This window comes from Hypomesus nipponensis, chromosome 19 (assembly GCF_054491055.1).
Source record: "Hypomesus nipponensis isolate SF chromosome 19, ASM5449105v1, whole genome shotgun sequence".
Taxonomy (NCBI): domain Eukaryota; kingdom Metazoa; phylum Chordata; class Actinopteri; order Osmeriformes; family Osmeridae; genus Hypomesus; species Hypomesus nipponensis.
Genome location: NC_140379.1, coordinates 17,501,099 through 17,570,018, shown reverse-complemented (window position 1 = coordinate 17,570,018; position 68,920 = coordinate 17,501,099). Strand labels below are relative to the sequence as shown.

General features: G+C 49.9%; 4 protein-coding genes across 6 annotated transcripts in view; 3 read left to right on the top strand and 1 right to left on the bottom strand.

Moving 5' to 3' along the window:
* phlpp2 (PH domain and leucine rich repeat protein phosphatase 2) overlaps positions 1–22,607 on the top strand; it is a 27,907-nt gene extending 5,300 nt beyond the window's left edge. Inside the window, exons 4-20 of the mRNA XM_084682854.1 lie at positions 9,155–9,345; positions 9,858–9,983; positions 11,626–11,780; positions 13,943–14,089; positions 14,565–14,795; positions 15,573–15,775; positions 16,088–16,148; positions 16,350–16,445; positions 17,120–17,275; positions 18,334–18,534; positions 18,755–18,917; positions 19,059–19,189; positions 19,451–19,564; positions 20,139–20,333; positions 20,651–20,882; positions 21,028–22,324; positions 22,516–22,607. Coding sequence (XP_084538980.1) covers positions 9,155–9,345; positions 9,858–9,983; positions 11,626–11,780; positions 13,943–14,089; positions 14,565–14,795; positions 15,573–15,775; positions 16,088–16,148; positions 16,350–16,445; positions 17,120–17,275; positions 18,334–18,534; positions 18,755–18,917; positions 19,059–19,189; positions 19,451–19,564; positions 20,139–20,333; positions 20,651–20,882; positions 21,028–22,324; positions 22,516–22,607 — 3,791 coding nt within the window. The remainder of the gene's footprint in view (positions 1–9,154; positions 9,346–9,857; positions 9,984–11,625; positions 11,781–13,942; positions 14,090–14,564; positions 14,796–15,572; positions 15,776–16,087; positions 16,149–16,349; positions 16,446–17,119; positions 17,276–18,333; positions 18,535–18,754; positions 18,918–19,058; positions 19,190–19,450; positions 19,565–20,138; positions 20,334–20,650; positions 20,883–21,027; positions 22,325–22,515) is intronic.
* Positions 22,608–28,543: 5,936 nt separating this feature from the next.
* marveld3 (MARVEL domain containing 3) lies at positions 28,544–31,829 on the bottom strand. Its single transcript, XM_084681878.1, has 4 exons — positions 31,317–31,829; positions 30,549–30,862; positions 30,098–30,186; positions 28,544–29,364 (listed from the first exon to the last, which is right to left on the bottom strand). Exons 2-4 carry the CDS (start codon positions 30,827–30,829, stop codon positions 28,754–28,756), a joined length of 981 nt encoding a protein of 326 aa, XP_084538004.1. The 5' UTR covers positions 30,830–30,862; positions 31,317–31,829; the 3' UTR covers positions 28,544–28,753.
* A 47-nt stretch (positions 31,830–31,876) lies between these two features.
* Positions 31,877–53,142, top strand: usp10 (ubiquitin specific peptidase 10). Of its 3 annotated transcripts, XR_014732222.1 has the most exons (16): positions 31,877–32,107; positions 37,331–37,399; positions 38,007–38,052; positions 38,472–38,531; positions 39,648–40,871; positions 43,780–43,871; positions 43,997–44,106; positions 44,311–44,369; positions 44,468–44,571; positions 45,077–45,176; positions 45,371–45,548; positions 46,811–46,976; positions 47,992–48,136; positions 49,126–49,191; positions 50,641–50,833; positions 50,925–51,014. XR_014732222.1 is itself a non-coding variant. In XM_084681876.1 (15 exons), exons 1-15 carry the CDS (start codon positions 32,087–32,089, stop codon positions 51,110–51,112), a joined length of 2,628 nt encoding a protein of 875 aa, XP_084538002.1. In that variant the 5' UTR covers positions 31,880–32,086; the 3' UTR covers positions 51,113–53,142. The 3 variants fall into 3 exon arrangements, 2 of the variants coding, with proteins under 2 accessions (XP_084538002.1, XP_084538003.1); XM_084681876.1 differs by lacking the exon at positions 50,641–50,833 and having other exon boundaries at positions 31,880–32,107; positions 50,925–53,142; XM_084681877.1 differs by lacking the exons at positions 38,472–38,531; positions 50,641–50,833 and having other exon boundaries at positions 31,880–32,107; positions 50,925–53,142.
* A 6,128-nt stretch (positions 53,143–59,270) lies between these two features.
* The window catches only part of crispld2 (cysteine-rich secretory protein LCCL domain containing 2), a 13,700-nt gene continuing 4,050 nt past the window's right edge, over positions 59,271–68,920 (top strand). The window contains exons 1-13 of the mRNA XM_084682739.1: positions 59,271–59,415; positions 61,679–62,063; positions 63,504–63,622; positions 64,314–64,446; positions 66,172–66,287; positions 66,817–66,917; positions 67,029–67,235; positions 67,331–67,391; positions 67,468–67,534; positions 67,643–67,773; positions 67,914–67,957; positions 68,150–68,222; positions 68,534–68,609. Coding sequence (XP_084538865.1) covers positions 61,779–62,063; positions 63,504–63,622; positions 64,314–64,446; positions 66,172–66,287; positions 66,817–66,917; positions 67,029–67,235; positions 67,331–67,391; positions 67,468–67,534; positions 67,643–67,773; positions 67,914–67,957; positions 68,150–68,222; positions 68,534–68,609 — 1,413 coding nt within the window. The 5' untranslated portion in view covers positions 59,271–59,415; positions 61,679–61,778. The remainder of the gene's footprint in view (positions 59,416–61,678; positions 62,064–63,503; positions 63,623–64,313; positions 64,447–66,171; positions 66,288–66,816; positions 66,918–67,028; positions 67,236–67,330; positions 67,392–67,467; positions 67,535–67,642; positions 67,774–67,913; positions 67,958–68,149; positions 68,223–68,533; positions 68,610–68,920) is intronic.

Below are 68,920 nucleotides of genomic sequence, written 5' to 3'. Positions count from 1 at the left end.
GGTCCGAAAGGAGCTGGTGTATTTCTGCATAACCTTTATTTTGTGCACATCTTTGAAATGTCAGGGCAGGATTGTGCTCTTTCGAATATTGTGCTGCCTTTTGAGAGGTAGTTAGCTCAGCCTGTCTGTTAGCGTTAGTGTCCCTGTGCCTGCCGGCCGCTGAATAGTCCTCTCTGGTTGTGCAGCAGTCGAGGATTGTAGGCCCCGTTATGCTTCTGCCTTGATTTCTGCTGCGAAGCACACCATCTCTAAACATTCTCCTGGATCTGCCTGTCAGAGATTGCCGAGCATCCTTTTGTATGTAGCAGAATTCATGTTTTCCTTACCCCCCCCCCCCCCCACTTCCAGTATGACAGTTTCCTTTCTCAAGCCTCCCCGCCGGTAATACCTGAGAAAACGCAGTGTGAAAGCACAGAGCTGCAGCACACTGGCAGATGAAGCCGGTCAAGCAGACGGAGCGCTTCTTCAGAGCCTCAGTAGACGTGCCCCTCAGGGGCTTACAAGCCTTTCTGTGAGCTCTTCAGTGCCAAGGAGCTAGCTGAGGGGAGCTAGCTGAGGGGAGCTAGCTGAGGGGAGCTAGCTGAGGGGAGCTAGCTGAGGGGAGCTAGCTGAGGGGAGCTAGCTGAGGGGAGCTAGCTGAGGGGAGCTAGCTGAGGGGAGCTAGCTGAGGGGAGCTAGCTGAGGGGAGCTAGCTGAGGGGAGCTAGCTGAGGGGAGCTAGCTGAGGGGAGCTAGCTGAGGGGAGCTAGCTGAGGGGAGCCAGGTGACTCGACGACCCTGCGAAAGGGAAAGGAAGTCTACAGCTTGACTGTTTGTATCTGCTCCGTCTCCTAAGTCAACATCCCTGAGGTGACAAGGACCTGTGAGGGACGTCCTCTCAGGAGAAGGGCTGTGGTGACAGATGCTGTTTCGGGGCTGTGAGCGATGTCCGTCAGGCCAGGTGTCCTGGCCGGGTAACCTTCATTAGCCGCAGCCCAGGACGCATCCCGGCTGCCCATGCATCAGGGCCGCGCGGCGACTGACTGAGCATCGCTCATCCCGTGTCCTCCCCCTTCTTCCCTCAGACAGGCGGCTGCGCGCCCAACGCTGTCACGGTGCTGTCGCAAGACCCTCAAGTGACTAAGTGCCCCTGTGTCACGGTGATGTATGGTTCTAGGTACAGGATGGATGGGGTTCATTTTTACCTCCCGACTCCCCCGGGGGGAAGGAGATATGTATTTACAACAGGGTGATGTGCCTTGGCAAGCGTGCAAGCACGCACACACACACAGACAGACACATTAGACATTGTGTCTGATCCTGTGTGGCGTAGGCAGGTCTAATGATCCTCTTAGCAGGCTTGATAGGCTTTGCTGTGACCTGATGTTCTGTTATGCTTCTACTAATAACCAGTCTGGGGCTGAGAGCAGGCTTCTCTGCTGAGTCAGGGCCATTTGCTGTGTCCACTGCTGAGGCTGTGAATTGAGGCTGTGACCTGATGCTGGGGATGGGGCCTGAGGCTGGGGTCTGAGAGTGTCAGCCTGTGCTAGGGCTGAGGCTGTAGGCTGGGGTGTTCAGGGTGAGACCTGTGCTAGGGCTGAGGCTGGAGGCTGGAGGCTGGGGTCTGAAGGTGTGACCTGTGCTAGGGCTGGAGGCTGGGGTGTTCAGGGTGTGACCTGTGCTAGGGCTGAGGCTGGAGGCTGGGGTCTGAAGGTGTGACCTGTAATTGGGCTGAGGCTGGAGGCTGGGGTCTAAAGGTGTGACCTGAGGGTATGACCTGTGTTAGGGCTGAGGATGGAGGCTGGGGTCTGAAGGTGTGACCTGAGGGTATGACCTGTGTTAGGGCTGAGCATGGAGGCTGGGGTCTGAAGGTGTGACCTGTGTTAGGGCTGGGGCTGGAGGCTGGGGTCGTAAAGTGTGACCTGTGTTAGGGCTGGGGCTGGAGGCTGGGGTCGTAAGGTGTGACCTGTGTTAGGGCTGGGGCTGGAGGCTGGGGTCGTAAGGTGTGACCTCTGCTTGGGCTAAGGCTGGAGGCTGGGGTCTGAAGGTGTGACCTGAGGGTATGACCTGTGTTAGGGCTGAGGCTGGAGGCTGGGGTCTGAAGGTGTGACTTGAGGGTATGACCTGTGTTAGGGCTGAGGCTGTGGTTTGTGCTGTGTTATACTCAGGGTTGAAAGGAAGATTGATTTGAAGACAGAGCGAGAGAAAGGCAGAGGAAGAAAGATGGTGTTCCCTCCCTGTCACACACTGCAACTAAATCCTTCCTTTCCACATACTCACTGAATATGCTCAGCACAGCCTGGTTAGCACTCACTTCACACCTCAAGGTATGAGGGTTTGACCACGTGATGTGCCACAGTCAAATACAGGCAGACTGTTCCCACCATTAACCTCAAATTGTTCGAAAATGTCTTCCAACTGACATGTGTCTCTTCGTTTGAAAGCAAGTTCGACATTGTGTTTGGGTTGGTATTCTGAGTGCTGTGTGCTGTTTGTTTAGCTGTCAGCTTTCCAGCTCCTACAGAGCCCTCATTCTAAGTCTCGGAGCATCTAGTGGAAGCAGCAGTGTTTCCTGCCCAGGGAGGGCTGGGCCACCCTGCCTGCCTGCCTGCCTGCCTGCCTGCCTGCCTGCCTGCCTGCCTGCCTGCCTGCCTGCCTGCCTGCCTGCCTGCCTGCCTGCCTGCCTGCCTGCCTGCCTGCCTGCCTGCCTGCCTGCCTGCCTGCCTGCCTGCCTGCCTGCCTGCCTGCCTGCCTGCCTGCCTGCCTGCCTGCCTGCCTGCCTGCCTGCCTGCCTGCCTGCCTGCCTGCCTGCCTGCCTGCCTGCCTGCCTGCCTGCCTGCCTGCCTGCCTGCCTGCCTGCCTGCCTGCCTGCCTGCCTGCCTGCCTGCCTGCCTGCCTGCCTGCCTGCCTGCCTGCCTGCCTGCCTGCCTGCCTGCCTGCCTGCCTGCCTGCCTGCCTGCCTGCCTGCCTGCCTGCCTGCCTGCCTGCCTGCCTGCCTGCCTGCCTGCCTGCCTGCCTGCCTGCCTGCCTGCCTGCCTGCCTGCCTGCCTGCCTGCCTGCCTGCCTGCCTGCCTGCCTGCCTGCCTGCCTGCCTGCCTGCCTGCCTGCCTGCCTGCCTGCCTGCCTGCCTGCCTGCCTGCCTGCCTGCCTGCCTGCCTGCCTGCCTGCCTGCCTGCCTGCCTGCCTGCCTGCCTGCCTGCCTGCCTGCCTGCCTGCCTGCCTGCCTGCCTGCCTGCCTGCCTGCCTGCCTGCCTGCCTGCCTGGAAGGGCCTGAGCTGGGGATCTTGTCGGTGGCCAGGCAGCCTCGTGCCCAGGGGCTAGCCAGGCCCTGGGAGATTTTCCACCCCTTTTGACGAACTTGTGGGAAAACACAGGGCTAGAGAGCTGAGGAACACTGGCCCCCTGGCATCCTATCAACTCCAGCCAGCCTGCCCAACTGGATATGCTGGGTTCATACCTAATCTTAGACGCATGATCGGGGTAAATGAACATTCCTGTTATTATACGAAGCTGGGGTTAAAGATTGCCAAAATCCAAGGACACCTCGTCTCCACCCCCATAACACTGCAGATCTTTCTAGAAGTCTGCAATGTTATGGTCTGATATTTCTTCAGCCAGCGTTGCTGCTTGTTAACGAGTCTTATCGTCCCTTCCGTGTTCAGTGTTGAGGAAACAGCTACAGCCCAACTCCCTCTCTCAGGTGCCTGGCCAGCCGTTGTCAAGGGCATCTTGACTGCTGAAGAGAGGGGACCCATGTCCCAGCTGTAAACAACATGTGAATGACCCCTGTACTGTGCATCACTCTCTGCTCACCCATAGAGGGGACTACTCTTAATGAAAGTGTACGGTATGGTGTTTTTGTTTTTTGTTTTTGCAAAGTCCCTTTTTGAATGTCAGAGAGGCGACGAGACGGCAAGGCGGGGTGTGATTTATGAAAGTACACACCCTTGTGTTTGTACAGGAGACTAATCTTCACAGCCCTGCCTCCCTCCTCTCCCACCTCAGCCCTGCCTCCCTCCTCTCCCACCTTAGCCCTGCCTCCCTCCTCTCTCACCTCAGCCCTGCCTCCCTCCTCTCTTTCACCTCAGCCCTGCCTCCCTCCTCTCCCGCCTCAGCCCTGCCTCCCTCCTCTCTCACCTCAGCCCTGCCTCCCTCCTCTCTCACCACAGCCCTGCCTCCCTCCTCTCTCACCACAGCCTTGCCACCCACCACCGAGGGCCTGCCACGGCGCTCCGGAGAGATGAAAACAAACAGAGAGGGGGGAGTAAACATTAATAAATGCTGACTTAATAAAGTACACTATCTGTGAAAACAGGGCTCCAGAGAGCCGGGGGGGGGGGGGGGGGGCTAGCGGGCCGTGGGTATTAAAGACCTCTGCAGCTGTGGTTCTGAGGGGGGCTGTGAGTTCTGGCACTCGGCCATTGGGTCTGTCGGTCTCCACCTCGGCCGGACGGATTCTACTGTGGAGCTCTGATAGCACTGCACGCTCTGACCCGCCTCATAGACCCTGGGACAGCCTCAGCCCCCGCCCCCCACTATATCTACAGAACCAGAGACTGTACTATAAAGCCTCGCACCAAGCTACCCCAACCTCAGCCTCAGACCAAAGCTTAACAAGCCTTAGAGGCTCAAAGCCAGCCAGCTGTAGGCTCCAGTACAGCCACAGAGCATCAGAGCCTTGGAGCGAGGGGAAATAAATCATCTGAGAGCCTGGTTTAGTCACGTAATGAGTTATTGATCTGCTGGGAGCCAACTTATCAGAACAGAAAATGAAAACTAAATAAACGGCATAGCGGCCCTAAACTGCACTACCCTGACTCTGGCCCAGGACCAGAAGGAACTGTCTGGACTGCCCACACTGGGATAACTGGTGGCAGTGGGGACAAGTTTGGGGGAAAAGAGAGGAACATGAGGTGGGAGAGAAAGAGAGAGAGAGAGGAATAGGGAAAGGCATGGATGGACATACCTGGGGAAGGAGAAGAGGAGGGGGGGGCAGTGGAGGAGGGGGAGAAGAGTGAGATTAGGAGACGTGGTGAGCAGCAGCGTGCACTCCTCCTGAGAGACAGGACTCCACCCCCCCCCCCCCCCCAGAGCTGTGGCTCTGGCTCTACCTGCTCCTCCCGACAGGGGACCATGCGCAGATTCCGATGTGAGTCAGCAATCCTCTCCCAGGGATTTGGGTTTGCGTGTCAGAGCGTCGTCGCTCATCCCTGACTCACTCGCAGTGGCTGTAAATCGAGGGCTGGCCGGACGGCTCCGAGATGGAGGGGATTCAGCCGTCTCCTGTTTGTCGGTTTGAATGACTGCTGGGGCTTTCATCCGCTCCCTCCCACCCGCTCTGTGGATGGAGTGCAGGGCAGAGGGCACGAACGCAGCCCGCATGGCTGGGCAGCAAGCCTCACCTGCAGCTCTGTCTTTGTTCTGTCAAAATTGTCCTCCTGCAGCAATAGTTCACTTCCTCTGAAGTTTTCATTTGGTCTGCTTGCATAGAGGCGAGCTTAAGGAGGGCTTTCTAAATTAAATCCCTCACAGTAAGAGTAGGTTATTGAGGGGTCCTCAATAACCCTCTCCCTCTCTCTCTCTCTCTCTCTCTCTCTCTCTCTCTCTCTCTCTCTCTCTCTCTCTCTCTCTCTCTCTCTCTCTCTCTCTCTCTCTCTGTCTCTCTCTCTCTCTCTCTCTCTCTCCGTCTCTCTCTCTCTCTCTCTCTCTCTCTCTCTCGTCTCTCTCTCTCTCTCTCTCTCTCTCTCTCTCTCTCTCTGTCTCTCTCTCTGTTTCTGTCTCTGTCTCTGTCTCTCTCTCTGTCTCTCTCTCTCTCTCTCTCTGTCTCTCTCTGTCTCTCTCTCTCTGCCGCAGTGATTTGATGTTATTGCCAGAAAAGGCCTGCTGTGTTTAGAGCACAGAGGCTGGGCGGGAGTAAGCCTGTGCTTCCGCCTTCAGCGAACCCCCCACTGCAGGCCAGCCTAATCTATGCCATCTTAAACAGCCCAAACAATCGCTGGGATACTAGCTTCATTGTCTTCCTGCTCTCTCTGCTGGAGTCTGACCAGTGCAACGCTTTTCATTTGGTCCATGGACCGGGGATGAGATTTGACTGTTTAAATTGTGTCCAGTTCGCTGGTTGCTTGTTGTGTATGCTTTACAGCAACGGAGAGTGTTTAAGTATTGACTTTACCATTAACGTCACTGAGGCTTTTTGGCCGGTCGCCCGGTTCATCTGACCCCACTCTTCCCCTCCACCTCCGAGTGTCTGGCACCCTCTGCACCCGGGGAAAAAGGGTTCACGGTTTGACCTGTCTCATTGCCATTCTCGGCTGGCAAGCGGAGCAAAGTAACACTTTAGGCCTGTCACTAAGGCTGTCGTCAACAGGGACTCTGGGCTGTGGGGACAGGGGCAGCGGAGGAAGGGGGTGGGGCGTGTATATGGGGGAGAGGGCGAGGGCTGGTTACCCAGAAGACTGTGTGATCTGTCACTTGTCACCGTGTGCCTGTGAGTCCCACAGGAGGAAGTAAGGCTTGGTGGGTGATTAGTCTGCCTCCCCAAGAGGCTGCACTCGACTGGTGTGGAAAGAGCAGACGGGGAGAGAGAGAGACCTGAGCACAGTTACACAACATCCACTGCTCTGCTTCGACGTTACGATCAAAGAGCTAGGTCCACATCATAAATCAGGAGTGGTGTGGGATTGGCTGTTTTGTCTGCTCGGGAGCCAATGACTGGTTTAGTAGGTGCAGAGGTACCCGGGGTGGGTCAGACTGATTCGAAGGGAGTTATTTTGCCCAGGCAACCAACGGCCCCAAAGCCTGTGTGTTTGTTTTGTGTAAACGGGTGACATGACAGACATGTTTTCTCAGGGACTTAATGAGACAATCATTTTCACAAAGTGTTTGTTTTGTCAGAGGAGAGGAAGTGAAAGTGTCGAATGCTCCGTCTGTGTGCACTACTGTATCCCCGGCGTACAGACTAAGCAGTGATTGTCTTTGCTGCGACCTTCGTCCTGCGCTGGTCGGAGAGTGGAGCATTCTGGGAGTATGACCAATTTAGAAATGGTTGTTGACATCCTGGGAGATGGACCTCGATGTGAAGGGGTCTTTAGGAGACAGACTGTGTGTCTGCTGTCACGAATTGTGCTCCTGCCTTTCAGAACATTCTGTGACTTCTTCTGCCAGAGGAAGGCTGTTACCTTTTCAAGGTGTGGTGCTGTCACCGTAGCTCTCTGCTGCTCTGTCGCTTTGCATTCCAGCTTGGGTCGCCATGACACCCACACAAAAACCCCGTGCATGATACTTACGATCTGCCTCCTTCTGACAGTGCACCCAAGCCTACCGCACTGTGACAGACACTCCTCCAATCAGAACGAGTGCGTGTGTCCAACCAGAACGAGTGCGTGTGAGGATGTGAGATGTGTTCAGTAACTCAGACGATCGTCCGGGGGTGTTGATGTCATGTGCTCCTCACGCAGGTAATGATTGGGCGCTCTCTCTCTCTTGGATGGTTTTATGGAGGATTTGGGTTTGCTTGGGCTGGTGTGCGTCAGGGCTGGACAGGGATGGGGGTGGATGGGCGTGGAATGTGTTTGTCTAGAGTGGATGTTACTCGACTGCAGGATCATTGGAAGCTTCCCGACTGCCATGTTGCCTTCCTGCCTGACTGACTGCCTGAGGGCCTGACTGCCTGCCTGCCTGCCTGGATGGCTGGGTTTATTCCTGGCTGTTGACCCCTGCAGGGGTTTAGATCTCTGCCTCTGACAGGTCAACCTTGTAGACACACACACACACATACACACACACATGCACTATATAATGTAGCTTATGGACTGGGCAGTCTTTTGCTTCCAGCTTCTTTTATCTGGCCCATCTCTCAACCCCCCTCCCTGTCCCCAGACTATCCTAACAGGATGATCCTCTCCTGTTTGTCCCAGGCCCACGGGGCTGAAGGGGCCACAGTGGTGAGAGCAGGGCCCCCCTCTGTGTGGTGCTTCCCAAGGATCAGACACCAGTATTGATCCCCCCCCCCCCCCTCGTTTCCCAGACGGGGCTAAGTCAAGCAGACTTGCGCTCCGGTTTGATCTCCGGCCGCCGCTGTCAGAAGCGAGAGGTAAGATTGCGAGCGAAAGCGTTCCGTCAGACGCGACACGGGAGTAGGAGACGAGGAGCGGATGCACCACGGAAAACGTGTCGAATGTACTGTTAGCGTCGAGAACGGAAAATGGAGGTCTGGTGGAGGGAGTTGGCCCGTCGTCGGTATGCCGTGTCCTTCAGCAGAGCCCTGCCCAGGCCGCCGGCAACACAAGCCTGCTGGCTACATCATTAGATTGAAAGAGGGGAGTTTAATGTGACAAAAGCCTGACTCATTCATCAACCTGACTGATGCATCGAGGTTAGAACAGCTCTGAAGTGAGAACCATCTCAAAGTGGAATTAGGGAGTTGTGAGCGAGGCGTGTGTGCGATTGTGTGTGTGTGTGTGCGTGCGTGTGTGCGTGTGTCCTTGTGCGCTTCTCTTTTCATTAAAACATCGATCCAAAGAGACCAATGAAAAGCAAGGGCACCTTAAGTGCAGAGCCAATCAGTGCTCATCTGTATGGAGCCTCCTGCTTGTCACGTTTGAGGTCCGTGCCGCTCTGGGCGGGCAGAGCGGCGGGTCTCTGATCCGGGCTCGACAGGCCGTGACACTCCCCTACCTGTCATCTCTACAGATGGATGACACTAGACAACGGGGGGGGGGGGGCTTTGACATTGAGACAATGTCTCAATGCATCGCATGCCGTGTAGAGTCCCAAGCAAGGCTCGAGATGGCTCCATGGATGCCTGTGAGCCAATAGGGGGCTGTCATCTGATAAGCTGACCGTAAGACCAGTTCTAGGAAAGGATGTCTCAATCTTCGGACTAACCCCGAGGTGACATCATGGTGGCCTGCTGATATCCGTGTGTGACTTCACTTTTTGGCCCCTTCCCGCTCTCCTCTCATCGCGACCTCCTGATAGTCCGCTTCAGAGCATACGCTACTCATTAGAGCCGCGGATTGTTTACATGGACGTAATTGCATGAGGTCGTAACGCGCACGTGTGTGTGTGTGCGTGTGCGTGCGTCCATCATAAGTGTGTGTGTGTGTGTGCGTGCGCGGGTGTGTTTGCGCGAGGGCTGCGTGTAACCGCCTCGCACCCCCCACCCTGTCCCCCAGAGAGGCCGGTGAACCCGGACCAGCAGGAGAGGACTCTGCTGAAGGGCGTGTTCAGCGTGAGGAAGGGGAAGACCCAGCTGCACAAGTGGGCGGAGCGCCAGGTCATCCTGTGCGGCACCTGCCTGATCGTGGCCTCCGTCAAGGACAGCCTGACGGGGAAGATGCACATCCTGCCCCTGGTGGGGGGGAAGGTGAGGAGTCTCGGGGGGGGGGGGGGGGCGAGGGGGGGGAGGGGGGTTAAAGAGTCATGTGTCGGTGTTTGCGTGTGACGGGGAGGGGGGGTCGTTGAAGTGGTGTGTGCGAGAGAGGGGGAAGGGGTCGTATCTGGGTGCGTGTGGGGGGGCGGTCGAAGAGTCATGTGTGGGTGGGTGGGTGTGGGGGGAGGGGGGTGGGGGTAGGCGGGCGGGGGGGGGGGGGGGGGGGATGTTTTCCGAGCCCACGCGCTCCCCAGGCGGTTTCTGGCTCCCCAGCCAAGAACAACACAGCTGGGATTCACTGGCGACTTCAGAGTGGACAGCACACAACAAGGACGCCTAGAACGCAGCACATGCGCACACACACAGGCACACACACACACACAGACAGACATGTCATCGATTAGAGCTAGGATTACCCTGGGTAGGGTAAGGGTACTGTAATAGATGGTTATAAGGCCTTGCCTTGCAATGTCTCAGTGCCTGTGTGTCTGAACCCATGTGTCCAGGTGGAGGAGGTGAAGAGAAGACTGCACTGTCTGATGTTCAGCTCAGCAGGACCGCAAGCCCAGACCTACTTTGTTAACTTCGACACACTGGTAGACTACCAGCGGTGGCATCGACAAGCCTCAAAAGTAAGTGTGTGTCTGTGTGCGCGTCGAAGCTTGCAAATGTTGTCGCCCCTTTCATTTGTAGAAAGCTGTGTTTTGCTTGCAGTTCTCTGACCTGTTGATCAAAGATTGGCTGCTGAGAGGACAGCCTGTGCTGTCAGCCTATCAGAGCCCTGCTGTGGACCCCGGTCCTCCTCACTGATTGGTTATAATTGGCTCTGTGGAGACCCTCAGTCGGGACGGGCTTTGATTGAACAGCTGGGGCTGAGAGGGCTTGTGTGTGTGTGTGTGTGTGTGTGTGTGTGTGTGTGTGTATATGTGTGTGGGTGTATATATGTGTGTGTGTGGGTGTGTGTGCATATGTGGGTGTGTGTGTGGATACTCTGTCCTGCTTGCCTGTGAAATCACAAATTCGATCACTGTTTGTTGGCATGGCTCTCCAAACTTCTTTCCTTGCCCGTTTGCCGTACTCACTGTTCCATTCTGTCCTGCTCATCTTGCTGTACTTATCATTTCCTAATGAATGGCCTTTGTGCCCAGGCCCCTTCCTGGGTCCGAACGAGCCGAGCGAATGCCTCCACTGAGGCATGACAGGCACACAATGAGGCAGGGAGAGGGGGAAAAAGCCCCCCGAAAACATGAAAATCCAATTCGTTTCTAGATCCATACTAAGTCAAGGAGCTCTGTCTCCGATTGTGGTGCGGATCACTAGGCCGGATTGGCTTTTCAGCTCGCTGTGTTCAGGAGACCTCGACATCACCGTCTCCCATGGAGACATGTTGAACTGGAGATGAAGAGTTTTGGAGGGGATGACAGGGGGAGGGGTGGGGGCAGTCGGGCAGAGAGAGAGAGTCTTAAAGGAAGGGGCGAGGGTTGGGCTGTGTTCCTGCCGGGCTGGGCACACGGGTCTTCTCTGGATAGTGTGGCTGCTGTCTTTTTTTTTCTCACTCCTATGCCCCTCCCCCCTTAATCTTTTGTTCTTTCTCTCTGTCTTTCGGTCTCTCTCTCTCTCTCTCTCTCTCTCTCTCTCTCTCTCTCTCTCGCTCTCTCTCTCCATCTCTCTCTCGTTTCCACGGCCTTAGTGGCCTATTTCGAGGGCAGGGCCAATGAACACTCCAAGGTTTCCGTCTCTGCTCATCTTCAAAAGTAGCTAAGTGACGACCCGCTCTGCCGAGCAGCGAGTCTGTTTCCCGGGGTGTTTCACAGTAGGTGGTCCGCTGGTGTATGGAGACAAACCCTGAGACTGAGGCGGGCTAATGGACCCCGGCAGAGCCAGCTCTGCTGACCAGGCCAGGCTAGCTCATCAGAGTCGCTCTGCCGTGTCCTGCATGTCGACACGAGAGCTGGACGACTGGATGACTGCAGTCGATGAAAGGTCCAAGGAGAGCAGGGCTGTCTGACGGTTAAACCAAACGAGAGCCATGGCCTGGAGACTGACATGTATGCTTTGTCACAACCTGGCTCATGAGTTAGTGACAAAGATGTGACAAAAAGGGAGACCACACACAGCCTGTCCCTGATACGACATGTTTTAATAAAGTAAATGCGACAAACAATACAATAGGATGCGGCAGTCAGTAGATCAGTATGTTTACAGTGTCTGCGTGAGTGGTGAATAACATTGTTATTATCTTCAATGTGCGTGTTTGTGTGTGTGTCTCTGTAGGTGGTGTCTCAGACAGTCAGCCTGGTGGATCTGTCGTGCTACAGTCTGGAGGCGGTGCCCGAGTACCTGTTCTACAGTCAGGACATCACACACCTCAACCTGAGACACAACTTCATGAACCTGCAGGGGCCTGGAGGTCTTCTCAACCTGCCCAGGTAAAAAGCCTAACTCCTGCCCAGGTAAAAAGCCTAACTCCTGCCCAGGTAAAAAGCCTAACTCCTACCCAGGTAAAAAGCCCAACTCCTGACCAGGTAAAAAGCCTAACTCCTGACCAGGTAAAAAGCCTAACTCCTGACCAGGTAAAAAGCCTAACTCCTGCCCAGGTAAAAAGCCTAACTCCTGCCCAGGTAAAAAGCCTAACTCCTGCCCAGGTAAAAAGCTTAACTCCTGCCCAGGTAAAAAGCCAAACTCCTGACCAGGTAAAAAGCCTAACTCCTGACCAGGTAAAAAGCCTAACTCCTGCCCAGGTAAAAAGCCTAACTCCTGCCCAGGTAAAAAGCCTAACTCCTGCCCAGGTAAAAAGCCTAACTCCTGACCAGGTAAGAAGCCTAACTCCTGCCCAGGTAAAAAGCCTAACTCCTGCCCCACCATACTGGAAAACCCCTGCTGCTAACACTTTAGTTCCAAGCGCTTGCGATACGCGTGAAGCTAATCTGTGATAAGGCCTTAGCGAGATAAGACATCTTCTTAACACATGTTGATATTAATAAGCATCTTAGAAGAGCCTTATCTGACACTTATTTCATCTTACGGAAACCCCTAACCCTGGTCCTAACTCTTAATACAATTATGAACACTTATATAGTCCCATTAACACATATTCATGTTAATAAGCATCTCATAATGGCCTCGTTACCTTTTAATGAACCTTACTACAAGCACCTGGATCGAAAGTGTTTCCCTCCGGCTAATTCCCCTATAAACATCTGTCTGTCTCTCACCCAGTCCATGTCATCCCTCGCTCTCACTGAACACTTAGTTGCCCTGCTCAAGCCAGAGGTCAGACACCGTCCTTCACTGTTGTTGTGAGGCTGATGATGTAAGTGTGACATATCATGTTGTGTATATCTGCTCCCGCTCTGGGTGTGTTCGCTACGTGGCTCACCCAGGACTAAGCCCTGCTGCATGGCATCGGGTTCCTGGGAGGAGGCATGGACCCTGAGTGGTTCAGCCCGTCTGTATCTTCTGTGCTGGAGAGGCACTTAGCCCCCGCATCCACTGCTGCCGTACAAATGGACCATGTTTGAACAAGCTGGCATTCGGAGAAGAGATAATGCCATTAAATGTTAATCATCTACTGCTCTCTATGATATTTCCTGTTGTATACCCTGCATTTCGCTTGACGGAACAGTAAGTGGTGTGTGAGTGTGGGTACTGGAGACGGACAGAGAGAGAGAGAGACAGAGGGAGAAAAACAGCTCCACCAGTAAGAACACATTACCGCACATCTCTTCTTCCGTTTTAGAATGGTCTCCCCCCCCCCCCCTCTCTCTCTCTCTTTCTCTCTCTCTGTCTCTCTCTCTCTCTCTCTCTCTCTCTCTCTCTCAGTGTCTTTCTACCACAAGTCTGTCACTCCCTCCACCTCATCTGTATATTTAGAACCAGGCTGGGCAGGGCGGGCAGAGGGAAGGGCGGTTCCAGCATATGTTGTGACTCACTGCCTTCTCCGTCCCTGTCAGCGGGGGGGGGGGGGGCAGGGGAGGCGGAGGGGAGGGGGGCAGGAGTCGAGGTGGATGAGCAAGAGCCACTCTGAACACACCTGAGCGACGCGTTCCTTCCGAACGGCCACAGACCAGGATGTCTTCCTCTGTTACACAGCAAAACACACAGCTATCATGTGTACAGGCCACCTCGGGATACCAAAGGGGCAAAGTCAGCTCTGATCACAGGCTTTTCTGTGTTGCCAATAAAGGAGACCAGTTTTGGGTGCTGTGTGTTTGTATGCTCTTCTGGGGCTTGACTGAGCGTGAGTACTGCTAAGCTTGGATCACGAGGATCTGATATTCATCCGTCCACGAAGAGGGCTCCAAAGCGAAAATGTCAGCAAGTCCAAGTCCAGACCCAATCCAACGAAGTGATCCGGAGAGACGAGACCGCAAAGGGCTGCGCTCACGAGAGCTCCCGAAAACAGCAAATCCATCTCTATGACTTCTCCTCTTTTCCCAGCCTGAGCAGGAAATGTATTTGTCGATTTGGACATTCCTCAAATTGAAACCCCATCTGCAGCAGACTAGCTGATCTGTCTCCATTAGCGTAGCTCGCTGCCTGCCAGCCCTGCCGTACTGGCGACCTCACCATCTGCCCCTCCTCTCTGCAGATTCTCCCAGCTGAAGAGTCTCAACCTGTCCCACAATCGCCTGGGCGTGTTCCCCGAGTCTGTCTGTGAGATCCTGACTCTGACTGAGCTCAGCCTCTCCTGCAACGGCCTGCACACTGTCCCCCAACAGATAGGCAACCTCCAGAGGTAGGGCTCACACACACACACACACACACACACACACACACACACACAGTGGACATGCTGTGCTGTTGAGTTCAGTCAGTGGTGTGTGCTATCCACCCAGCCTGCTGTTCTCTTCTCTGTGTTTACTCTCTTTCTGACCACATGAGCCCTCACGGTACGCTCAGCAGTGAATCTTTGTTCGGCATTCTGTGTGTGTGTGTGTGTGTGTTTGCGTGTGTGTGTGTGTGTGTGTGTGTGTGACAGAGAGAAAGTGAATGTGCGTGTGTGTTAATTGAACCAGTGAAAAGCATTAAGTTCAGCTGTTTTTGTTACGCAACCAGATTAAATCAAGCTCTAAAATCAGGCCATTTTTCATGCTCTCAGCCCACTTAATGCAGTTGCTTAATATAGAGTGAGCAAGGCCCCAGACTTTTTCCACCTCATATGGAATGTTGTCGTGGTTGTGATACTTTCTCTCTCCCTGTGTGACTCCCAGCCTACAAACCCTCTCCCTGGATGGAAATCACTTGAGCTCCTTGCCCGAGGAGCTGGGCAGCCTATCTCAGCTCAGCAGCCTGGGGCTTTCCTTCAACAACTTCCCCCACATCCCCAGTGTGCTGGAGAGGCTGAGTGCTGTTGACAAGCTGGCCATGGCCGGGAACAGGGTGGAGAGCCTGGAGTTAGAGACCCTGGCCAGGATGAGCCACTTGAGGAATATTGACTTGCGGTGAGGGATTCAGACAACTCCCTCAATCCCACCTCTCTGTCGCTCTATCTCTCTCCCCGACCTTATCTCTCTCTTTCTGTCTCTCTCTCTCTCTCTCGCTCCCCCTCTGTCAGTTGATTCTGTTCATACACTGGCTCGTCACTGCATGCATAATGTAGGATCAATGCACAGTGGTCATGTAATAAGAGTCCTCATATCAAATCACACTGTGCATTGGAAGATGGATGGAGAAAGACAGCAGCAGGGCCCAGCCTCAAGCAGCCTCACCCAGCCCCATCCAGCCTCACCCAGCCCCATCCAGCCTCACCCAGGCCCATCCAGCCTCACCCGGGCCCACCCAACTTCACCAAACCCCTCATAGCCTCAGCCAGCTCCACCCAGCCTCACCCAACCCCAATCAGCGTCACCTAACCCCACCAGGCTCAACCTGTCTCGCCCAGCCAGTCCCAGATAAACCCTGGGTTTCCATCTCTATCCAGCTCTGGTTCTGTGTGTGACAGTGTGATGGATCCCCTGGCAGAGGCAGTATCTCCTTTTCATTCCCATTCACTTCCCATTCACTGTCTCTCTGCCCCCCTACCTGCCTCACCTTGAGAAGGACTTACTGCGCACTGGGCCTGGGTCTGGGCTGGATTTACGAGGGCTTGGTGCACCTATGCTCAGGGGCCCAGGCAGCCTAGGGAGGCCAAGGGTTCTACAGGGGAGTCAGAGAGAGAGAGAGGTCAGGGAGAGAAGATCTCATCCGTCTCTTTTATCTCTCCACATATGACCGGGCAGGCTGAACGGTCTACGCTGTGTCCGGAGCGAGACTCTGGAGGCGGTGAAGCAGGTGACCCAGCTGGACCTGAGGGACAACCGCCTGGCCTGCCTGGACCTGAGCTCTGCCTGCAGCCTGGAGACCCTGCACTGCCAGCGCAACCAGCTGGGGGCGCTCACCCTCAGCGGCTTCACCCTGCGTGCCCTCCACGCCAGCAGCAACCGTGAGCTGGCTGTCTGTGTCTCCGCCTGTCTGTCTCTCCGCCTGTCTGTCTCTCCGCCTGTCTGTCTCTCCGCCTGTCTGTCTCTCCGCCTGTCTGTCTCTCCGCCTGTCTGTTTCTCCGTCTGTTTCTCTGCCTCTCTGTCTGTCCATTTGTCTGTCTGTCCATTTGTCTGTCTGTCTGTTTGTCTTTCTATCGCTCTCTCTTTCCTCTTTCTCTCCCCACCCCCATCTCTGGGCTCTGTTCTGTCGTTACGTAACACCCACAGTCCAGCGCCAACAGGCCTGGCTGCTGATCCCCTCTCTCTGCCCACAGGCCTGACCACCATCAACATCTACCCAGTCCCCAACCAGCTGACACACATGGACCTATCACGGTGAGCTCTGCCACTCTGGGCCGCTACAGCCCCCAGGTTGTTCTGACTGCAGGACAGGAGGCATGTTGTAAAATCACCACAATACTGTATGTCTCCCTTCATGTCGCTGGTGTTTCATCACAGCCCTGAAATATGGTGTATGTCTGGGGTTAGCAGCGCTGTCGCTGGCATGTGTGTTGACTGGAGTGCGCTCTGTAACAGGAACCTGATGGAGTATCTACCAGACTGGGTTTGCGACAGCAGGAAGATTGAGGTGCTGGACATCACACACAACCGTCTGTCTGAACTGCCAGCCAGGTCAGTGTCCCTGAGGTGTGCCGGCTCTGAAGGTGTCCACCCCCCCACCTCCAGTCGAGGGTCACTGTTACAGCCCAGCCAGTCAAGTCTTTTACTGTCTGCTGTGGGGTGGGTGGGGCGGGGTGGGGGGGCTGAACTGTAGACATGACGTGTGTCCAGACTATCCCACCACTGAATCATCTTTATCCAAATAGGCTTGGATGTATTTCTATCAATAGGAGAGTGCCCAAATAGAATATACCGGAAGGTGTGTGCACGGGTAGCTAATGAGGGGCGCGTGTGTCTGTGTTGTGTTTGACGACAGGACAGGATCTGTTCTACACTAGAACGTCACAGTGTGTCCATGCTCCCTGCCCGGCTCGTCATGTACAGTTCTGTTTTGCCACAACACTCTCATTCGCATGTGAACTGGCTACTTGCAGAAACAAAATCCTACAATATAAAAAGTCATACCACCCGAGAGGCAGACATGACCTGTAGCTGTTTCATTCCTGGAGGAAATACTTCTGGTTTGATTTATTTAGGAAGCCTAGTCCAAAAGAATCTTGCTTGCTTGGCAATGAAGCCTCTATGTTCCAAAATTCCCTCTAGTTGTTTTAGCCTTTATATCTTTGATTCTCTCTTTCTCCTCTCTCTTTCTCCCTCTCTCTCTATCTCTAACTCTGTCTCTCCAGATTGCTCAGCAGCCTTAGTCTGAGGAAGCTGCTGGCTGGGAACAATTGTTTGCAGCGGCTGCCCAACCTACTTGACCACATCCCGCTGGAAGCACTCGACCTCCAGCACAACAAGCTAGGCCAGCTCCCTGAGAGCCTCTTCTACAAGGCCTTAAAGTAGGTCACTCCCCCTCCCTCCCTCCCTCCCTCCCTCCCTCCCTCCCTCCCTCCCTCCCTCCCTCCCTCCCTCCCTCCCTCCCTCCCTCCCTCCCTCCCTCCCTCCCTCCCTCCCTCCCTCCCTCCCTCCCCCAGCCTGTCCCTTCCTTCCTTCCCTCCCTCCCTCCCTCCCTCCCTCCCTCCCTCCCTCCCTCCCTCCCTCCCTCCCTCCCTCCCTCCCTCCCTCCCTCCCTCCCTCCCTCCCTCCCTCCCTCCCTCCCTCCCTCCCTTCCTTCCTTCCCTCCCTCCCTCCCTCCCTCCCTCCCTCCCTCCCTCCCTCCCTCCCTCCCTCCCTCCCTCCCTCCCTCCCTCCCAACCTCCCTCCCTCCCTCCCTCCCTCCCTCCCTCCCTCCCTCCCTCCCTCCCTCCCTCCCTCCCTCCCTCCCTCCCTCCCTCTCTATCTCCCTCTCTATCTCTATCTCTATCTCTATCTCTATCTCTTTATCTCTCTCTCTTTCCCTCCTCCTCCCCTGACAGGTGCTTTTCAGATATTGCAGCCTGGTCTGTCTCTCTCTTTCCCTGGGGAACTGCGATGCTGCTGTTTAACCCTCCAACAGTTAACACACTCTCTGTCCTTAGCATCCCATTAATGCTAAACCAGTGAGCCAATGAAATACCACCATCTCTCCACCATGCTTTGTAAATAAAGCTCAAGTGACATTTCCATAGGTGACTGTGAAGATGATATTGAGGACTGGTGAGCATTGTTTAGTGAACAAACCGTCTCCAGCGTGTGCACAGTATTATACACATTTATACCCTGGGTAAGGCTGTGTGTACAAGGATTCTGATGGTGTGTTTTTTGTCAGTCGGTCTGTCCTGTCTGTAATGTTACCCACTAACATCTCCGGTCTGAGAAATCTCTGAGTACCTATTAGGTTTACGGTATTGTCTAATCTTCACCACAGTGTCTGTTGACACTGTAATGTCCGTCTCTGTCCCCCGTTTGACTATACCTGTCCACTCAAGTGTGGCTTGGATGCATGTTTAGTCATATTGTACTGTCATGCTCTCTCTAGCTTGAAGTACCTGAACGCGTCAGCCAATGCCCTTGAGACTATCCCCCCCAGCAGCCAATCAGAAGAGAGCCTGAGCACGCTCCAGGAACTGTACTTGACGGGGAACAACCTGAATGAGAACTGCGCCGCCCTGCTGGTTGGACATCAGAACCTCAGAGTCCTGCATATGGCCTATAACCAACTACTATCCTTTCCAGCCAGGTACAACAGCTTCCGTATTCTCCTTTCAAAACGAATAAGTGACCAAGAGATCGGGTGTGTTACCCTCCTTAATTGACACCAACTTGCCGTGATACGGTGATAATCCTGAGGTATCCTGAAGCGTCTGCTAAATGCATAAATGAATTCTACGTGTGTGGTTATTCTGATTGCTATTGGGAACTCCTGTGGTCTGCTTTGTTTGTTGTTGGGGTGTCTGTAGTAAGCTAGGTAAGCTGGAGCTGCTGGAAGAGCTGAATCTCAGTGGCAACAAGCTGAAGACCATCCCCTCCACTGTGTCCAGCTGTAAGAGACTCCACACCCTCATAGCACACTCCAACCTCATCAGCGTCTTCCCAGAAATCCTCAACCTGCCCGAGATCAAGGCCAGTCATGCTTTCAATACGACCGCCCGCGTGTGCGTGTGTGTGGCACACCAAGTGTGTTTACGTGAGGTAACGCCTCCTCTGACTGACTGTGTACGTGTGTGTGTGTGTGTGTGTTCCTTCTGCTTGTGCGTGGTGTAGCTGGTGGACCTGAGCTGTAACGAGTTGACAGAGATCCAGCTCCCTGACTCTCTGCCGGCCACACTGCACGAACTGGACCTGGCCGGTAACAGCAGCTTAATGCTGGAGCATAAAACCCTCAACCTGTTCAGGTAAGACCCCCCCCCCACACGCCCCCCCCCCCCCCACACACACACACACACACCCCCGCTTGACGAGTGCAGGGCTGACGGCAGCAGATCCTCTCGTCGCCTCGGTCCTCCGGCACACAGCGAGATGAGCAACATGCCCTCTGATATGAGAGGTGTATGAAATCCGGGTGGCTGGAAATATCAGCCCGACGCATTTCATAAGGGCCGCTGTCTCTGCAAGTGGCGGGGTCAAGTAGGCTCAGTGTGTGTCCTGTCCCACAGCCACATCACCACCTTGAAGCTGGACCAGAAGCCTGCCATGGCAGCAGGAGACTCCGCAGGCAGCTCCACCCTCTGGAACCACGGCTACTCCGAGATGAGCGGCCAGAGAAACAAGTAAGCAGGGGGAGTGAGCTGCAGGACTGGGGGCCGCTAGCGAGGGGGGCGGGAAGGATATTTTACACCCTGCATTCCTGGAGGACAATGTAATAAGAAGTGCTAGGGAACACCCTTATCTTCGATTCCACCTTGTGTTGAGTGAGTGTCCACCGGGCCGGACGGCGCCCTGGGCTGTGGATCTGGTTTAACAGTGGTGGAGGCGGTGAAGCCTAATACTTCCTGTGGATCTCAGGGTTCTAAAGCAGTGTCTGCTGCATCATTGATGAGGTTCCTATGTGGCCCGCTGTCCTCTCGGGGTTGTGACCTCCACACAGGCCCACACACAGTAGTGTCTGGTGTCTCCCCCCCCCCCCCCCCCCCCCATGGAGATTAGAGGCGCAGCCTGGGGGGCGGCTGCATGCGTTTGAGGATGGATAACTTCCCCCCCCCCCCCCATGAAGGTCGTGTAGGTTGACTGCTGTGGGTTATGACATCAGATTCTTTTCAACTTTACCGTCATCGTGCACATGACCAGTGCAGAGCCAATGAAGGCGGCGGTCGACTAACCCGACGGATCTTCTCTGGGGGGCAGGTTGTGTGTGTCTGTGCTGGCCGTGGACCGCTTTGGAGACAGCGTGGAGGCGGCCTACGGCATCTTCGACGGCGACCGCAACGAGGAAGTCCCTCGGCTGCTGCAGTGCACCATGGGAGATGTGCTCTCCGAGGAACTGCAGCACTCCAGCGTGGACAGTCTATACATGAGCAACACTTTTCTCACCTCGCACAGGTACGTGGCGACACACGCGCGAGCTTGCAGTTTTGTCGAGGCAGATGGATTACTAACCCAACTTGTGATGAATGAAGTAAAAAATTATAATTTGTAAATGAATGTACATAATTAGTGCCTGGGGCTAAACTGGCAAGAACCCCATTTTACTACTCTGCGGGTTTATATTTGATCGACCTAATTTATCACCATTAGCTGGAATTGACACCGTGAACATACAGTCATAATGGAATAAACGAAAACAGCTGTCAGAACGCGGCACAAACGGATGGGCGAGCACGCGGCTAGCTCACCCTCTCGGTGTTGTGATCAAACAGGAAGCTGGGCATGGCGGGGCAGAAACTGGGTGCGTCTGCCCTGCTGTGTTACATCCACCACGAGCCCTCCGAGCTGGTCAGCTACTTCAGCCTGACGGTAGCTAACGTGGGCAGCTGCCAGGCGGTGCTATGCAGGGACGGGCACCCCCTGGTCCTGTCCAAGGTGTTCAGCCTGGAGCAGAGCACCGAGGAGATGGACAGAGTCAAACTAAGCAAGGCCATCATCACTGAGGTAATGGACCACACTGTCGGGGACCTGTGTGTCTGGTTAAATGCCCCCAAAATACACTCGAGTGTATGTCAAGACGGTTTTTCGTGTGAGGCCTCCTGCTCAGTCCCAGGGGCTGGACGCTGAATGCTGTGTTGTGTGTTTGCAGGACAACAAAGTGAGCGGGGTGACGTGCTGCTCCCGCCTCCTGGGCTGCTCCTATCTGTCTCCCTGGGTGATTCCCAAGCCCTGGGTGCGCACCGAGCCCCTCTACTCCCAGGACGAGTTCCTCATCCTGGGCAACCGAGCCCTGTTTGAGAGGGTGTCCTACCAGGAAGCCGTATGCACCGTGCAAGCCGTGAGGGATCCGCGCGCCGCCGCCAGGAAGCTGTGCACCCTGGCCCAGAGCTACGGAGGCAAGGACAACGTGGGGGCCGTGGTGGTGTCCCTGCACATAGGCGAGGACAGCTGCACCTGTGAGCCCCCGCTCGCCGCCGCAGAGCCCCGCGGTCCTCCCCCGGCCGTCCTCCCCGCCTCCGTCGCGCCCGGAGACCCAGCCACGCCCTCCTCCAGCAGCGGCATCGCCTCCGAGTTCAACAGCGAGACGTCGGCCTCCGAGGTGGGGAGCGAGGCTGGATCCACAGCCTCGGACGAGCAGCCCTCGTCTGGCCTGGCCTCCCGGCCCGAGAGGCGCTGCAGCCTCCACCCTGCTGCCTCGCTGTGTGGCCCCATGGTGCCAGGGACAGCCCCGGGGCACCCCCACCCTGTCCTGTTCCAGCGACAACCCTCCTGCGCCACATTCTCCAGTTACCAGTCAGACAACGGGCTGGACAGTGACGACGAGGCGCCACTAGAGGGAGTCATCTCCAATGGGAGCAAGTTGGAGGTGGAGGTGGACATCCACTGCTGTGCTTTCCAGCTCCGCTCCGGGGCCCCCGAGAGCCCCAAGGACATGGTCCTCGACAAGCGGGGCTCCGACTATCCCAACGGGAAGATGCGCAGACAGAACAGCGTGGTGGTGTCGGCCACCAACGGCTGTCTGCTGGCCGTGTGCGGCAGGGAGATCTCCGACCTCAAGAAGTCCCCCTCCACCTCCAGCCTGTTTGGGAAGAAGCTATCCAACGGCTCCGTGGTGGCCCCCGAGGACAGCCACAACCTCATCGAGGTGGCCCTGGAGGCACCCAAGAAGAAGTCGGGTTACTTCACTGCCCCGGCCCAACAGGACCCCGAGGACCAGTTGGTCGTGCCTCCCAGTCTGGAGCAGGATGTCAGGGAACAGCTGAAAGGTCAAAGCCCTATGATCCCTGGACCCCCACCACCTTCCACTCCGCCCTCCAACAGAGATCTCATCTGGGACGACCCACACCCCCCTGCCCCCCGCTGTCTCAGCAAGACCTCACGCCCGTCCCCACCCCTGACCCGGCCCCGGCCCCCGTCCTGCAACAGGAGGTGTATGACACTGCCCTGTAGGGGGAGGCAAGGCTGGAGCAGTGCCATCTGCTGGCGGCCAGGTGACAGTGCCATACCAGGAGGGCAGAGAAGGTCTCACCGGCACCTGCCTGCAGGATATTCCAGTTTGAGCTTCTGTTTCCGATTCGTCACGTGTGATGGACCTGCGGGGTCCTTGACTGCTCACACACGGGTGTCTCCTCATCAGGGGTGGTAGGTGCTAGGCTGGCTGGTGAGCCTGGTCTGCCTAAGAAGAGGGCTAGGCTTCCTGAAGTCCCGACTCCTAAAACGAGGCTGTGAGGTGAGGAAGATCAAAAAGGAAAAGGGGGGGGGGGGGGGGGGCGGGAGCGTCACAGGCCGAAGTTCCCTTCTGGCCTGAACTGGAATACCTCGCGTGTTTTACACTGCAGAACTCATTAGCACCGTTTCCCTTTACTTGGAAGGTCAGCGGGTCAAAATGGATGTCCTGTTGAGTGTGTTCATTCATCTTGTGTCAATCCTCCTGTCTGGGGGCTCTATGGGCTCTGAGGTTCCAGACAAATGTCCTGAGGCCGAGAGGTGAAAAAGTGCCTACTGCAGAAGACTCAGCCCAAGAGCTCCCTGCCAGCTTGGGTCTCTGTGTGTGTTCGTCTGTCTGTCTGCCTGTTTGTGCGTGTCGGCCCCATATTGAAGCCTGACTAAGGACAGCCCTGGTCACAGCATCCTCAAGAGGCCATCACTGGTACAGCCAAGCACCCCCTCCACATCTCTGCCACCTTTCTCCCACTGTCTCGTTCTCTGCTGCCCAGCCTGGTCTCCCTGTGGCCAGTCTCTGGACCTGGACTCTGGACCTCAGTTCTCACTCTGTGGTAAAAGGAATCAAGCTTTGTTGTACATGCTAGTTGGAACTAGACCGGTGGGAAGACAAAAACAAATGACACATTTATTACTAGGATAGCAAATTATTATAATGGGATTGTTGAAAATCCACATATATATATATATATATATGGGACATATCTATCTCTACACATAAACTGACCCAGTAGAGGGCAGAACTACAACAGCTGGTAAAAGTTCCATGGCCTGCTTGACCAACTGTAACAGTTTGGAACATTCTGGAGCCTTGCTAGAGGTAGTGATACATATCCTCAGTATTAGACGTTAAATGGCTCTCTCAAAAATCTCAACTGCAGAGTGCTTTGTTCAAATGTACAGAGGCAATATGATGTAGTAATTCAAAACGTTTCTGTAACACTATATCCTTACCAGTGCATGGTTCGTTTGCAAATTTGAACAGAACAGTACGTGTTCTTACATTCAAAATGTTTTAGTTTGAGATGAATGCAAAACAATTCTTCATTGCATTCTTATCTGCACATTTGACTGTTCACCATAGAAAACCCCAGGACTGCCTGTAAGCACATACCAGTAGTGACAGACTCAACAGCTTAGAGCTCTCCACTACGATGCTGCCATACTTAAAGACTTGCAGTCTCATTTAGAAGGGAGGGGATTCCTGTCCACGTGAAGACTCTTACTTTCATCTCCCCAAATCATGCCATTCTTCCAACCGAACATAAAACTACATGTGGTGCAGTGCACAAAATGGAGGAGTCTACTTTATGACGGAAAACTATATGTGTGTGTATGTTGTGAAAACATTGAGATGTGTACTACGCGTGCTCTATGGTACCATATTGATATAACTTGTAACGCCAGTGACCAGGTAAAGATAAAGAACATGTAATGCCCCCTCTACACAGCTGCTGTTCTTTGCAGATAAGGTACTGTAATGTCTTACAGAATATTTCCATTGTGCTTTGTGGGACATCTGGTGGAGGCGGCTTTGAATTGCCATGGTTTGTTCCTCCTTCCTTTGTACAACCTTACACTAACCCATTAGATGCATGTTCACTGCTTGTTGTATAACCTTGGGCCTATATGCTGGATGTTGGAGGGAAGATGCCCTGTTGTTGTTTTGGCAACATTGAGGCATTGTCTCATTAAAAGGTGTGGTGGAAAAACTCTACTACAAAATCAGTTGATTTAAATATTGCAGGTGGGCAAAAGCTCCAGGGGCATTTAGGACAGCGCACCTGAGGACACGGGTGAAATCTGACCCCGTCTTTCCAGTTAGGTGGCAGCTGTCACAGAATCTGCCGGAAGCATCTGTGCTATGGCTTTCTGAGGTACCATGTTTCAAAACAATCCACCTCACCATAAGGTTCCATTTATGCAGTAACACTGAATTATTTGAGATGTTGCACCTCTCCATAAGAGGTGTGCTTGGATGCAATGGAGTGCTTTTGTCAGGAACCAGTAATGTCATCCTTTTCAAATGTGCGTCCTGTGAGGCTGGCATCCTTGATCCCTTTTGTTTGGACAACAGAAAAGGTTACACCAGGTCATCTTGACCAATGAAACGTCCCCAGGGAGATAGCGTCACCTTATAAAGAAGGTATCTTATTTGAACAGTAGAGATGTAAAGGCCTTTGTGCATGTTGTGCCGATGTTGCCCTGATATCTTGTCTATAGACGGCCTCTCATTAGTTCTCAGCACACCGTCCTCACTTTGTGCAGGAGAAACATATTCATATCTGGCAGTGGAACTGGAGGAGCTTAACTCGTTTGCCACGGTTGCCTTTGAAAACAGGCAAAATCTATAAAGGTGACTGCACTGTGGAATTTACTGAGGATGTTCCTTACTTAAGAGGACCCATAAGTGCACTGTGAATCAGGCGAGATACAAGGCCTAACAGCGGCAGACCACAATTAGCTTCTATCTCACCTCGTGCCAAAGGAGAGGACGTGTCGTAGTTCTGGAGAAGTCAGTAGTCATTGAAATGGAGAGGCCTTGTGTCTTGACTAGACGATCACTGATGGTGATGTGTAGAAGCACAGACGTGTGCATCTGGATGCCACTGTGAAGTGGTGGTGGTGTTGTGGCTGTAGCACTTATGCCATAGCTGCGTGGCTACATCCCTCCGAACGCTCTCTGTCTCTCCTAGCCTTAAAGCTGCACTTCTACATGAAGCGCTGCTACTGATGGGGAGTTTGATTCAACATTCTTTCTTGATAGATTCCTTTTTGTTTGCATACATTTACATTTAGCAGACGCTCTTATCCAGAGCGACTTACAGTAAGTACAGGGACATTCCCCCGAGGCAAGTGGGGTGAAGTGCCTTGCCCAAGGACACAACGTCATTTGGCACGGCCGGGAATCGATCCGGCAACGTTCTTACTACTAGCCCGATTCCCTAACCGTTAGCCCCGACTCCCCATACGAAAGCAAGGACGGCTTGGGCCTCTCCTATTTGCTTGTTAAATCCTGAGAAGCATTGTTCTCTGTCACAGTTGCACGTCAAGGGACAAGGAAGAGGGAGAAGGAAGATTTTAGGAGAACAGGAAGTCGTATAGTCTAGTTGTTGTTTTTAGGTATTGGTGGTCAGAGATGTTGATCTTAATCTTAACTGGGATGAGTGGCGGAATCTTCCCGCCCCAATTTGTCTGTAATATTGGAGATCTATAACATTATATAATAACTGTTTGTGATTTCACCCCTTTGACAAAATCTTCTTTTGAAATAATCGAAACTATTTAAAACACTTTGTAAATAGCTAAATTGACATAGAGTGTTATATTTGATTATCATATACAAGATCTTTATCAAAATGCACATGAACTCATATGACTTGAGTTGTGATTGTTGTGGTTTCTCAGAGCCAAACATATCATGTTTTCTCCAAGAGAACGTAGCCAATAAAATGATTATCTTAATATGAAATAACTATGTAAATGAGACAATTACAATAGCTTTTCCGCTGCAAAAAGTGTGTCTTTCACAATACATGCCAAGGTTTTTCCTTAATCAAAATGGCAGTCATTTATTGGTTTGGATAAAGAAACCTGCTGGTGAAAGTTGCTTGCTCTGACACTCATAATCACAGGCAGGAACGTGGCCATTGAATACGGCTTTTGTTTGCATAGCAGTCTCTGCCTCGGAATGACCTGTTATGCCTCACTCAGGCCCCTCTCACTGTTGGCCCAGTAAAACAGGTCACTAGTTTGGCCCCACAGATGTTGACATATCTTGTATGTACTGGTCGGTACCCTCCAATCTTGAGGCTTGAAAGGAGGAGCCAGTCAAGGAAAGCTGATCAAATTGAATCTCATAATTTGGGGCTAAAGTGAAACGTTCAAATACGCACACCGGCCGGTTTCATATTAGTTGGTGGTCATTGTGCAGTTAAGAAGAATTGTCTCATTGTGGCTAACCAGTAACAGACCTAATCACAATTGAGTTCATGGTGAGCCATTATACTCAAGTAGTATGACTTAGTATAGTACAGTGGATGATGATTGAGATTTGTTACCTTATATAATTATGCAAAGTGTCATCTGTATTCATATATATTACCTTTGAGATAGAAAGGTCTGTTTTTTTAACTCTGTAGACATTGTCTGTGAGAAAGTGTGTGTGTGTGTGTGTGTACAGTGTGTTTGAGAATTGTAATTTGCTGTCTTCTGTCATTGTGTGTTTTGACCTCTTGTCCTTTGTGGTCCATGTAGTTGATCAAGGCTGGGCCCTAGTTTGCCAAGTCGGGATTGGCACAGCACTGCTAAGTTCTGTGCGTCCCAAATGCACCATTGCTATGTGCTCTAGCTGCCAAAATGCCTCACATACATCAGAACAGTACATCTGCAAATCCTTAGCCAAGTATGATTTGCTTTTGTGTTTACAGTCCATCTTTCACTGATTTGTACGGAACCAAAAAGTGAACTCACACAGACCCAGATATAACCCAGAGATATAACATTGGTTGTGACTTGGAGATGAATAACGTAAGTTATTAGTGTTGGATTCCAGTGCCTGTACATATGCAGACAATATGTATTGATTATTGCAGAGAGGAGCACAGGGTACAGAGAAACCATCACAATAGATGCCAATTGATTCCCTTTAATTCTCTAGTGGAGATCAGTTAAAGTTCATGATCTTATGTAAATACAGAGTTATTTGTGTGTGTGTGTGTGTGTGTGTGTGAGGATAGGTGATGTTGTGACTCTACATGGAACTAAGTTTCACGGAACTAACTCATGCAACTTTTAATTTATTTAGATATTCATTCAACAGTTTTTCCCCTTCTGAAAAGAGGAACAAACAGCCTGTATGTCATTGTGATAAGTTCAAGAGGCTGTGTGAGGAGATTGTGAGTTTGAGAAAATATGTATATGAACACATGAATAAATGTTTCAATGGAATGAAGAACTTCATTCCATGAATTTAAGTAATGTCAGAAAACTGGTGAGAAAATGGTAAATAGGATGTTCTAATTGTTTGACATGTGACCAAAGTAATCATAATTTGATCTCATCTTTACTTTGTGTACATTATTTTCTAGAGATGCTTGAATATTTTCTCTTAATGCCAAGAAGCTGATGTTTATTTTTGTACTTCATTGTTTCGTGCAGATGTATAAGTCCTTCTCCACTACAGAATTTAAAGTTAGGGATTCACCCATTAATATTCTTTTATTTAAGATACTAATTATTACTGTATTTAATGTCTGAAGCATGCCCTATATGAATACATATAAATATAAAATATATACAATACATATAAAATGTGATTACTTTGTACAAAATTAACATTTTGTTTGTAAGGCATTGTTTAAAAAATCTGGAGCATATATAATATTTTTATGTTTATATTTTAGCATGCAGAAAACTGCAAAAAAAAACTTCAGTTATATTATAATTGATGTTACTAGTTTTAGAGGATTCCTTGTGTTTTCTCATTTAGGAAAATGACTAACCACGAGCACTTTTGCTGTTTGTCAGCCAGAATTGTACTCTTTTGAATTATGGGAGATGGTTCATTATTTCATTTGATGATGCTGCTATGACTAGTTTTGAGCAGAAAAGCTGTATTTTTAATTAACTTTCAGCCAAGTAGCAATAAAATTTATACTGTGAACAACTGTCACCCTTTCTCATTCAGTTCACTCCATGACCTTGCTGATGGTTTGGTTATTTAAACAAACGCTTCAGGTCTTAAGCACAGACAAGACGAGATAATCCCTTCTGTATGGCTGACCTTAACCAATTCATGAATACAAGTACTCCTTTTACATCCTTTCATATAGAAGTATGTGAGTCATGTCTCCTGTAAATCATTCTAAAAATAGAAAACAGAATATCTTAGGTAAAAACATGTTTATAATGAATACAGATTACAAAGCAAACACATGTACAGTAGAACAATGTACATAGTAAAAAAGACCACCTTAAGAGGTCATTATACATATAAACATTAAGAATGACAATAGGGTGACACGAATGAAATGACTTTTCACAAGCATGTGTATAGTAGTATAATTACTACTAAAACTAAATCCACATGTTGGTGAGTGCTTCTAGGAAGAGAGGGGGAATTTTGATCCTAGTGTAAAGAGGGGCAGTTCCTACAGGTTAATACCCTCTTCTGCCTTCTGTTTCTTTGTCTCCCGCACAGCCCTGAAAGCACGGATGGCGAATAACGCACCAAAAGGGAATACGATGACTCCTAGAATCCCAAAGAGGCCTACAGCAATGTCTGCCCCATTGTACTGACACTCGAAGCCCTGATGGCCTTTGCTTTTGTAGAGCTGCTCCCTCTCCTTACAGATAGGGTTGTCGTAAGTCGCCTTGATCTTGATAAAGTAGAAAACCAGGGCAGGGATGTAGCCCAGGCCGATGAGCAGGTTGAGCAGAGTCTCTGCCAGCAGCACAGGGGGCCAGCGGTACGTGACCCTCAGAACCCCCAGGGCTAGCATGACACAGGCATAGGTCATTATGGCCCCCCCACACGCCATGCTGAAGATGTACGGAGGGAGCTTGAGCTGGTGGAAAAGCTGGTCAAGCTCCTTCACCCGGTCCGCTTCAGCCCCAGCGAAGGCATTGGCTCCCCCAAAGTAGTACTGGTAGATCCCGCCATAGCTGGCCAGGTCACGGTAGCCACCTGAGTTGCTATATGGTACCCCGGCACAGATGATTATCAGCAGGTTCAGAAACAATTCGATTATCTGGCAGAGACCTGTCGGGGACAGAAAGAAAGTCACATTATCCTTTACTCACTGGAGACAATGTTAAGAGCAGGGACATGCACAGGCTATTGTTGCCCGGGAAACAGCCCGTTTGCTCTAATTGGCTGATCTGCCCTTCTGGAGAAAGAGCCGAAATAAACTTTTTTTTTTTTTTTTTTTTTGCGGTTGCATCAATACGATAAGTTAAATACAATTAAATTGCGATATCATCCAGTTCTGTGTTCATTTATTTTGCCACCATAACGTCAGTGTTGCCCTCTGACCCCAATCACATGACATTGTTTGTATTCTCACGCTGGTGCAACACTGCGAGTGAAGGAGGGAAAACCCTTCCACTTTCACGTGACTTGTTGAAGTAATGGAGATAATGTTGATCGCCTTTTTGAGCTTGTATGAAAAAGAAAGTGACTGCGGTGTGGGGGGGGTGGGGGCTGGGGGTTCATGTTAGAGCAATAGCCCTTCCAAATGTCTGGGCACGTCCCTGGCTAAGAGGATGATGCTATAGTACTTGAACAATAGCCACACAATTGAGCAATTCAAGTACTTGTCCAAATAAGTAAGAGGGAGGCCTGTTTATGAATAAGCCTTCAGTAGCCTGCCAAACCACATTCCAATCCAAGAGCAGGACAACAGTGCAGGTCCTCCCTCTCATTCTTTCTCACTGAATCGTGATGTGTGTAGTCTCTCTGTTAGTGTGTATTCTACAATGTAACCAGGACTTGCCTCTGGATGTTAAGATGTACCGGAGGTTGTATACAGCTTCTCTGTGTTCATAGTGCGGATCAGATGGGGACCTGGAACCATCTGTGTACCTGCAACAAAAATGGCAATGTTTTTGAAGGTTTAACGATTGCCAGTCTCATACCATGCCACAAAAGGCCAACTCCTCTTTGACAGGAAGGAATGTGATTAGGAACAAGTCCCTCCTAAACAAGCAGATATATGCTCTCTGCAGTAAACATGTGGTGACGTGATTTAGTCTATGGTACAAGTATCTTGTCGGTTCCAAATTTAAGTAACCCTTTGTACATTTTTGAAGCTCAACACCGAACAGTTATGTAAGCAGGTTGACTATGTTAAAGATTGTCTTTCATAAAACAAGTTAGAACTATGAGCAAACTGTTTAATCTACACCTGTTTACAGATTAGTTGGGTATTTAGGACTGCCCCTTACTGTTCAGAGTATTCCTGCGGATGACTGCTTCTGTGGTCGGTTGGATCATTATAAGAGAAGGATGTCATATCCCTCTGTCTTTCACAGTAGTCCTTCTCCCGGGCACTTATGTCATTGCCAGAGCTCCTCTCCCGCCTCTCTCTTTTACCATGATCTCCTTTTCTTTCCCTTTCCCATTCTCTCCCTTCATATGTGGAGCGTTCTTTATCATGTGAAGAATCCCTTTCTCTCCTGGGCCTCTCAGATTCAACTCTGTTTGTGTATTGGCTCCTTTCAGGCATTGTTTGATTCTCAGTTGATCCCTTAACAGTAAACTGGTAAGAAAAAGACATAAGAATGAACACTATTATAGATCAATTATAAATTCTCACGAGAAACACATACTTTATCATCGTAATATGATAAAAGGCCACATAATGCTGCACTTTGGATCTAAAGTTAAAAGCGAAGAAAGCAAGAAGTAGTAAAAAGAAAACACTCAGAATTACTCAGTACTTAAGCAATATACAGTATTCAAGGGGAAACAGCAGATAAGCACGAAAGCGCATCCTTGGCAGACCTAGGCCTGGTGGACTAACACACCAAACAATTATATACAATTATTGAACATTTGACCAGATTATATGCCTGGGTACCTCGGTTCTCTGCAATTAATGGTGGAATGGATTCAACTACACACTGCACCTCCTCTGGAATTGAGGCGAACGTCAGGTGTATTGTTTACTGGCAATAATATCATGATGTATATGTATACACAAATTGACTCACCTTTCCTCGTCGTGTATTACATTCGGTGTTGTCTTTTCCTGCTTGTTTTGACACATTTCCCCCTTCCGCGTATATCCTTTTATTTTCCGCCGTAGCCTACCTGTGCATGTGCTCCACCCCTTATTTTGGTTTTCGTAAATTCAACCTACGGTTGTCATCCCTATTTCTTCTTTAAACCAATTGTACTGTTTGGTAATTTCACAAACAATGGAACAATGGTTTTTAGAGCAGTTAAGACCCATTGTCGTCAAAGGAAAGGACATGACCAACCCTCTAATTTATAAGTGAGAAATGTGTCGGCTATAACCTAACCCTAAAATAAATAGCCTACAAGTTTGGAGTTAAAAACATATTTATCAGTTTATGAAAATTGAATGTAACTTGTTGTAACCTGATCTTAGTCATTTACGTTTTCTGATAAGAAACTCCCACAGTAGGTATAGTTTATAGAAATCAGCACGGATTCAAACCCGTGAAGCCAGCCAAACACCGGACGTAAAGACGCACGCGTTCACTTTTGAGTGGAGCACACCGTCCAACCGCGCGCCAGCTAGAAGCAAGGAGGCGAGACAGAAATGGCGACGGCAGGGGAAGCAGCGTGATATGCTGGAGGAGTAGAATAACCCAATAATACGACTGTCAGTCTACCGTTACGATCATTATAATGATGTCGGAATAGGACGTCTTTTGTAATTGTTATTACAAAAAAGACAACACCTTCCCCGGAGATCACGTCTTCTGATTGGAAAAGAGAAAATCTAACCGGGAGCATGGCTTCTCACAGCAACCAGGTAGACTTGCTAGCTAGCTTGCTAGAGAAACTCTTCATGCTGCCCCTGAAACGTGTGGCTGTCATTTACATATGTTTTACAGTGTGGCTATACGTTGGTTGCAAAGTTGTCTTAAAATACACAATTTAGTTACACACGACGTTAATGAAGTACTGTAATGTCATTGAAAAGTGGGCTGAAATCGTTTTGCTAATGCTTTCCTAAGCACTAAAAGCCTTTTCCCCATTGAAACACCAGCATGGTATAGGCCCGACGAGCCTCCATTCAAAGTAACAAACAACGGTAGCCTTTGTAGATTAGTTGAAAATGGTACAGTGGATTTACAAAGGTGGACACTTGTACTTAAGTATAAATGTAACACATTCGCTAGACCCCAACAGGTGTCACTGGCTTTACTTTGAGGTTTTTAGCTAGCGTGCTGTTTAAAATTGCTGCGTGTCTGTGCACGGCCCATCTGCTCTGCTCCGACAGGCCTGCTTATCCGATTGCAGATTTTCATAACGGTTTTGGCCAGCTTGCAGAGTCAAAATGTCTCTGTCATAAACGGCCGACGTTTTGTGTCAATATAATAAATTACTGTCAAATATGTTTGTGGTATGAAAACGTCTTGTGTAGTTTAATTCATTCAGGCAGGCCAGTTTAGCCAACTAGCTAGCTAGACAGCCCAACTTAGCTTGCTGCCAGTGCTGTTTGTACAAGAGGCGCATAAATGGGGCTACTTAGCATAGCACTAGCTTACCAACATTATTAGCTACTGTTCTGATGGACGCAGGTGGTGTGGCTCGGACGGGCCTTTTACCGAGCAGGGGCGGTTTCCGTGTGAATCTAAACCAGCGAGACTTGGAGCTCAGACACACACCACATTGTTGTTGGCAGTCGCATGCACTAGAAGCTTGGTTGGCTTTTTAGCTAGCTAGCTAACTCATGTTGAAGCTGGGGGAGACCTCCCCCCCCCCCCATAATAATCGGTTGACAGCTAACGCTAGCTAGCTATATTTTGTTACGGCCTGATGTGAAACGGACTTCCCAGCGATCTTTTGAAATATAAATTGCGCGCAAGGTTAATACAAATGTGGCATAAAAGCAGTTCGTTCTCAAGCGAACAACGTTTATTCTCAGTTATCTGCAAGCAATCTCTGTGTAGCTTGTTATTCAAGTTAAACAAGACGACAAGCCAGCTACCCGTGCTAAATTGGCTTTCCAGTGCTATAGCAGTTAGTCAGATTGCTCTAATATAACCATGGCTCGTGATCTTAGTCCCTAAATTGAGCTAGACTTTCCTCCACTGGGTTTCTTTTTGACGAGCCGGTGAACGTTACATCCATGTGTGACACATTATCTTTCTAAGAGGCTAGCTAAATATTAAACCAGCATTGATCTTGGCGAGGCGTTTAGCCAGCTAGTTTTTCTGAGTCATTCTGAGATGGCCTTTTTGCACCCTTTGATCATGTGTTCCCGTCCTGTCTGCATGAGTGACAATTAATGTCATCCTATTCGACCATTGGGATGTGTTCTGTAGTTTCTTTCAGTGTACTTGTGTCTTATTGTGCTAATCCCATACTAATGATGCCTTACAAAAAGCGTGAATGGAAGGTTAATGCAACTTTTAGAAATGGGATTTGGTGCAGAAAATGTAGTCATAGTAGTATGCTTTATTAATGTTGGCTATTTGGAATTAAGAGATCATTAAGGCACTGGCCAGAAGAGATTGGTTTTACTAAAGTAGGTGGACTTCAGAAGCAACAGTGGGAATAACTTTTTGGTTGCAGGACTTTCAATGGAGTCTAAAATAATTGGAGTGGCTTATAACCACTTGGGTGACAATACAATTCCATACACCAAACATTATGGATGCTCTGTCCACTAAATGGCTAACTGTATTGGAAATGGTGCAACTTCCTCGAAACTGGGTGTTACTTCCAATCATCCAAACAAATGGATGCTCTTCAACGAATGCGAGTATGATCTCCATTCATATTTGTTGAGTGAAAATACATTACTATAGAGTTATTGAGTTGGTAAAACACAGCATGAATGTAGCCAGGCTGGATTGTCGCAATGTCATCTGAGAGGGAGGTGTGGCCTGGCAAAGGGGTGGTAGGCAAAGCCACCTAGGATCTCGGTGCCTGATGGAAATAGGAAAATGGCATCCTTCGCAGTCAGTGGAACTGAATCTGCTCATGTTTGGCTCCCGTACCCCCAACCCACTTCTTATTTTTAAAATGGACTATATCTAGAGGCTGATGGTTCATTTCAAAATATGACCTGGTCTGCTTATGGTGGCTGGTGGCCTCTACTGAAAGACCAGCTCCTGATTTTACAGTCCAGAAATGGCACATGAGGCTCAAATAGTTGGCTTTGCACTTGGGTAGGTATTTTCCTCAACTGTAGGGTGGAGCAGGGGTTGGTGTGCTGTTTGTTGTACCCTTGAAAGGTGCTGCAGCCGCATGACATTTGACAGAATCCCTCAGCTGTTGGAAATGTTGGAAAGAAGTCTAATGCCAATTGCCCTCTGCAGTATCTGTCTCCTAGAATGAGCACATGACAGGGATGTTCCCTACTCAACGTAGTCCTGTTCGGTGTTTAGACAAGGTTTTCTAGGTGTGGAGAGTCACTGTTTTGACTCGTAATACCTCATGTCTTAATGGAGACTCTTAATAACACATGCTCAGACAGGTTCCAGAGGTTTCCTTGAATTGTCGTTGACCTTATTTGTAGTGTTATATTTTCAGGCTCTGCCAAGTCGGCTAATAGTGATTCTTTGCATTCCAGTGACAGTGAGAACATCAGACTTGGGGTAAGGCTGAATGCTGGGCCAATGGGAAAGAAGGCAGAGTTGTGTGAAAGAATGTATTCTTTCAGGTAAAAGGCTGGACTGTTAAGTTATCTGACATACCCTGTTCATCAGGTGGGAGCAGATAACGATGTTCAGTCATTTCAAATTCTAGTGATGCAGCTACTGGGACAGGTACTTATCGCTTGCTTGTCGATTTACATATTCTCAGTCTCTTGTTATACCCCTGTCCTACTAAACCACCCATATACCTGTTTCATTTCCCCAAAACGTCCCTCTCCCTAGACTGCAGGATGCCGTTTTTGTTACACGAGTACAAAAAAATGAAACGAATGTGTAAGTGCTGCAAAAGAGAACACCTGTCCGATGTATCTCCATACACCCGTGGCAGTCCTAGCACAGGCCTGCTCCTTGTGTCTGTATCCCCATGTCTTGTTAGCCCCTCTCCTACTCCCTCGGTAACGTGTGGGTGTCATTGTAGCATGTTGAAATAATACAGATGGCTAATTTGTGTTAATCCTCCGCCAAAATGAACAGCGAGGGAAGCTTAGTGTGGTACGTGTGGCACGCCTGCAGAAAGACGCAAAGGGACATTCTTTCTGTTGTGATTGTATTAGCCGTCCCGAGGCCGTTGGATTACATCTGGCTGTTTGTCGCTTGTAGTGCCATTTCAGCAATGTTGGGCCCTTGTTTGCAAAGAGTTACATGTGCTCGAACGGCACTTTCTTTTCTTTGTGGGCTCCCTTTTCATGTGCCACTGTTTAATGCTTTGGAAGGATTAGCTGCCTGTCCGGCGAGTTTTTTGCCATTTCTTCACGGCTCCATAGCTGCATGCAACCGTGAACACGTTGTCACATGTCTATTTTAGCATTTGGTTTACATGTGTAAATGGCGAATTTCGGTATTTTCAAAATGTTCCCTTTTTTCTCTCCAGGAGTAGACTAAAATGGCAGGGTTTTATTATTTATGTGGCGTCTTGAGTGGCTTCAACTAACTGAGCCAATGCTGGTAATGTCTGGCAAATAAGCACCAATTTGTACCCCTGAGTTGGGCTGTCATTGTGCAGCAAGTGTAAGAGACCTTCAATTACTCTGCAACTGGGATTAAGTTAATTATAGCCAGCAGTGGGAAAGCAGGTTATCTTTACTAGGCTATGTGTCTCTGTTTGTAGCATGTTACACAGGCAATACTGGTATCCCTCTGCTCAGGTCTGAGTCTGCACACTAACTTGGTTTGGTCAAACCCCCATTTCAAAATATGAACCAACATTAACACTTAATGCTCACAGTCAGGGTCCAGAGTGATGGATTGCTAGATGGTGACAAGATATATGGAAGATTCCAAGCTTTATGAATTGCCAACAAGTTGCCATCAAATGATACAATCAATCGAATTCCATTGGTGATCCTTAAACATCAGAGTGGATCACACAATCCACTTCAGGTTGCTGTTTGACCAAAAAAGGTTTGAAGTATGTAATTTTTTTTCTGCTTTTTCTGCTGCATATTAAACATTCCCCCATGATGTTCCATACTGTTCCACCAACTAGGGTTGTTATTTGCAGGGCACTCCTCCTGCAGTACTATCTCCAAAGGAGTCTTGTGCAGTGAGTAGGAGTAATCCCTGTTTGAACCTGTGGGATTTGAGGGTCACAAATCCAGCATCCTAAAGACTGCCACCCCTCCTGTCTGAAGTGCACACTCAATGAAGCTGTAGTCTTCCTGCCTGAGAACAGCATGTGAAATATACAGAGGTTGATGCATTGATGCAGAATGAGATTCCTAAACCTGCTATATATGTAATCTTTGGAGGCAATGTATCTGACTGGTGTGGGAGTGTTTTTTTTATTTATTCCCCGCTCTTGTTGACGGTAATATATGAAGTCACCCTCTTTGACTCATGCCACTTGTGTAAAAGCTACAGTTGCAGATTTGTCAAATTGACCTGCGTCCTACTCGTACAACATTTGCCTCCCAGAACGTGTTGGGCTGTGCGAGCTAACGCCAGTGAGTCAGCTCACTTCTCTTGGGTGGGCCGCCGGCAGCCATTTTGCCATGCTAATGCTACATGACTCATCACTTGCATGTTGTCCTTTACGTTAGCTCAAACCAATGTTGCAATCAGAGTTGTCAATTGAAAGCGTAGCTCCCAGGAGCCCTAGATCTCCCCGGGTGTTGTCCTCCAACTCTGTCAGTTTGTCAATAAAAGGTGGACGGACCTTTGACGCCCACATCTATAAAATTCTCTTTGTGTCCCGAGCAATTGACGCAGCGGCCCTCTTTTGAATTTTTTTAAATGTTAGTCATCTTCCTTAATTCCCCATGTTGGTACGGATTTAATTTTATTGTAGTGAAAAAATATTTTCTGTGGGTATTAAATGTGTGTTAAATTCAATGACTAATGATATTTGGTGTGGTTTCTCTCCACAGTACATCTTCGGGGAGTTCAGCCCTGATGAGATCAACCAGTTCTTTGTGACTCCACGCTGTTATGTTGAGGTGAGGTTACAAGCAGAGAAATGACTTGCAGAGTAAACGGTTTAGCAGCATGCCTCCTCAAATTGAGAAAGTCTGACTGGAATGGACTATGACGCTTGAGTACAAGGAGCACAATTGACATCAAATTGACTTTTTCCCATGCATTGTGGATTACATCATTTAGGCTGATGAACTGACCACTAGCGGTCATTCCAGACCCTCTCATGAATTGCTTCTATCTTAAAGGGAGTGCCAGCTCAGTGGTTGCTGTTGGTACTGGTGTTGCAGCGACTCCTAATCTTAGAACAGTCATGGTCTTAAGAATGGCCTCTCCTAAGCTCATTAGCATACATACTTCTTTGAGCGTAGATTTAGAGCCATGCCCTCACCTGCTCAGTCAAGATGTGGAAAGCATGGAGCTCCATGGCTTTCCGGCCCCGTGCTCCCTAACTGGGGGGAAGCTGACAGGAAGCCCTAGAATGACGAGTAGTCCTATCTGCCCCACCATTCCAAAGTACATAAGTTGCACAAGATGGGCTTTGTTGATAATCAGGAAGCATCCGATAACAGCCATGATAAGGTTGAAAGTGTATTTACAAGTTCTCTTTGTGTCCCCCCCCCCCAACAGCTTCCCCCGTTCAATGACAAAGTCTCCTGCGTCAGTCAGTCTTCAGGTAAGTGCAACATCTGTGATAAGAAATGTACACCATGAGACAGCAATATTCCCACTGCCACAGTGCCAGCTGTGCTAGCCAGGGCCGGACGTCACCTTGCTCCTGCCTGATGTCAGAGCTGTGTCCCAGAAGCCCCAGACGCGCTCTGTCCAGTGGGGCCTCAGCCAGGCTTACCTGACCTGCCTGGCAGAGACGAGGCCCTCGTTTGTTTTGCTTTTTGTCTTGATTACAAAGTGATTTGGCTCGAGCTGTAAGAGAATTTCTTTTCCCCCCTCAGAGAGGAGCTTTTGGGACTCGCCCTCTTTTTAGCCGTGACCAAAGCCAAGTAGTGTAACAGCAGCCACCTCTCTCTCTCGAGCAGGTGCCCTTCCCCTTCTCATAACGCCTGATTTTGACCCTGATTTGTATTGATCATTCAGGAAGTTACTGCACTCCTGCTGTGCCATACATAACGGAGTCTATGAGACGGCAGGTTTGCGGTGAGTTTGGGGTCCGTCACTCCTTGCCTTATTACTTGTTGATTGATTGATTTTGATTTTTGCTGAAGAACTCAAACCCAGGTCTTTAAAAACTGGTGGCTTTCTAAACCTTGCCCCTGTACTCTCTTATTCCTGCCTGTTCGTACAATCTTTAAGGCTTTGCATGCTTAGATACCGTAAGGGTCTCTCTCCTGCATCAAACGCATATTGCATCTCGGCAGGGCTTTAATTTGACTGATTTTTGTATTCCATCCAGCTTTTCCCCCCCAGCACTACCTGGATGGTCTGAGCCCTTGCTCCCTACTACACTCACCAGGGCATAGTGATTGTTTTACAAGACAGCTAACACTTATTGAACACGCCTCTTGAAATCTCTTGTTTGGGTTGGGTTTGATCTCTGAATGCATTTCTCTCTCGCTCTCTCTCGCTCTCTCTCGCTCTCTCCTGCCCTCTCTCGCTCGCTCTCTCTCTCTCTCTCTCTCTCTTGAATGACCCCCCCTCCTCCCAGATGAAACACTAACCCAGGACACTGTAATCTCTTGAGGATTGAATCAAGTCTCAGCATCTTATCTAACGCCGTCTCACATCCCTCCAGTGGGAGCAGGGCTGGGGGTTAGGGGCTGGGGGTGACCCGTCTTGTCTGCTAGCCCAGCAGCAGCTGGCTCATGTTCAGACTGTTGGGACGATCCGATCTGACCTTTACTAACGGGTTTCCATGTGTTCACCTTCAGCCGTTTCCCTCACTGCAAAAAGCTGCCAATTTAAACACGTTTTTTAAATTCATACTTATGTTAACCCGAATTAGGCCAGGTATGAATGGTTAATGGTGTCAATGTTTTTTCATCTGCTTATTTGGTAAGTGTTAATTCAGTACGTAAGTAAGTAAGCTTCAATGATGTAGGGTGTAGTCAGTTGCCTTTGTGACAGTAAGTTGCATAGAAAGTGCGTTGAATGTTTTACAAATCCAAAACAATTCTAGAGACATTTAAATCACCTGTCTTATTTGAGGCTAGACAGAATGGATGCATTGTGAAAACAATCTCTAAAGGCTGATGTCATGACGCGGATGATGCCATATTAACCTCTGTTGACATGAACCTCTGTTGTCCTCCTCAGGAGAAGACTACCAGCGGATTGAGTTTGGCGTCGACGAGGTGATGGAGGCAGAGCCTGCGGGGGCGAAGGACCCTCTGTTCAAGGTGTCCAGTACCCTCAACCCCCAGGCCCCCGAGTTCATCCTGGGGTGCCAGCCGTCCCAGAAGGCCCCGCAGCAGACCGACCCTCCAGTCTCCGACCTCCCGGACGGAGGCCACTACAACTCCCAGGACGGGCCCGACTCGGAGCCCTCCGCCCTGGACAGTCTGCAGTCCTGCCAGGACATGGACGGACCAGGCGGCCTGGGCCAGCGCGAACGGAAGAAAAAGAAAAAACGGCCGCCGGGATACTACAACTATCTGGAGGGCGCGGCCGGGAACAACAACAGTGGCGGGGCTGCCGACGGCATGCCGGGGGTGGGGCTGGTGAACGGACACGCGCTCAGCTCCTCCCCCCACGACTCAGAGGACATGGCCGGCAAGACGTCGCCCGGGGCCGAACTGTCCGCCCCCGGCCCCGTAACGGGCGATCCAACCGATCAGAGGACTTGCGACAGCCCCGACGAATCCTCTTTGGACTTCACGAGCGGAGCGGCGTCTTTATCGGACGGCCACAACGCGGCGTCCTCGTCCTCCTCCTCCTCGTCTCACAGCGGAGGGGTGGCAGAGGGGGTCAGGACTGCAGAGCAGCAGCCGGACCACCTAGTCCCAGAGAGCCCTGAACTTGTGGGCAGCGGCAGGCACAGCCCCCGCCCCGCCTCCCCTTCTCCCCCCTCGACGGCTGTGGTCGGCCCCCCTGCCACCACGGCTACTGCTACTACTGAACAGGAGGAGGACGTGGAGGAGGGCGTGGTGGCCAACGGGCTGACTGAGCCTGAGCCAGCAGTCAGTGCAGATGGACACAGGGAGGACTCTGAGACAGGGGAGCAGGCCCAGGAGCCGGCCCTCTCAGCAGAGCCTTCCTCCACCTCCTCCCCAGACTCTGAGGCCCGGCCAGTAGGGGCAGAGCAGACGCCGTCGCCTGCCCCCCTGGCCGCGCCCGCCGCCAACCCCCCCAAGTCCTGGGCCAGCCTCTTCCATAACTCCAAGCCCCTACCTGGAGGTCCTCAGGGCTTTGTGGAGGTGAAGAACGTGGTGGAGGTCGTGGCTCCCTCCCCAGCCACTCCGGAGCAGCCTGAGAAGGCTGGGGAGGTCAAGGAGAGCCCTGTCCATGTGTCAGAAGATCCTATGGCCCCTAAACTTGCAGGTAGCGTATACATCTACTGGGTGTGTCACAGGGTGTGTCAAGGGTAGGGCATCTACAGTCACCCACAGTATATCACAAAGTACCATCTGCTCTCCCTTTCAATGGTTAGTTTGGGGTTTCCACGGTAACGAAAATGGAAATGTGTTTATTTCCAGACCTGGAAAACACAAGGAAATGTTAGATTTGTGCCACAATAATTATTTTTATTTAGTGCTTAGGCCGAATCCCAATACTCTCCCTTACCCCTTACCCCTTAGTTTACCCCTAGCCCTTAGCCCTCGAACTGAGGGGTAAGGGCTACATAGCCCTAAGAAAAGGGACACCACTTGGTTACTTACAGGTACGTCATCTAGCACGTATCGATATCTCCAAAGCAAGTAGTGTTATGCACTGATGTTAAACAAAATTCGCAGTTTACTTAAAACTGTAGACATGCTAGTCAGAGAAATACGGGACTGTTGTGCAATTCAGCACTGTAATATTAGCGTACCAAACTAGCGATTTTTAGAAACGTTTCAATTAGCAAAATGGTTGCAAATATATGTTCAGGACTGTGTATAACACAAAACAAGACTGTCATAATTTTTTTAATCAATTAATTAAGCCGAAAATATTACATTTCAGACTCTGGATGATCTGGCGCCATTGTTGCCGGTAGCGCATTATTCACATAGCCGTAGGTTTCAAGTAAGCTCCTGATCTTATTTGGTTTTAAGGGGTGTATACCCCTTCGTATTAGCCCTACCCCTAGCTCAAAAAGAGTATTGGGACACCACTAGCTCTCACGGGAACACGCAAAACAAAGGGGTAAGGGGGAGTATTGGGATTCGGCCTCAGTCTTATGCACATGGGGTAATTTAAAGGGCCAACGGCATGTTAAAGCCATATTTTATATTTACTTCTTTGAGAATGTACATGCAGAAGGGTCAATGAAATGAGGATATTATTTTTTTCGTTAAGTAGGTATTAAGTGACGGTATAAGTCAATGTATCAAACGGTGTTGGTATTGGTTTTATCTGCCTTTTTGTTATTCTGACATTTCATTTATTTGTTATAAATAAAACAAGTGAGTAGGTTTAGCCAGTCAGCCACTTGGTGGCAACCTTGAGACGTAATGGTTGTCTCCTCAACAACCTGTAGGGAGTGGGAACTAACATCTCTAATTACCTGTGAATGTCATGTTCATGGGGTATGTGTTAATGAGCCATAGTTTAGACATGCATGCTAATTTACCCCAGTGTTTCCTACAGTCATGCATACTATTTATGGGCTAATCAGATCAGGCAAAACTGAGGGGGCTCGGATGGGCAGACACCAGGTGGTGCAAATACTCTCTAAAGCCAGAGTTGTACGATGCATCTCTGATTGGTTCAATCTCACACTTCCCTCTTCCCCTCGAGTTCTCCTTCAATTATTGAGACCGGGTAATGTACCTTCTTGAAGGAGGCCTTGTGGGATGTTCAGCCATCATACAAAGCAGGGATGCACTTCGAGCTTAGATTTCAGCATCCTCTACAATGACCATACTAACATTGTAGCGAGGGCTGTCTGAAATGGCCTGGGCCATCTGTACTATTCAAATAATATGTTCAGTAACGCATCAACCAGATCAGATGAAACTCCCGACAGACAAAAAAAAACAAACAGAACAATAGTGAGAATCTGATGTGATCTACTTTGTTTAGACTGGTCGTGAAGGGTTTAGATCTGTCATCCTTTGGTCACATTTACCAACCACCAGGCCTTCAGGTGTTTTCATTGAAGCATGTGAATTGTCTTCAGGGAGCCTTTTGATTTAGTTTGGAGTTCTGTTGCACAGGCATGTTTCAGTTTCATCACCCTGGCCTCAGAGCCCTGGATATACGAGGGGCTGTGATAGTGAGCAAAACATTCATTTTTATTTTTTTGGAAACGACTGGCCTTTGTACTACTATTACTTTTACAAATACTTCCACAAAGCCTTTTAAATTCCACTCATAATTCCAGGTCTCCCCAGTCTGTCAATGCAGTGAGACGAGAGAGGGAACGTTTTTCTGTCTAGATGAAGCTGGGGCTTAAGTGTGCTAGACCTGTTAATAATTCAACGTGAAGACCCACGTACCTCTAGCTTCAAACTCTTATTTTGGTAGCCCCAGTTCCTTGCACGGATTGGGTGCCCCCTCTCGCGAAGACCCCTGAGGAGCAACAGGAAGCTATTTCCAGAGCCTTTACGGTGTCTGCTCCCACATTTCACTTTGATTTGTTACCCCCTGAACCTGATCTTATCTGGGCTGGAGTGAATATAGAAGTCCACACTCTTTCTGTCGCTTAGTGAAATATGTGGTTTCTCTCCAGAATGATTGACTTTGGAAACCCTGTTATCTGTATCTTGAGAAAGTCATATGGCTTTCATTTGCGGTTATTGTGTGTGTGTGTATAGGGTGGAACAAGCCGAAGCTCTGAACCTACTGTTTAGCCTTTTTGTAATGTGTGGGATTGCTATGCTTTTTCTCGTATCATTTTGTTGATTGTCTGCCTGTGTGTGTGTTGGGAGTGGATGTCCACGTTACCATGGGAGCTGTGTTGCCAGTGACAGCCTCCCTTCCTAGGCGTGGCACAGCATCATCTCGTTCTGACTCAGCCAGCGTTGTGTGTCCCTCAGATGCTGCAGTGTCAGAAGGAGACACGAGCCTATGCGTCGCTACAGTACAGTGGACTGATAACGGCATGGGAGATAACCATACCCCAGTTTAGCTGGCTTGGGTCGTCTTTGCTTCAGTTACATGGCCTAACCATTTCGTTGTATTTATCCACAACCACAAAAACGGTATATCTAGTGTTTGAGTGGCAGTGTTTTGGGCTGTGTTCGCGAGGCTTTTCAACGACGGCCTGTTCAAAAGAATGCGTGTGTTTGCTTGAATCCCCCAGAACTAATTGAGAATGTGAAGTTGATACACAAACCAGTGTCTTTGCAGCCGAGAGGACTGATCAACAAGGGAAACTGGTGCTATATCAACGCTGTATCCTTCCGGCCCAGTCACATCGCCTCAACGCTTCCTTGTTGTGTGTCGGCCCCCGCGCGGCTGCCAGTGCCATTTGTTTGTGCCGAGGCCAGTGTGACCCTTGACCCAGATCCCCCCCCCAGACCCTGCAGGCCCTGATTGCGTGTCCGCCCATGTACCACCTGATGAAGTCCATTCCTCTGTTCAGCCACACCCAGAGACCCTGCACCTCCACGCCCATGATGGACAACTTGTAAGTCTCCTCCCACAGCTCACGAGATGGGTCTCAGTCCGAATGGGGACAGTGCACCGGGCCGTGTTGGTGACCACGGTCCTTGCAAATAGGAAATTCATGGAAATTGAGAGACATTGAAGGTCGTCGTGTCCAGGCTAATGAATGTATTCTCGTGTGATTCTATAGATTTGTTTTTGCCTCATGATATTTCTCTGTTTTTAGTGTACGGCTTGTGAATGAGTTCAGCAACATGCCTGTGCCATCGAAAGCCAAGCAGCAAGGTAAGCAGTCCGCAAGCATGTCTCTCCCTCCGTGTCTCGTCTGCTCGAGACGTCCATGTCCCTGATGTCACGTGACACTCGCGTTGCCGTCTCCACAGCCGCCGGAGACAAGATCATGAAAGACGTGCGGCCCGGCGTTCCCTTCGAACCCACCTACATCTACAGACTCCTCACCCTCATCAAGTCCAGCCTCTCAGAGAAGGTATGCTCCAGGGAGCCCTTGGTACCGCGTTTCTCCCCTAAAGACTAACGAGGGATATATTATTGGGAAATGCATTAGTCATAGAGGTGTTTAGGTTTGTTAAAGACTCATTGCTTGCTCCCGGTGTTGGAAGAACTCCAAGTATGAACAGGAAATCCTCTTTTCAGAACATATCTCTGACTGGAGTGTGGAACAGACCGTCTGTGCCTGCGTTGGGGAAATCTCAAAAGCTTTTCTCCAGCGCCAGGCTGCTGAGTCGAGTTATTCATCACCGTTTCATGAGGGTTCATTCAGAACCTGACCGAGACTGTTTTCTCCGACCACACATTCCTCCGTTCTCCTCTCACCTGGGCCGTGGGCCCTCCTTTTTGCGCACTAAGATGTCCTCTATGTGTTCAGGAACCTGGCTACGTGTTGTCTGTGGGTGCGCGTCAGTGCTGAGTCAGCAGCGTTGCCCGCAGGCAGCCAGCTCGGTGTTCTAATTAGCGCCGATGACTGTTCCCAGGGCCGACAGGAGGATGCGGAGGAGTACCTGGGCTTCACCCTCAACGGATTGCATGAGGAGATGCTCGCTTTGAAGAAGCTCATCTCGCCTCAGGAAGAGAGTGAGTACCATTTCTCTTCAGTTCCTTCTAAGGAGTCGTCCGCTGCGATGCACTGAAACGCAAAGAACATCTCGATTTCCACGCGCCGTCGCGCGCCTTTAGTATTTGCTGGCTAGAGTTATTATTATTTTTAAACCATTGTTCCCATGGCACCCCTGTAGTAGTTGTGAAGTGTCTCTGACCTCTCCTAACAGAGCCCCCCACACCCAACGGCCCAGAGGCTCAGCCCGGCGTGGAGGAAGACCCTGCCGACAAGGAGGAGGGCAGCGAGGACGAGTGGGAGCAAGTGGGGCCCAGGAACAAGACCTCCATCACCCGCCAAGCCGACTTCGTCCGCACACCCATCACGGACATATTCGGAGGGCACATCAGGTGAGCCCGATCGACGGTGCCGCCGCGGGGGTCCGTGGAAGGTGTCGGCCCCCGTGAACCGTGCTCGAGTCGGCCCCCGAGAGGCGTGGAGACGCCCGACTCAACCGTCGGGTGCAGCCAGAGGAATGGCCGGCCAGCCGCGGGCTGTTTCTCCACCGCTCCTTTTTCCCAGGGCTTTGTTTTCGTTCATGCCGAGCAGCAGAACACCGCGGCACCAGTGGTGTCTTCCCCTTTCTTTTCGTTGGCCCTGACTCTCTCGTTCCCGGCCCGACACCAGAGACGAGAGCATAGTGCCATCTTTATCTGGGCGGGGGGTGGGGGGGGGGGGTGGGGGGGTGGGGGGGGGGCGGTGCCTGCAAGCCCCCCCAGGTCTAACCTCAGCTCAGGGTGCCATCACAAACAAGCCCTCGGGCCTCCAGCTGTCTCTGGCCCTTCTCTGGCCGTCTCAGCGGGCAGCTCTCGCTCTTCAGAATGACACACACTGTGGACGGACTGCGGTCGCCTGGCTCAACCACCTAACAGCGGGGCGACACGCAAATGTGTACACACACACACACACACCAACTCCAAACATGTTAGACACTGTAAAAGCCTGTGAGGGTGTGGCAGGGCTAAATGGCGCAGCCCTCTGAGGTCTCTCTGGCCTGGCACGCTCCTGCCAGCGGGGCTAGCAACACTCTCCCAGGATCTATTTTCTCCCTGTCTGAATGTCGAGGTAAGCTCGAGACAAGGACAGACCGTCAGCAAGCATTGAACTGACCGGACTACTTCTTCAGAGAAGTTGTGTAGCACAATGTCTTACACACACACACACACACACACACAGTGTTCTGCTGTATTCATTTCACATTTCCTCCCTCTGGGAGGCCAGAGTAATTGGTTTGGCAGAGGGAGAGTCGTTGGAGCAATTCTGAAAAGATTTTCTCCCAATTGAGAGATTAGTCTGACCTTTTCACACTTGTGGCGTAGCCGGGCCGCAACGACAGTTGGAGCTGGAGTTGACACATTTTGGATCAAATCCTGCCACAAAATGGACGTGGGGGATGGAGAGTGTAGTGGGAGAGGGGGACGGGAGACGGACGATGATTCATAGTGTTCTTTTGGAGAAAGTCTCACACGCGTTATGATAGAAATTTATCACCTAACTTTCCATGCAGTTTGTCGGTGTAGGTGTCGATATCTCCTGGGTCATACGGGGGTGTTGATGCCATGTTCCAAGATTGCTCTAAACTTTTCAACGTGCGTGCGTGTGTGTTGTCCAGGTCGGTGGTGTACCAGCAGAACTCTAAGGAGTCGGCCACCCTGCAGCCCTTCTTCACCCTGCAGCTGGACATCCAGTCTGAGAAGATCCGTACAGTCCAGGAGGCCCTGGAGAGCCTGGTGGCCAGGGAGGCGGTCCAGGGCTACACCACTAAGAGCAAGCAGGAGGTAGGCAAGCACACCTGCTGCTCACCATGCCCAGGCCCCGATCGGCCTGATCTGGCTCTGCACTTGTAAAGTAAGAGGGGGGAGGGTTTTTACAGGTATAAAACGCGTCTTAATGCCTCAAACGTATCGTCTTGTTGGCAGGTAGGATGTCTGCCGTCCAGTTCTTACTGTCTTGTTGTGTACTGGGGGAAGGGTGTGGGAGTTATCAGGACAGGGCATTTCTGGTAAATGGGAGACTTTCTGTGTTTTGAAATGCAAGCCATGGTCACTCGCTGTTTCCCTGCGATGTTGTGGTTGGTTTAGTGTTTTCCTTATGGCATTACACCAGATGCATTGACCCCCGGCGAAGGGCGCTCTTCAACTCCCTAAATGCTTTCTGTTGTTTACTTCCCGGCGCTCTATAACTAAGAGATGGTCCTTTTTTTTGTACGTTAAGAATCCAGGCCGCTTAGACATTGGAGATGTTTGTCATTGCGGAATCTCATGTCCTCTCCAGTATTTGGGATACAGTTCTCTCTCCTCTGACCAGCCCTCTGTTGTACGGACGAGTTTGTTCTGAAAGAGTCCCTCTGTGGAAGCCCCCTCAGGGTGTTAACCAACCAAGTCTTGTTTCTGTCCTGTCCTCCTCCCGTGACCAGCCGGGGGTCTCCTCGCACTGGGGCTGGAGCACAGCGAGCTGCCCGGGGCCTGGTGGAGGACAGCTGGGCGACAGGCCCTCAGGAGCCTTGCGCTGGTTCCCTCACGCCGTTTTAGACTCGGCTGATTGTTGCCGATTGACAGTCGAGCCGTTTTTCGCATTCGGATACGTTGGCCGTGGGATCAAAGCTCACCTCAAGCCCCTCGGGCTTTGAACAAAAACGTTCCTTTTTAGAGACTTATTTCCAGAGGGTGATTTAGAAGATAGGGTTCTGTTCTAGATTAAGGTTTGACAGTTTTTTCTCTCTGTGCGTCGCGAGTTGTCTGTGGAGGTTTGTGTTTCCAAAGTGTCGTGTGTGTGTGTGTGTGGTGTTTGCAGATCGAGATCAGCCGGAGAGTGACCCTGGAAGAGCTTCCTCCGGTGCTGGTGCTCCATCTGAAGAGGTTTGTGTTTGAGAAGACCGGAGGCTGCCAGAAACTGGTCAAGAACATTGATTACCCTGTGGACCTGGAGATCAGTAAAGGTGAGCCTGTGTGGTTTCTTAGGTGCGCTCCTCCACACCCAGTTCAGGGAAGTCAAGACGCCGAATGGTTTCGTTCCGTGTTTATCTGTATTCCAGGGTGTAAGGACGTGGTCTAAAGTCCCCCCCCCCCCAACACACACACACACGTAGCACACTAGCTGATCCTACATTTCTAAACGGCCCCTCGTTCTGACAGCATCCAGTCAGCAGCGGGAGATAGGATTTGCGTGTGTGCGCTCCTACTGAAGTGTGTCGTCGTCGTCGTCCCCCCCCCCCCCCCCCTCGTCCAGGGCCTGTGGCTGCCTCACACCTCATCAGTCCTGGGACAGCCAGCCTGTGTTTACCACTCCGCCCCGCCCTGCCCTGCCCCACCACAGCGGCCCACGTCCAACTGCGCTCAGACGGAAATATTTATAGAGGAGCCGTCATCCCACATTCCCACCCTCCATCCATAAAACAGGACGCCATGTTGGTGTCCCCTGCCAAGTGGGTCGTGTGTTTTAATATCCGAGGTGATCCGTCAGGATCCATGGCCCCCTCTCACCCCAGTGGACGGTTCACATGGGGACCCTGTAGAGGGTTCCTCAGGCTGGGCCTCTGGTGTCCTATATGGAACGGGCTTTCTGTAGCCTGTAGGCAAAACCGGTTTACAGAAAAACTTGTCTAATTTAGGGGGGGGGGGGGGGGGGGACTTTTTGGGTCCAGCCCGTTTGCTATTCAGCAGCTTAAAGAATAAAAGTAGGCTCCATCTTATTTTGTATAGCGCTGAGGCAGCTAGCCAGGATCGTAGCTCACTTGGACTGTTGTAGAACATGCAATCTGGAAATGGTTTTCTAAAGGCTACAATGTGTCTTTAAAGCGGCCTCTATTTACATGGGCTTGCTTTCATGGCACACAAACGAAATGATAATAACAAATGGTGCTTGAGTGATATCGTACACCTTTTCTTTTTTTCGGACGGGTGACTTATTTTTCTTTGCCTTTTTCAGATATCCTGTCCTCTGGGGTACGGAGCAAAATCTTCAAAGGCCAAAGAACCTACAGGCTCTTTGCAGGTATGTACTGTTTACATTCACGGCGCAGCAGTAACAGGCAGGAACGGGACTTTATGGCTCTACCAGCCACATTTGTCACATCGGCTTGTTTACCACACAGACACACACACACACGAGACCTCATGAGAAAGACATCGACATTGTGCTGCTATATTTCTGGGATTTTAGAAATGTCCTTGGGCAAATCCTGGACGTGGCCAGCAAGGAGTCAAAACAAGTTGAGTCGCTTTGGGAGCTGGAGTCCACATGATGGGCTGTTTTTTTTTTCTTTTTCTCCATGTTCTCGCTCAGAACGTTCCTTCCTGGACTGTTCTAACGATGGCTGAAGTTGTCACCGACCGTGTCATCCCTGTGGACTAGTGCCAGGGGTCTGATCACCTCGATCAGGGCTGTTTCAATCCTGGTCCTCAGGGTCCACTGCCTTGTATGTTTTAGATGTTTCCCCCGCTCCAACACACCTGATTCCAATGGAGGGGTTGTTATCAAGCACTATGGACGCTATGATTAACGACTATCCTTCTCCACGGATGCCCCATCCTCCTGTAGTTGAGGGGGGTAATGTAGCGATCGTCTTGCTGTCTGATCTCCAGCAGTAGCTATGTCAACACGTTGTGTACCCCCCCCCCTCCCCCGCCTTCAATCCCTCCTGTGTAACTCTGCTGGGAGCAGGAGGGGAGGGCTGGTCATCTCACCATACATCAGGAGTAAATTATCTTTAGCTGTTTATTTTCCTTCGGGGGGGGGGGGGGGGGCGGGCAACTTGTCAGAAGTTGACAATTGCGCCAGACAACCGTTGCTATAGCTGTGAGACGTTTTTACAGTTGGATCCTGTTTGGAGAGCAGAGTTCAGCCTCCCTGACCATTTGAACCCGGGGCTTTGAGAGGAGCCTGGATTAAGTCTACATGCCACACAGTCTGGAATACAGGCATACTGTATCTGAAACAACAGCTGCCATGGAAACCAGAAACTTTGTGTCCATTCATAATGGAAGCGTTTCCAGGTGGGGCGAGCCAGTCATGTATCTGGTGGAGAGTCGTAGCTCAGATGTTCCAGAGCAGGAACTAGCTGGTCTTCTGAGCACTGTTGCTAATGTCGGATAAGCTGGAGTGATGCAGCTTAGCTTCTGAAAGGTTCCAGTTTCTGTAAATGGCTTAGATGTAGAAAGGCGCCCGAAGCAAGCCCTCTGTCCAAGTCGAACGAATGGTCCAGGACTGCTGTGTTTACTTAGCACTATGATATACGTCTGTGTTAAGAAACACAAGTGGTGGAGCTCCCGGCCAACTGGTAAAGGTGGTCTCAGGCTAATTGCAGGATTTCAGGGTTAAGGCAATCTAGAACACATAACTAGCCAGACCAGGGATGATTATCCCATATAAAAAATGATGGACAACATACTATTTTGTTCATGCTTTTCCTTATGTTTTCCCATTCGGCCACACGTTATCCAGTGACAGGAATCTGCCCGACAAATGATCAGACGTGTAAAAACAAGAGTTCAGGACATTTTGACGTTAACTATTCGCTGAGCACATGATATTCGACGCCTGAATCGACACCAGGCTGTGAAGTGAGGCCTCCTTTGGAGGCTGGCTACCTAGCCGTCTGTGCTGGCCAACGCCGAGCCTAGAAGGCTTGAACAAAGTGGGTAACCAAATGTACACTCCCAGCTGGGCCTTGCATAGAATACACCAGCTTTCTCACTCACTCACTCTGTCTCCCTCCTTTCCCACAGTTGTCTATCACCATGGGAACAGCGCCACCGGCGGCCATTACACCACGGATGTCTTCCACATCGGTCTGAACGGCTGGCTGCGTATAGACGACCAGGCGGTGAAGGTCATCAACCAGTACCAGGTGGTGAAGCAGTCTGCCGAGCGCACCGCATACCTGCTGTACTACCGCCGCGTCGACCTGCTGTAGACGCCACGCGCGCGCACACTCACACACAAGCATACATACATACACCCAAGCACTCTCACACACACACTCTCGCACACCACACTCGCACACACCACACTCGTACACTGGCATACATGGATAGGCTTACACACAGTCATTCGCTCATATGCATACACACACACACACACACACACATACAAACGTATGAACAGGAGCACTGCCCAACTTCTTCTCTTGCAAGATTTTCCTCCCCCTTGTGCCCCGCTTTCCAGAGAGCCAGCTTTTCCAACAACGCCTTTTTTCCTTTTATCTTTTTGGAAGGAGAGAAAAGGACACGTTCTTAAAAGAATTCCCTGTGACAGCTTCCTCTTCTCTGTGCGCCACTGCTGTTTTTGTTTAGTTTGTTTTTTAATGCTGAGAGGAGAGACTGTTGAATGGACATGGGGGGGTGGGGGGGGGCATGGGTGGGGTTTGAAGGGTTGGGGACATGACACTTGACTCTTAGACCAGCCTGGATCAAATGGGGAACAGTGGATTCACCCCCGAGAAGAACTCTGAATATCTATCTATACCACCCTAGGTTACAGGTGGACTGTTAGACTGCTGGAGAGAAGTTGTTCTATTTTTTTGTTTCTTTTCTCTTTTTTTTTTTTTTTTTTTTTGAAAACGGCATAGAAAAATCTGTGTTTTGCCTTTTAGTAAGGGGAGTTGTTGGCCGTATGAATTTGCAACGGTTTTAAAAGAAAACGAAAAACCTGTTGAAATTTGCCTAGTGCTTTTGGAAAAAGGCCCAGCACCAGCAAACGTCAAACCAATACCGTATGAGTCTACACACTCCCTGGGCGAGACGCTCTTCACCGGCACCACCTCCTCTTCCTCCACCTTCCTCACTTTCCTGATGCTTTTAAACCTAGGTAACACTTGAGCCATCAAAAAATTGAAAAAAAAAAAAAAAAAGATGGGAGAAGAGGCGCTGCAGTGTGTTGAAACTGAAGTTTCCTTGTTTGAGAGAACCTTGTGTGGTTTCTGGGTGTAGAATTAGAATGACTATCTGAAACAATTTTAATGCGCTTTAAGATTTAAATGATGATAAAAATTAAAAAAGCTTCTGTGCACGCAAATATAACTGATCAATAAAAGACGTGGATGTGCAAATGCACATTTTTGCAGATATTTAAAGATTAAAATGTATAAAAAAAAAAAAAACGACAAAAAAAAAAAAACGATTCTGAATCTAGTTAAGGGTCACCTGATTTGACTCCCTAAGGGGTTGCTGGTTCTGAGGGTCTTTCCTGAGTATTCACACTGGAGACGGAGCAACCAATGATGACAGATTCCATCGCAAAAATCGTTTTATTTTGTACCTCTCCTTTCTCCCTTACATCCTTCATCTGTCAATTTCCCTGTGCTGGTTCGAAAGCTCCAAGCTGTGCTTTTTTTCGACGGCCTGTCTGGTCCGTGTGGAGTTATACATGTGAGAGCCACATCACCCCCCCCCCCCCCCCCAACTCACCAGAAAGAGGGGGCTGCCTTAGGTTCGGAATGCAAGGCGTTGTAATCCAAATCTCCCCTCAGTGTATGAGTCTGACCCAGTCGGGGTGACAACTGGAAGTCAAACGTCTGTAAAGTGTTATGGGAATGTACCTAACCTCTGCATTTCCTTTTTTGTGTGTGTGGCTGTGAGCAGTTCCTCTCTCTAGAGAGAGAGAGACACTGACTGTTGAGGGGGATGGGATCACACCTGTGCTTGGCTCTAGTTATGAAATCCCCCCCACAATAAATGCGCACAAAAGGAAATCATGTTTGCTTTTGTTTTCAGTACTTTGCTTTTGCATCATTTATAATTCATTGATTGTGTTAATTTGAGGTCAAGTGGGGATAAAAAAAAAAGTCATGTCATGTTTTGTGTTATTGTTTTTTTGACGGGGCAAACTTTGCATTTGTTCAACATCACCATGCCCCTTTCCTCAGAATTTAACTTGCATCTGAATTGGTATTTGAGATAAATTACCCAAGGTAAAGCACAACAATGAATAAAATTGTACAAGTTCTTTGCTTGATCATATTTATTTCTTTATCTTTTTTTTCCCTGTTGTGTTGTATCCGTACTTCAGCCTAGCCAGTATTCAAGCCATCACAGGAAGTACCTGAGCTGTAAACACTGCGTGGCTCAAGGTGCTTGTACAGCAGGTACAGAGGGGTTCACTCCTGTACTGTCCTAAATACAAATCATGTTCTAAACATCACTTTGTTAACATGCACACCACATGTAAAGTTACATGCACATTGACTGGCACACACACTTACACACACCCTTGGCCATAAAAAAAAACGAGGTACAAGATTCAACACGGTGTCATTCCAACAGGACAAGCTTCTTTTTGCCCTCTTTGGAGTTCATTAATTGATGGTGGCTGAGACTTATTCAGGATATCTCCAAACATTTCAGTAAATCATTTGTATTTTCCGTAATAGACTTTTCTCAGTGATACTACTCAAACGATTCTCTTCCATGAATTGGCAATATAATATTTCGACAGTATATTGTGTTTATAAAGTGACTGCCTTTTACAGTCTTATTTGTGCAGAATTGGTTCCTTCCATAGTTGTTAGCATTTCCTATGGGCATGTAAAGTGAGAAGTTTTTCCCCGCTGAAACCAAAGGATCCAGTCATATTGACCCTGTTGCCTTTCATACTTGCTCTAATGCTCTGAAGCCACTTTTTAGTTTCACCCCTGCATCTCTCAGTTCAGTTGTATCATCTCATGACACTGGTTGCATGACTCATTCCACACAGGAAATTGAGCTGATTTGTTTGTATTATTATGGTACTCTTTATAACCTAAGTGTTGTGCTGATGGCAATGTGGTCATTTCTGATGCACTCATTGTTACAACGTTCGTTTGATTAGTGATTCTCTTTCACCCCCGGAGGAATATTTGGAAGAATGAAGATTTGAAAACCGAAGGATGGCTTTTCTGTTGTACGAGTTTTAATCCTAATGTTTTTTTTATGAGTATGGTCAGGAAATGTGCTGGCGAATTGCTTCAATGATGTTGTTCTGTTTAGTTTGTGCTCCCTAACACTATTGTCTGCTGAGAGCTTGTGTTGGGATATTGACCTGAAAACAAATTATATGCTGTCTTTTCATCTTAAGCCTCCAGCGTTCTACTATTTTGTTTATTGTTCAAATAAAAGATTGTGGAAAAAAAGCAGTTTGCCAATGAAGTCTAGTCAGAAAACTGCTTAGCTTTCTTATGATACTCCAACATCTGTCTCGACACCTTGGACTGCCCTACAGAACAATGTGCACAATAAACCAAAACAAAAAGTCTGAAATAAAGGAGAAACCAATCCTACCAGTGTATATGTGCATGTATTGTTGCGTATGTTCAGTCATGTAAAGTGGCATGTAGTATCCATTATTTAGCTGCCCATGTCCGGATTTGTAATAGTACAGCAAATGTGTAGCGTTTACAGTATATTTGATATAACCTCTGAATTGCTGTGGTCTAGCTGGCTGCCTTCCACTCCTGACTCGAGTCTGTAAAGGCAACGAGGCAGTGAGCTCTTGTTTGGTTTACCCAGGCTGGCCCCGCTTTCTAGAATGTACCAAGACTTCCCTCCACCAGTTTTTGTGGCGGTTTGTCTCCAGAGATAATTGGACCTTTTGCTAAGATGCTGTAGGAGGTTTCTTGCTCTAAGACTTTTATATGTAATTCAGCATGGCATTTTGCTTGTTAATGTTACAGCGTAGCTAAAGATCCCCTCTTTATAGGCTTGTGGCATGGAGCGCAAATTATAGCTGTGCGCACCCTACTGATAGACCACCTATACTCTAAGTAGTGTGCCTTTCAACCACACTAGCCTGTTGGCATGCATTGCTGCTTGTTTTCCCACCTACTTTAAGACTTGGAGTGGATGTTTTTAGCCAGGATATATTTCAAAACAAGACAGTTATTTTTGAAGACCATGTCGTAGTGTACAACCTGGCTGAGGTTCTCTGAAGGAGGTTGCGCCAATGAAAGGTTGCTCTAAATGACCTTTAGTGGGAGACAAGATTGGTGTCACTCTATGGAACATGAATACAATTGGTATCAAGTGTTGTGTAAACATTGCAACCACACATAATTAGTGTACATGTATGTTAAGTCCCAATACCTGCTCCCTTCCACTGAAGATATGAGCTTTGCAGTATGAGGAGAGAATTGTCTGAGTAGTCTTCAGACTGTGGACCGAGAAGAACATGATGTCCAGAAATGAGAGGTACTGCCTATGTCTTTCACACCTTCCTGATGAAGCGTTGCAACGGAGTAGAAAAACGTGTTATTTCACTTTTGAGTCCAACGTATGTGGTTACAACTGTGGTTATCAACATCACTGGTCCAGATCTGTCCCCAACCACCTGGTTTCTTATTTACACTAGCATTGTTCTTGGCTCCAGAAAACTGCAATGCGAGACCTCAATTTCCTGTCTGTAGTAACCAGCTGTAGGCAGCAAGGTCAGTAAAACAAGAGGGAATGCAAATAGTCTCAGAAGGTCTTCCTTACAACAACACTTTGCTGTGGTGCAGCTTACACATTTCAGTAATTTGGCGTTTGAATGGCAAAGAGCAGTTACAGGAACTCCTGCCCCTGCTGTTGGCATGGGACCAACCCAGCCCAGTCAAACAAACTGCTGTCCTTGAGACAGGAATGCCAGGCATGCGCTATTCTTCCTTGTGCTTCTGACTGGCGAGGATGGTCCTTGTGCCCTCCAGAGAAGAGTCAGAGGTCCTTCTCCTTCAGAGGTCCCTATCCTTCCATCATGCCAAATTCCTCTCCATGTGAAAAAGTTTCCTCTGTCCGGGCAGCCAGACTCCAATGGGTTCCCTTACTGTGTCGTGTATGTCAAACTATATGGACCTTGTCCTGTCTCTATGTACACGCCCCCCCCCCCCATCTCCCCAGTACCTCCTCTCAGGTCCCCTAGCGTTGCCGTGTTTCAGCTTCCTTTTCAGGGGTTCCTCCACGTTACCCCTCTGTCGTTAAGGGCAACAAACACACCATGACGACCAGGGCTGAGAGGGTCTCCTCACCCCTCTCCAAATAAACCTCAAGCTACGGGTAGGGAGGGGGTTCCGAAATAGTGCTGATGTAAGTGTGACCCAATGTCTGCTCTCTCTCTGGAGCATGACTTCTGGACAAGGCTTCCAGTCAGTCAAAGGTCATGGTTGTTGTCCTCTGACATGAGCTTAAGGAAACGCAGGGTCATACTGGATCCCTCTGCCCTTATGGGATACTACATCAAACCGGCTGTTCAGACCAAGGCCTGCATTACGTAACCTTCTCTTCCTCTAGTAACAGTGGAATTGTGAGTAAACTCCTAAATTATGTTTTTGTCATGGGAGGTTCTATCTTTATATTTGATGCTGAATTGAATGGGATCTCTTCATCGGCCTCAGAGAACAGCACCCCCTTGTGGACACAGAACTCAACCACCAAACCTTGACAGACTTCATGGCTGATCTTTGAGGTCGAAATGGGACTGTTTTTCTGTATGTTACATGGTAGTACTAAGACCTAAGACCTACGCCTCACAGAAAAGGGATAAGAGGCCATAGAGAGGGTGAGTGAAAGGGAGAGAGATTTTTTTCATCCTCTGTCCTTCAGTTCTCTGTTGACACACGAGCAGCTGTAGTGCTTTGGCACCTGGGCACAGGGCCGGAGTGTTTAAACTGCTGAGTTTCAATCTAGGTTTCTCGGGTGATTGGAAGAAAAAAGAGGCAGCCTTTAGCCAGCTCCACACACTGTGGCCTTTTTGAACAGCTGTAGCCAGCCTGAAAAGGCCAACAGAAGGCTTTCACCCTGGAGAAGGTACATCAGCCCCTCATCACTGACCAGTCATGTCACTGTGGTTACCTTAATGTTGTTTTGTTTGGCCTCATCCGAGCTCTGCAGCTCATTTATTGGTGATAAGTGAGACGTTATTCAAACAGGTGTGTTCGGTTCTTAGTGAAGGTGGCCGAGGATGCTGCTATTTCCAGTTTGGCAGCACCCCACTCATCATTCACAGCCCCGGGCAGACATGGGAGTATGGAAGCCTGCCTATGGCATGAGGGTGACAGCCCCAGCACCCAGACGAGGGAGTTCCCCTGGGTCGGGGTCGGCAATGATTTAAGGAACCGTCAGGAGGAAATGAAAGCAGGCCCGTCTCACAGTACATTAGTCTGTACACACCAAGCACCTGAATCCATGAGACTTATTCTAGGCAAGCGTCCCAGAACTACTGCACATGTCAGGATAACGGTTGGGGAGGAGACATGTTAATGCTATGGCTATATGACTCTCACTCTATGTGTTAAGCCAGTCAAGCCCAGATGCACATCACACTCACCGCAAGGGCCTTGCAGTAGGATGTCTTGCTGAGTCGAGCAGACATGAACACAATAAAACAACATGTTGGCTTCAGTAAGCTAATCATTCCTCAAACACTAAGCCCATTTGCAGATGGTAATTGGCCTGTTTGAAAATATTTGCCTCTTTTACCTGTGTGGTCTGATTGTAACCTTAGGAGACTGCTGCAGGGCCTTGCTCCTTTGCTGTAGTTGCTTGGCTGGTGTACTAAGGTAACAGCGTTTGTTAGGGGAAGAGGCTTGTTAGTCTGGCGCACGTTCCCAACTAACTGCCCACGTGTCCAACCAGCCCTGTTTATTGGCTTCCATTCTCAGTAAAATTACTCCCTGAAAAATGCCAGGAGCCTGAATGCTGCCAGAGATGTGCTTCAGGATTAACCTAAACCTGTAAAACAATAGATATCACTTGAAGTTATAGGACAGCCCAATTCATCATCTTTTCAGCACATAAAAAAACCCCTCAGCTCCTGTGTTGCAGTGCCAGCTCGTAGTGCGTCCATGTCGTCTCTGTGCCAGTGGTTCTAACTCGTTTTGAAGTGTTTCAGTACTGGACCCTGTTTGTGAGTGAGCTTTTCTTGTGACGCAGAGCCAAAGGAAGCCTAACAAACTCGGTTTGTCATCTGTGTCTTTAACAAACCAACCCAGCTGCCCCCTGTGTGGAGTCCCCTGTGGGCCCCCAGTATTTACACTGTCGTCTGATCTGGACCGAGCGGACAGTCTTTACATCTTAGGGTCTATGTCAACACTGAGGATGGCCTATACCGCATTCAAAGGCTCAGTGCTCCCCTGTATTGATATTCTAGTGAATGCTTGTACTTGTGTAGTCTGTGTGTTTGTACTGGAAGGAGATCTACAGTAAATGAGCTGGTGTGCTGTAGGTGTGCTGTGTTAGCACTGGGAGGTGTGTCCTAATGTTGCTACTGTGTTGTGCTAAATATAATGTGTCAAATGTCACTTGGAATTCCTCATTTGCTGGGAGCTTCTATACCTGGAGGTATTGCCAACAGTAAGGTGAGCTCCCCCTTAGTTATGTGTTCATCAGAGAGGATGGAGATGGGCCATAGACACAGCAAATAAATTAAAAGACAAAGACAGAAAGAGGTATTATAAATTCGATCATGAAGGTGAACTGCAGCTGAACTGTTTGCACATGCAGCCTCTTCGACCACGAGCAAAGGGCTGAACTTTTTTGTGGTGTTTCCACTGGTCAACATTCTTTACTTGTAACAGAGAGGAACATGTTTGTATTAGCTTCACAATAGGCAGCGACGAGAATGAAACATCAAATTATGATACAGAGAGGATTTGGTAGAGCTGATCATCGTCCGGTAACAATGTAGTGACTAAACTGATGAGCTATTGTGTGATGTGTGCAGTACTCTAATACAAAAGCACTACAGCCTTCACGTGAAAAAAAAGTTATTAACCTTTCCAGAAAATACTTGAGGTTTAGCGCCTGTGTATGAAAGTTAAGTTACCTTGCGCGTTATTTCGTAATTCTGACTACTGTCGCAGAGTAGTAAAAATCTGACTCAGAGAAAATTTAACTACGTGTTTTCTTCGTAATGGTTTACATACTTTGCGTTTTCATTTCGACATCACTCGTCAGCGCTTGTGATGCTTGCCAAGAACATAGCCTTCTTGAAAGGGGCTGGTTTGTGGGGGAGAGTAGGATGAATTAGGATTTTCTTTTCTTTTTTCATCTTCAAACTTCTTGACCGGGGTCTCCCTCACTATATAAGGCACTGAGGAGCTGCTGGAAGTCAGTCTGAAGTCACAAAGTTCCTCTAACCTGCAGAACCACAGCTACCGAGCCAAGCAGTCCAGCAGCAGTGGCCAAAGGAAAATAATCAATCTGCGCTGAGAAGAAAACTCTTGAAATTCCCCAAATCAACTTTGGATAATTTCCAGATTTACTAGCGATTGAGGTAAATATGATGCCTTACTTTTGGTTGAATTATGCAATTTAATTAATACTATATTGAGGGGAAGGTAATGAATAGTGATATTTCATAAAAATGAGTGCATTATTGATTATTCAACGCCATCACACACCGCCAAAATATATTTAGTACGTCAGTAATTTCAATAACGCTAGAACATTTAATTCCATATGTGGGTATTAAAGATGCATGAACTATTCTCAAGACTCCTTATCATAGTACAATGTATTTGTCTGACTCCTTGAGTGTCAAGGAAAATAGAGAGTGAGCACTTGAGGAGATGAAATGAATTCTAGCCAGACTTATTCACCAGCCAGTAAATGTATGTGCTAGTCATATGGGACACAAAATCCTTCTCACCATCCACTTGTGCACGGCTGGCATACATCCCAGTCTGTTCTTCCTCTTTTCTGCTGCCGTCAGAAAAATAAGACTCTTTAACAGTGGCGTTGCCACATACAAATGTGTACATCCACACAGAACTGTCTGAACCAAAGCAGTTATGGAGATGGAGTAGTATTTAAGAGCAAAGTCTGTGAGGTGTGGTTGTATTTAATAGTTGTGTTTTGGTATGATGCCTTCTCCCATAGCCTTGGGGGCAGTGGAGGACAGTTGTTGCAGAGACACCAGGTCAGGCTGCACCAGGTTCAACGCCCATGAGCCCATGTTTACGTTGGCCAGGCAACCTGAGTGTGTGTGAGAGCCCTCTCTGCACTGTCTGCCACCGGGGTATAAAATTCATGAGAGCGATGAGAAGGGCCCAGAAATAAAGGATGGTGGAGGCTTGGTGTGAGAAGGGCTGCAGGGGAGGGGGGGGAGGTGGAAGGGCTACCGGCTGGCTTCCAGCACCCCTTGGTCCATTGCTGGCACAGGAACAGTGTGTTGACATAGACCGGGCGTCAGACCTCATGCCGCCTTTCCAGGCAGAGAGGATAGAAGGATGCAGTGAGTGCTACGAGTGTAAGACCATGCTCCTCCTCTCATCTCCCCATCCCTCTCTCTCTTTCCCCTTCTGCTTTTGTTTTTGCCCCACCACCCCCCCCCCCCTCTCTCTCTCCATCTCACCCCATGTTTCTCTCTCCTACAGGGTAATTGGGCAGTCTTACTGTTTGTCATAATCTAGCCTTACTGTGACTGGGGCCAGTGCCCGTGGATGTCAAAGTTGAGCCTGCCTCAGATGATCTTGACCTCCTCTGTCTTGTGATTCTCAGTGTCCTCCTCTCTCCCTCTGTGACTGGTCTAATGAGTCGGACAGGTTGCCTAGAGAGTAGGAGTGATGAGGATGGTGAAAGTTCTGATGAGGACAAGCTTGTATTCTCGAGTCAATTCTGGGCTTTGAGCCCAGGGCCATGAACCTGGCTGATTGCTGTCTTTCTAGTGAAATTAAAAGTCACTCCAGTATCCAATGCTGTCAGGGAAAATGAACGACTTTAATTAAGCACTGTTCACGTTTACTGATAGGTTAGACGTCCAAAGCACAAATAAAACAACAAGTAATTAACAAAGACAAATTCCTAATGCAAGTCAATACCCATGCATTAGCACGGAGCTCAGAAATCCATAGAAGACTATCATTAGTCATGGCTATGGATCAGATTGGCCGTCCCTGGATAATTGCTGGATTCGTATTACGTTAAAATAGTCTTGGAGAGGATTTGGTTGAGCTGATGATCATCCGGTAACAATGTGGTGATGAGCAATTGTCTTATGGGAGCAGTACTCGGGAACAGAAGTACTTCACTTTCCTGTGGAGTGATACTGCTGGGTTACTAACCTTCCCAGTAACTTGTGGTTTGGATTGATGTCACTTCTGTGTCGGAGAGTGATGCAACATCCAGTTTAAGATGGATCCCTCTTGAGTGTGTCTGGTGTGTGGCAACCACCATCTCCAGCAAATCACCACGGCCGTCCTTCATACTGATGTTCGGCTGAGTTCTGCAGTGTCCCACTGTGTTTGACTATGCCCCGATTCACTCCGTTTGGAATTGCAAATGAGACAGAGGCAAAAGCAATTCAGATGTTTGCTACCCAGCATTCGGCGCCAGGGGTTGGGTGTGCGTGTGTGTGTGTATGTGTGTGAGAGCTGTGTTTATGCATGTGCCTGTGGGCCTGCTCATGTGCTCTGCTCTGTATCCTACCTTGTTGGCTGGTAGCCTCCCAGTGAGGCCGGCTCCCAGCGAGGCTGGCTCCCAGCGAGGTCGCCTCCCAGTGAGGCCGGAGGATCACAGAGGCTGTTTTCTCCCCACAGATCAGGTCTGCAGCACAGTGCAGCAGAGCTCACACAAGGCTGCCCACTGTTGTCCGCCCAGAGCCAGACCCAGAGCCCGCCTCACAGACCCAAGCCAGCAATGACTACCGTTGCCATGGCATGGCTGCCAGCCCTCTCCCTCAGCCTCTCCCTGGCTGTCCTGCTGCTCTCTGCCATGGACACAGCTGCCCTCTTCCTGCCAGAGTCGGCTGAGCTCAGGCAGTTGCTGAGCCGGTACCAGGATTCGGACCAGAACAGCACCGGCAACACAGTGGGCAGTAGGACCCGGCGGGCCATCCAGTGGTCAGACCGCGACGAGATCCTCCAACTGCACAACAAGCTGAGGGGAGGAGTCTACCCCACTGCCTCCAACATGGAGTATATGGTGAGACACACTGCACAGCTTCCCATGATAGCCCTTATCTGCTCTTGTCAGCTACCACCAACAGTCTAGCAATCTACAGAGCTCCGAAATCTCCGTCATACAAGTTTATGCGTCAAGGTGTAATTCATGGAACTGCGGACATGAACTATACCCTGTCATCAAATCTGATGTTTTAGCGATGAATTGGAATTGCTGGCTCTCCAAAGTCTATTTGGTCATATGAACCATAAGTGTGACATAAATGAATGCAGGGTCTGTTGACGTGAACTTGTCAGACACATGGTGCCCCACATCTAGGTGAGTGTTTATGGGCCCCGGGTCAAAGCTCCACCACAATGACAGGCTGGTGAATGGAGCACAAAGCCTTTCTCTCCCCATGGAAAAGATGAACTCATACCGAAGAGCTGTGCCAGCCAGCTTTCATAGTGGGATAGTTGCCCTGATCCTACACTAAATGCTGAGAAAGAGAGCGAGAGAGAGAGAGAGAGAGAGAGAGATAGAGAAAGACAGAATAACTGAGCGATGGTGGGTCAGGGGAGGACAGGGGGAGCGAAGGAGGCCGGACTGGCCCGCGGAGGAGTCGCAAATTGCTTAGTGGTGGAAGAGAGGTGGGGCGGAAGGGAGGGAAAGGGGTTACGGATGAGCGAGAAGAGGAGAGCTATGGCAAGCCATTGTGTACCGAGAACCATGGATGTTATTGAGAGAGACAATGTTTACAGAATGTGGTGGCCGGGCAAGTGGGTTCTAATGTACTTTGGACGGCCAGGCACGGGGGATTGTGGTTAATGTAGGACAGATGTAGCAGTGACCGTGTGGTGGTCTGTGTGACTGCAGCGTGGTTAGGAGAGCGGAGGAAGAGGCCCGTGTCCCTCCCCATCCTCATCCCTGCCAGGCCCCGGGAAAGCTGGCTAGCGCTGGACGCCCGGCCCAGGGCTCCAGCCTAGCGTGGGCTGTGAGCACTGGGTGTGTGGATGTGTATGTAGTGGTGACCACCAAGGGGCCTGGAAATTTACTGAGTTGCACTGTGAGGAGCCACACTGTGCAGAATCACTCCTCCCACCCCTCCCCTTCCTGGTGGTGAGAAGGGGCACAGATGAGGTGTCACCCCCCTGCCCTCCCACCTCTCCACAAGTAGAGAGAAACCCACTCAGGAAATGGGGCTAATTCTGCTGTGATTGCGGGGGATTTGCAGTGGACCAGAGCCAGACTCCCCTCACGTGTCCTGAGCGCCAGTTATTCTTGTGTCCGAGTCTTTGTCAGCTCTCCTGGTTGGAGGAGGAAGAGGGGAGGCCAGTGGCCTTACTTGCATGTACAATGCCATTGTTATTACACTGAGAAATCCTGAGCTGCGTTATAGTAAAGTTCATGCGCAATGTGTTGGCTTCCGCTGCATTGCTACTGTATCTGTATTGAAATGAATGTGTGTGTGTGTGTGTGCAGGTGTGGGATGATGAGCTGGAGCGCTCTGCCACTCACTGGGCTGAGGAGTGCCAGTGGGAACATGGACCTCAGGATCTGCTCATGTCAATCGGACAGAACCTGGCTGTTCACTGGGGCAGGTGAGACAACACACACACAAACACAAACACACATTGTACACTATGCATTGTGTCTGACTCGGAGAACGCTGTCATTGCATTTTCCTTTAGCGAGCTGCAAAGTTGCAACTTTTCCAATTGAATCTTTGTTTGCACGGCAACCTTTTGTATGTGGGTGTGCTCTAGTGTTCTGTGTGTGCTCATGCTGTCGCGGCCTGACAGTAGGGTTCTTTGTGTGTGCCAGTGGACAGCTCCCTCAGCAGGTGTCCTTCCAGGAATCTGCTCTCATTCTCACAGCCCCCTCCCCCTCACCCCACTCTCCCTCCACCGCTCTCCCTCTCTCTTCTGATGCCAGCACCGGCATTGACCTGTTTTTCTGCCTTCCTCTCCGCTGTCGGGCTGTGAGCTCAGCACTTTTCACTACCGTAAAAAGACATGTTTACAATGAAGGGCCATCATTGATTCGTCAGGCTGTGAAGGCACGTTTCGTTTATGTAATTCGATTCCAGTGGAGCTCCGGCTCTCTAGGGCTGGAGCTGAACAAGCTGCGGGTCCGTGTGCCGGATCAGAACCCGACTAAACAGCTAGGGGGCGCTGGGGGGCCAAAGCACCTAGAGGGGCCCGTCTCAGATCCCTGGATGTCCTCCTGACGTGCAGCTGGAGCTCTCTGTGCTGCTGAAGCAGGGTGTGACTGTGTGCCGCTGTCCTGCAGGTACCGCTCCCCAGCCTACCACGTCCAGGCCTGGTACGACGAGGTGAAGGACTACACGTACCCCTACCCCCACGAATGCAACCCCTGGTGCCCCGAGCGCTGCTCAGGGCCCATGTGCACCCACTACACCCAGGTGAGCCTCACCATCGAAGAGCACCCCCAGTGCTGGAGATAGACTGAAGAGCTCATGAGTTCGTGACCCGAGTTCTCTCAATCCTTCCTCTCAGAAAAGCAAGATACTCGAATCCTCCCTGGCCTCTGGGGATCTTTATGGAGCTTAGACTGTCTTTTACGCGTTTTCCTTTGAACTGCCATCGTTTATCTCCAAGGGTGAAGTCTGTGATGTCTGTCTGTCCATGTGGTTCCTCTTTAGACAGGTGGTGGAGGTGCACAGCAGATGTGGCCTTCATAGGTGATGCTGTCCGTTAGTCAGGGACTGTTCGATATAACAACAGGTGGCGAGCAGAACACTGGCTCACAACACAGGATGCACACCGGCCCAGGGTCAGTGTCGGAGACAGAGAGAGGCAGAAGTTTGGTGCCATTAAACGCGTCGAGAAGAGTGGAAAGTTTGACGAGAGAAAAAAAAGATTTCTGGAGAAAGAGCGAGGGAGTAAGCTGTAAACAGGAAAAGAGGGGTTTGGAGTGAACCAGTGGAGAGAGAGGAAGCGAGAGGGGGAAAACAGTAGGACAGGAGAAGATGGAAGGACAGAGAGAGTTGGCCTCCTCTCCCCATAGACTTTACTCAGAATCTTGGATGGGTTTGTGAAAACAGGCTAACCCTTCCCACTGTGTTGACAGTAAAGGCAGGTCAGTAGGATCTGGAGGCCATTCCCAGACACGCCAATCAGTGCTGTGCTTGACCTGGATCCCGAATGCAGGGAACAATGCCAAATACGGGCACCCTCTCCTCGTTTTGGTCTTTTGTTTCCTGGGAATGCTCGTTGATGTGGGAAGATGGTCCTGACCACTGCTGATAAGCTAGGCTAGCTCCTCGGTCAGCTATCACAGTCAGTCTTCAGGGTTGACAGGGATCCCCAACACCAGCTGCGTCTCTCACCCCTTCTGTGGCTGTTTGTGAGTCTATGCTGAGTAACTGACTGAAGTCTGAACGGCTCCTTGCCTCCGCTTGGCCCAGGAACGGGATGCACATTCCTGAAAGGGAGGGAGGGAGGGGTGATTCAGTGAGAAAGCTACAGAGGAGAAAAGTGGAGTTGTATTTTTGAAACACACTGTACAGTAACAGGAAGTTAGCACTGTGATCCCATGTGTAGAATGCCAGACTTGTTTTCAATTGGTGCTATAGCTTGACATTCAACGAGCCGTACTATTGACAGAGGAAGTGGTCCTACCAAGAGTTCACTTTGTTCGATCCAAATGACCGTGATCATTTATTTATCCTGCCGAAGGGGACCCGGAGAATGATCACAGAGTGTCACAGGAAACAAACTGTGGTCACACTCCAGGTGCGTCTCCTTCCTCTGACTGGGTCTGAATGAAAGAGCGGTCTCTTCTCACGGCTCCTCCAGCCCCTACGGCCCCGCGGCCCCATCAATCTGGCCCTGCATGGGAGCCACTTCCTGTGGCCACACTGACAGATCTATGAGGGGGAGAGGTGTACAGAGAGAAAGAAGGGGAAACAGAATGGTGGGAGTTCTCAGGTCTACTGTAACATAGTGCTTCCTACCGCCCTTTGAGCCTCTCTCTCAGACTGGCCCCTTGCTAAACCTCAAGTCGAAATACTCTGCGTGCATGACATTCGTACATGTAGTTACATAATACCTCCATAAAGGTCCTGCTGGTGTGAACAGCCTTGCATGGGGACGTGTGGTGACTCCAGTGTTGTCGTTGTCTGCAGCTGGTCTGGGCCACCACGAGCAGAGTGGGCTGTGCCGTGCACCTGTGTCCAAGGATGAACGTGTGGGGAGAAGTCTGGGAGAACGCTCTCTACCTGGTCTGCAACTACTCCCCCAAGTAAGACCAACACTCTCCTCTCACATCCGTCCAGAGGTCCGCCCCTCTGGTGTCTGGCGGCCTGTTTACGGTCTCCTTCCTGTCCGCCACATGCTGTGGGCTGTGTGTGGAGCGAACCCCAAACCCCAGTCAGCTCACACGGAACAATGTGAATTTTTTCGCTGTTATGTTCCTGTAAACGTTTTCCTAAGAGGGCGCAGTAGGTATGACACATTGAGGCCATGAGAAATTCCATTCCCCTCGTTAGAATACAACAACAATGAAGGAGAAGGAAAGACCAACAGGCCCAGAGGAGTCTCGTGTTCCAGACAGCCCTAATGACTTAATTGCTAGCGGAACAGCGGGTCGTATTTTCACTAGTTTGTCGGACAGTTTTAAGAGCGAGTGCGTGCCCCAGGATTGTGTGTGTGTGTGTGTAGGTGGGTGATAATGTGAAGAGGGCGTACGGATCATTGCGAAGCTCTGTGCCCAGCAATGCTCGAGTCGAATCTTTTGCTGAGTCATCCTAAACACCGGTTTCCGTCTCCAGGGGCAACTGGATTGGGGAGGCTCCCTACCAACATGGGCGCCCGTGCTCCCAGTGCCCCCCCAGTTATGGGGGAGGATGCAGGGATAATCTCTGCTACAAGGGTGAGCACACACTCCTTGGGGTTTCCATTGTGACGGAGCTGTCGAGAAAGTGACAAAGTCGTTTGACATTTCCAGCTGCTTTCTGACCCGCTGCTTCTCTGTGTGCCTCAGGAGCCTCTCAGCGCTCAGAGACAGAGGACATGAACGAGGTGGAGAAGGCCCAGGTGCCCATTCCCCCGCGGACCACCACAGTCAAACCCAAACCCAAACCCAGGCCTGCTGCTCCCAAAAAGCCCTCATCTCCCAAAGTGTCTCCCAACCCTAGATCCTCCTCCCCCAAGCCCTTCACCCCTAAACCGGCCGGCAGCACCTTCCTGGGTAAGTGACACGTGAATCTCTGAAGAAACTGTGGAATGAATCTACGTCTGGATTCGCGGCACGATTTCAAGGATTTGCACGCTTTTATTTTGCAGCTCAGAACATCAAGTGTGAGACTAGAATGCGTGACAAGTGCAAAGGAGCAACATGTAACAGGTCTGTGTTTGGTTTGCTCTCACTGTTAGTATGTTTGGTTCTCAGCCCATGCCTAACCTTCCTCATCTCTCTACAGGTTCAACTGTCCTGCCAACTGTCTGAACAAGAAAGGCAAAGTGTGGGGGACCCTTTTCTACGACGTGGTAAATATTCATACAATATAGAACACAGCCTTTCTCGACACACCATCACACTGTATGCAATGGACTCTGTTCTAGGTATTGATATTGTGTGTACTTTTGATGGTTCAGCAATCCAGTATTTGTCGCGCTGCGATGCACTATGGCATCATTGATAACAGCGGAGGTCTGGTCGACACCACCAGGAAAGACAAGCTTCCATTCTTCGTCAAGGCCACAAAGAATGGCGTCGAATCTTTTAGGTAAGATATTTCTGTCTGTAAGATATTTCTGCCGTGATACTTAGGTCCTCTGAAGTATTGCAGTCTACGAGGCAACACTGATGCAATATAAGTGCAACAAGGGATTTTCTTGCCTGACTGACTGACATCTTTCTCTACAGTAAATACAAGCCTGGCAATGCGTTTGTGGTGGCCAAAGTGGAAAGTAAGTCAAACAGTGTTTGTGTAGATGAAGTGGAGCACAGACTTTTTTATGACACTGTGCTTAATGTCTGGTGCAGATGGTGATGATGTGCTCCTCCCCTCTCTCCCTGTCTCTCTCTCTCTCTCTCTCTCTCTCTCTCTCTCTCTCTCTCTCTCTCTCTCTCTCTCTCTCTCTCTCTCTCTCTTCCCCCAGGACAGTCTGTGGACTGCTATGCCACCGTGGCAGAGATCTGCCCATTCAAGAGGCCCTCTTCCAACTGCCCCAGGTGCCCAGCTCACGCCCACTGTGTTCACTCACTGAGCAGAAGGAAATAGCTGCTTGATGACACACCTTGTACATAAGCCCTGCATTGTCATCACCTATGGGAGTGAATTGTATCATTTATAGAGCAGGCAGTTTAGTGACACCAGCCAACAACTACAAACACTCATGACATGATATTTCTATAGCATACGTCATTGACATGATATTTCTGTAGCAGACATTATTGACACGCTATTTCTGTAGCAGACATGATTGCATGGTCATCCGCGCCTGTGCTCTTTGATACTAATTCATACTTTTAATGTTCCACAGAGTTCTCTGTCCGGCCAACTGTAAGAGTGAACCTTCCTACTGGGCGCCTGTGATTGGCAACAACATCTACACAGATGTAAGTGCTGTACCTGTTCCCCCTCCTCAATGAGGACCGCATGTCCTGCTCAGACCTCAACGTGACCATGTTCGCTAGCCATGAACACCGAGGGTCTCCGAGGTCAAGCGGTTCATGTCCTCTGGGCCTGCTTAGCTCCTACAGACAGACAGACCTCAGTGTGCCAGTGTTCTCCCTGGAGATGCTCCTCTGAAGCTGTGAGCTGATTTATGCTGGGCAGCACATGAGTGTGGTCTCGTCCCCTGGACCATAAGAGACCATGATGTCTTTGTGGTGGGAGAACCCAGAGAGCGGCCTCCAAACAGCAGTGT

Bases quoted from the DNA above. Each gene is read 5' to 3' on its own strand.
- marveld3 (XM_084681878.1), bottom strand. From the start codon at position 30,829: ATGCCTGAAAGGAGCCAATACACAAACAGAGTTGAATCTGAGAGGCCC. The intron at 30,187-30,548 runs GTAAGGGGCAGT...TTTTTGTTGCAG, and splicing joins CCGCAGGAATACTCTGAACA to GTACACAGATGGTTCCAGGT. The intron at 29,365-30,097 runs GCAAGTCCTGGT...TGTCCCCGACAG, and splicing joins GTACATCTTAACATCCAGAG to GTCTCTGCCAGATAATCGAA.
- usp10 (XM_084681876.1), top strand. From the start codon at position 32,087: ATGGCTTCTCACAGCAACCAG. The intron at 40,872-43,779 runs GTAGCGTATACA...TGAATCCCCCAG, and splicing joins TATGGCCCCTAAACTTGCAG to AACTAATTGAGAATGTGAAG. The intron at 45,549-46,810 runs GTGAGCCCGATC...TGTGTTGTCCAG, and splicing joins ATATTCGGAGGGCACATCAG to GTCGGTGGTGTACCAGCAGA.